This window comes from Artibeus jamaicensis, unplaced genomic scaffold (assembly GCF_021234435.1).
Source record: "Artibeus jamaicensis isolate MK-2021 breed Jamaican fruit bat unplaced genomic scaffold, CSHL_Jam_final contig_332, whole genome shotgun sequence".
Classification (NCBI taxonomy): Eukaryota; Metazoa; Chordata; class Mammalia; order Chiroptera; family Phyllostomidae; genus Artibeus; species Artibeus jamaicensis.
In genome coordinates, this window is record NW_026521788.1 from 30971942 (window position 1) to 31044030 (window position 72089).

At 42.6% G+C, this 72089-nt stretch overlaps 1 protein-coding gene and 1 pseudogene across 3 annotated transcripts; one reads left to right on the top strand and one right to left on the bottom strand.

Moving 5' to 3' along the window:
- Positions 1-12285: 12285 nt before the first annotated feature.
- On the bottom strand, positions 12286-37333 carry MAT1A (methionine adenosyltransferase 1A). 3 transcript variants are annotated; one of them, XM_037165758.2, is made up of 9 exons: positions 37012-37333; positions 33099-33176; positions 30233-30355; positions 26806-26918; positions 26229-26372; positions 16719-16937; positions 15394-15576; positions 14899-15032; positions 12286-14344 (listed from the first exon to the last, which is right to left on the bottom strand). In XM_037165758.2, the coding sequence occupies exons 1-9, from the start codon at positions 37103-37105 to the stop codon at positions 14242-14244; spliced, it is 1191 nt and encodes a 396-aa protein (XP_037021653.1). In that variant the 5' UTR covers positions 37106-37333; the 3' UTR covers positions 12286-14241. The 3 variants fall into 3 exon arrangements, with proteins under 3 accessions (XP_037021653.1, XP_053519937.1, XP_053519936.1); XM_053663962.1 differs by lacking the exon at positions 37012-37333 and adding an exon at positions 34834-34854; XM_053663961.1 differs by lacking the exon at positions 33099-33176.
- Positions 37334-71993: 34660 nt separating this feature from the next.
- The window catches only part of LOC119041359 (GRB2-associated-binding protein 3-like), an 823-nt pseudogene continuing 727 nt past the window's right edge, over positions 71994-72089 (top strand).

The window sequence follows — 72089 nt, forward strand, 5'->3', positions numbered from 1 at the left end:
AGCAGGAGACACATGAAAGGCAACCATACATTGATGTTTCTCTCCCTCTCTCCTTCCCTTCCCCTCTAAAGATAAATAAATAAAATATTTAAAAAAAATAACCATTATTTACTAAATTCTATCAGAAGTTTATTTATAGTCCTGAGAAAAGGTAAAATCTAAGAAAATCCAAGAAAAAAGTAAACAATTATATAAAAAGTTTTTACACTAAAAACAGATATAGATAATTTTAAAACACACTTGAACAAAAGTGAGAGTACACAGTGCCCCATGGTGATTTGAGACTTGGATCAGCAGGATCGTGTGCAGGCTCAGGGGAGCTGTGAGGCAACTCATTCCCATTTTCTGGATAAGGGTGTCCAGGGAAACCTCAGCCCATCAGGGACAATAAAGAGGATGATGATACCCCCCTCATGGGACACCAGTTCAGGGCTTCTACTCCCCTGGGGTAGAAGAGAAAACCCTCCTGCTGTAAGCCTTTGGGAATGAAGCAGAGGAAGGGGAGTGTGGGGCGGGGGAGTCTGGCAACCCAGAGGGGACAAGTGGAGGGGAACACATGCTTCCTGACAAACTCTTCATTTGGGTCAGACACATGAGGGAGGTTCTACATCCGGAAGCTCTGATTTACTGCATTTTTGTCTCAGGTGTGCACCTCCTATCCATCATCTGGTGATGATGTAGTTTCTTTCAGTCTCCCGAACTTTCAACCAATGATCATGAGCTTTCAGTTCAAGGGACAGAATCTGGTCCTGAGAAGAAGAAACATCTTTTCTCAGCTTTTCTGAAAAATCTTTGACTCACTTTCTGTAGTTCCAGGTCCCTTTTGGACAGGTCCAGGACATCATGCACTTCTGGGCTTTTGTCTTCCATCCCAGGAAAAAACCTGACAAAAGCTTTACATTTTTCTAGAACTGGTACAGAAATCCTACAGGCATGGTCCTTGTCTTTTGGTAGAGAATGTCTTTCTTTCACTAGTTGAATAAGTCCATGAAAAATAAGAGAATTATGGCCATGATACCCTCCACCATCTCCCACTCAAATTCAGGACAGCAAGACTTGGTCTGACATAAAAAAATTTCTTCTGTCATGACACTTCATGTCATCCTCCAGGTTCATTGTTATCACAGCCCAGGTCCCTAGGCCAGTGAAATGTCCCTGTGGCCACCATGGCCTGCTGGGCCACAATACTCAGGAGATTGAGATTGTGTCCAGAGCCAAAGCTATGCCTGGTAATCAAGGTAGACAATCATTACAGAGGGGAGGGGGCAGGTGGCAACAAAGTCACACACCCTCAACTCCACAACTCCTCCAGCCCCACCTCTACTGAAACCCTACCTGCTATGGTCCCAGACGACCCACCCTGTGCTGTGCCCACACTGCTCCCTGTGCCTGGAAAGCCCTCCCTTTAACTGCCCATGTCATAAGCACATATCCACCTGTGACCCCTGGGCTCCTCAGTCTGCATCCTGAGACAGGGTGCTCAGTGCTCCATGCATGTCTTGAAAGGCAAGGAAATGAAAAAGAGAGGGTGTGGGGAGGAAGGAAAAGTGCAAGGTAGGGGGAGTGAGGGAGTGGGAAGAAAGAAAGGATAAAGCCATCATTCCTTAGAATTCACACATTATTGTTCTCTCTTGTTAGTTGCTTCCTAAGGAAAGCTTAAAATTTCTATTCACAGGAATATCTGAATTATATAATTTAAAATATAAATATATACGATATAATTTTAAATATTAAACAGATTGAGGGGCTTCCAGGCAAGATGGAGGCATAGGTGAAAACACTGTACCTCCTCACATAACCAAGTTTAAAGACAAAAAAGTTTTAGTAACAAAAACGCAACCAAAACACAGAAAATTGAACTATATGGAAGTCTAAAAACAACAAACAGTTCAGCCAGACCGGTAATAGGGGCGGAGCCAGCTGCAGGGAGAGCGGGGTTGTGCAGGAAAACTTGGCCAGACCGACCCAGGCATGGGCGGTGGTTGGTGTATCCCAGGCATGGGGGTGCAACGGGCAGACCCAGTGAGGGCACAAGGTGGCACGCAGACTGTGGTCACACATTCACTCACAGACACACCAGGCAGAGAGACAGACCATGTAGGCCCCAGTGGCAGGAAGCAGCAGAGGGGACTACTATTGCCCCTCTTTGACTCCACTCCCACATACAGCGTCACAAACCAGCAACCTGGGTGGCCCCACCCTGGTGAACACCTAAGGCTCCCCGCCTCATACATAACTGGCGCGAACAGAGCAAAACATTATGGCTCAAGAAGAACTCAAAGCCCCAGAGCCAATAACTCTAAGCGATCAAGAAATAGCCCACCTATCAGATACACAGTTCAAAACACTGGTGATCAGGATGCTCACAGAACTGGTTGGTTTTAGTCACAAATTAGAGGAACAAATGAAGGCTAAACTAATTGAAATGACGGGAAATGCACAGGAAACCAATAGCGATGGAAAGGAAACTGGGACTCAAATCAAGAGAGGAAGGAAGGAAAAAGTGACCAAACAGAAAAGGATGAAGAAACAAAAATTCAAAAAAAATGAAGAGAGGCTTAGGAACCTTCAGGACATCTTTAAACATTCCAACATCCAAATTATAGGAGTACTAGAAGGGGAAGAGGAAGAGCAACAAGTGGAAAACTTATTTGAACAAATAATAAAGGAGAACTTCCTCAATATGGCAAAGGAAATAGACTTCCAGGAAGTCCAGGAAGCTCAGAGAGTCCCAAACAAGTTGGAGCAAAGAAGAAACACACTAAGGCACATCATAATTACATTAGCATCATAATTAATTAAATCATAATTACATTTCAAAGATGAAAATGAAGGAGAGAATCCTAGAAGCAGCAAGAGATAAGGGGACAGCCACCTACAAAGGAGTTCCCATCAGACTGTCAGTGGATTTCTCAAAAGAGACCTTACAGGCAAGAAGGGGCTGGAAAGAGGTATTCCAAGTCATGAAATCCAAAGACCTACATCCAAAATTACTCTATCCAGCAAAGGTATCATTTAGAATGGAAAGGCAAAAAAAAAAAAAAGAGAGAATGGAAGGGCAGATAATGTGCTTCTCAGATAAGATCAAATTCTAGGAGTTCATCATCACCAAGCCCTTATTATATGAAATGTTAAAGGGACTTATCTAAGAAAAAGAAGATAAAAAATATGAAAAGGGAAAGAACAGCAAACTCACAGTTATTAACAACCACACCTAAAACAAAAGCAAACTAAGAGGACAGCTAGATCAGGAGCAAAACCATAGAAATGGAGGTCACATGGAGGGTTAGCAACAGGGGAGTGGGAGAAGGAGAAGGGGGGAGAAGGTACAGAAAATAAGTAGCATAGATGGTAGGTAGAAAATAGATAGGGGGGAGGGCAGGAATAGTATGGGAAATATAGAATCTAAAGAACTTGAGACACGTGGTCATAAACTAAAGGGGGGAATGACGGGGGAGGGGGTGTGCAGGGTGGAGGGAAATGAAGGGGGGAAATAGAACAACCGTAATGGCCTAATCAATAAAATATATTTAAAAAAATTAACCGGATTGAAATAAATGCAAATCTATACCCGACAACATCAGGTGACCACATAACACTTACAGAGTTCACCATTTTAGTCTGCAATGAAAATCTCAATTTAACAAAGATTATTTTCTGTAATTGCCTATCAGTGACACTAGAAACACATGAGAAAATTGAAAGAAAACAATCACATGGAAATTTCAGAACTCCCTCTTGAGTGAATTTTGGATCTAAAAGCTACTGGAACTAACACGCAGCTCAGAGAGTTAGAAATGGAAAATGAAACACAAAGAAAGAGGGGAAATGAGATAGAAACAAGTGTAAACATCTTATTAGTTCAGTACATTCATTGATTATGATGCTGGCAGTGGGTTTGTCATATATGACCTTTATTGTATTTAGGTATGCTCCCTCCACTCCTACTTTGCTATGAGTTTTATAATAAATGGGTGCTGGATTTTATTAAATGCTTTTTCTGCATCTATTGATATGATCATATGGTTTTTGTCCTTCTTTTTGTTTGTATGGCGAATCACATTTATTGATTTGTGAATGTTGTACCAACCTTACATTCCTGGAATAAATCCCACTTGATCATGGTGTATGATCTTTTTTTTTTTTTTAGGGTATGTATCTTTTATTTTTATTTTTATTTAGTTACTTTTCAAGTACATTTTTTTTTTATCCATTTCTCCCATCCCACCCTCCCCCCCGCCCGGTCTCCCCCCTCCCTCCCATCCCCCCCCTCCAGTCCTCATCTCTGTGTCTTTCATACTTGTTCCTCAAAATCCCTCCCCCCTTTTTTTTCCCCTTAAGTTCCCTTCCCTCTCCCCTTGGTCGGCGCCCACTTGTTCGGTCTATTTCAGCGTCTTTATTTTTATTCTGTTTGCTTGTTTGTTTTATTCTTTAGCTTCCTGTCAAAGGTGAGATCATATGGTATTTGTCCTTCAATGCCTGGCCTATTTCACTCAGCATAATGCTTTCCAGTTCCATCCATGTTGTTGCAAAGGTAGTAGCTTCCTTCTTTCTCTCTGCTGCATAGAATTCCATGGTGTATATGTACTCACAATTTTCTCGATCCATTCATTACTGATGGGCACCTAGTTGCTTCCAACTCTTGGCTATTGTAAATTGGTGCTGCTATGAACATTGTGGTGCATAGGTTCTTTGAAATTGATGTTTTAGGATTCTTGGGATATAATCCTAGCAGTGGAATTGCTGGGTCGAAAGGGGCAGGTCAATTTTTATTTTTCTGAGAAAATTCCATACTGTTTTCCATAATGGTTGTACCAGTCTGCAATCCCACCAACAGTGAACTAAGGTCCCCTTTTCCCCACACCCTCTCCAACATTTGTTGTTTGTTGCTTTGTCTATTATAGCCATCCTGACTGGTGTAAAGTGGTATCTCATTGTGGTTTTAATTTGCATCTCTCTGATAGCTAACGATATTGAGCTTCTCTTCATGTGTCTCTGGGTATTCTGTATGTCTTCTTTAGAGAAGTGTCTGTTCAAGTCCTTTTCCCATTTTTTAATTGGGTTCGATGTCTTCCTAGAGTGGAGTCGTGTAAGTTCTTTGTATATTTTGGAGATTAAACCTTTGTCTGAGGTATCATTGGCAAATATGTTTTCCCATACAGTTGGTTGTCTTTTTAATTTAATACTGTTTTCTTTAGCCATGCAGAAGCTTTTTATTTTGATCTTTTTGATGCACTGCTGTATTTGGTTTGCAATATTTTGTCACAGATGGAGCAGGATGACAGATAGTTTGGGGGGAAGTTAGGGTGTGGAGGGATTGAGCCAAAAGGAAGAAGGACTTAGGGACACGAACAACAGTGTAGTGACTGCTTGGGTTGGGGGGAGGGAGGTATAAGGGGACTAAGAGGTAATGTAAAAATATATAATAAAAAAATAAAATTAAGTAAAACTAAAGTATCTTAGAACTCAGAAACTCCAAATGTTTTGATGCCAAAATCTAAGCTGTCATTATAGGATGATTTTTTTAAAAACAGTGTTCAGAGCAACCTTTCAGAGGTCTGCACACAGAGGTGGAGGGAACAGCAGCACCTCCTGGGAGAGGCCAAGTCACTGTGGACAAGAGGTGTGTGTGTTGGCGGTGGGGGGGGTGTCAGCCTGGCCAGATCCAGACCCTGAGGCTGTCTTAAGAGATCTCTCAGCCCAAGAAGGATAACAGAACAGCCTACTTGGCCTTAGGTCACTTAAAAATATCAAGATCCCGCCTCCTCCTGTTAAGAGGATTGTGGACAGGACCCCTGGATGGGAGGTGTGGGAAGAAAACTCAAGGAGAATCTGGGGCCTCCTAACTTTCCCAGAGGGGTTTCCAGGGAGCCTGGGCAGAGTGGGGGCTTGGGCTGGTCCTCCTGGAGAACAGGGACAACTTGGACTGAAGGAGAGGCTGGCCCCCAGGATCCTCATATCCCTAGGAATGGTTCCTCCAGAGAAGGAGGATGAGGCCCAGGGCAGGGTGGAGGTATGATTGACCCGCTCACCACAGTGAAGTGGAGGGGAATGGTGCCAGTCACACCTGTGGTTCCCATCCTGCCCTGGGACATGGTCTGCCTTCTACTGCATGGGGGTCTTCAGAAGAAACCTCACCTGCATGAGCCTCAGTTTCCTCCCCTGTAACTTGGGGGTCTGAATAGTCCTCTTAGGCTGTCATGATTGACTCAGCAGTTGCAGCCATGACTTGTGAAGGAAGAACTCCTCGCAACACCTGTGTCCCAGGGCCATCCTGTGGGGGCTCCTGAACAAGCCCCAGAGGTAACCCCCTCAACCTTGGTGATAGAAGGGGAGCCCTGCTCTTCAATGGCCAAGGACAGATGTAGGCTTTCCCAAGAGTCACCCCACCCCACCTTGATCCATTTGGCAGACACCTACCTTGCCCTCCTGCTCTCTCAGGCCTGGGGATAGCCACCTGACCCACAAGTCTGGGAGCAAAACATCCTCACTCTGTCTTTGGGGAACCAGGCAAAAATGATGTTTAGTTTTCAAGAGCAATGACCCAAAGTTTTCTCCAGAAAGTTCATCCCAAGTCACACTAGCTGTATTTGGGAATGCCTATTCCTTACATCTTTGCCTGCCTAGGATTTTAGAGGATGAACCTCTTTTATTTGTTTCAGCCATCTGTTTGTCAAGGTACAATATTGCATTTGTTTAAAGTTTTTATTTCTTGAAATGTGCAAGCTTTCATTTGTCTTTATTTCTTCCCCATCTCTTACATTACAGTGTTTATTTCTCTACTTATACTTCACCCATTTACAACTGGGTTTTTTTGTTGCTTTCTACTGGATCATAGTTCATTCAATTGGACATTGCAAATATTTTCTTTTTCTCACTTATCTTTTACCTTTATGTTTTTTCCCTAATGCTCAAAAACTTCATTTTTATGAAATTCAATTTGGTGAGTTCTTTCTTTTACAACTTCTGAATTTCACACTGTCCTATGACAGTCTTATCAAACAGGTCTGACAAAACCTCCTATATTGTAGGACATCCAGCTTCACCTTAGATGCAGATTTCTGGGTCTGTAAACTTCTCTGTTCCCTCTGCTTCCTTTCTCCTTTCCACCGAATTATTTACCTAGCCACGTTTCTCCTCATCGAGAGCTGACATGGACCAAACTCAGAACATAGATCCTCTTCCTTATTTCTCAAAAATCTCTTTCATGAAGATGTCATGGTGCCCTGGCTGGTGTAGCTCAGTGGATTGAGCACGGGCCTGCGAACCAGACAATCGCGGTTCGATTCCCAGTTAGGGCACATGCCTGGGTTGCAGACCAGTTCCCTGCAGGCCAGTTCCCAGCAGGGGACGCATGAAAGGCAACCATACATTGATGTTTCTCTCCCTCTCTCCTTTCAAAGATAAATAAATAAAATATAAAAAAAAAAGATGTCATGGTAAGAAGGAAATAGACTTCACAGCCCAAGGACTGGGTGTCTATCACACCATTTTTTCCCCAGCTTTATTGAGATATAATTGACATATTATGTGGATATTTAAGGTGTACAATGTGCTGATTTGATACAATTATAAACTGCAAAATTATTACCACCATAACATTAACTAACACCTCCATCATGTCATATAATTACCATTTCTTTTTCATGGTGAGAGAATTTGAGATTGATTTTGTTAACAACTTTCAAGAATATACTACGGTATTAATATCTATAATTACTATGCTGTACAGTGGATCCCCAAAACCTCTTCATCATTTAAATGGAAGTTTGTACCCTTTAACTAACCATGGGGCAAATGGTTTCTGGTACTTGATGGGACAGACACCATCTTAAGAAGCAAGTTGCTTTCAGTGGCCATCAGCTCATCTGGGGAAAGGTGGGCCAATATCACCTGAAAGGGATGTTCTTACATAGGTGAGTGGGCACCTTAAGTTGGTTACTGTTTTGGAATATACATCTCTTAACAAGCACATGCCACTTGGCTACAAGCCACCTGGGCTCCTGGAGCCTCCGTCTCAAGTCCATTTTTTTTTCAGATGTGGAGATCTCCCATCTTGCTACTGTCTAAGACCCTGATTATGTCCATAAGTTCCCTTAATATGTTAACCTCTGTTTAATTCTGAAGTTGCCAGCCTCTTTCTTTGGACTCTTAGCCCTGACCTTTGGAGGTCAGTCTGAGTACAACTTGGAAAATTTTCCCAACACCAACATCCCATTTCCCCCAACCCGAGCCCTTGGAAACCACCATTCAACTGTCTCTATGAGTTCAGCTTTTGTAGAGTTAACATAAAAGTGGAGTCCCAGTTATTTGTCTTTCTCTGTCAGACTTATTTCACTTATATAATGCCCTTAAGCATCATTCAAGTTGTTACTAATGCAGGATTTCCTTCTTTCTCACAGCTGAATAATATTCCAGTTCCACATCTGCTTTATCCATTCAGCCATTGATGGACACAGGTTGTCTTCATACTTTGGCTATTGTGTCATGCTGCTTCCTACACTGTGCCTGAGTCACAGCTACTCCATAGAATTTGTCACAGGTGAAAATTTCTTGAAAACTTCCCATTCCAAGCATTTCAACCCAACCACTACTGAGGCTCTAATTCTTTCTCCCAGAGTCTCCACTCATTCCCATACTCCTCCATCCACTACCAACTCTAAAATACATTTCAGATCAAGCTCCAGCCTCCCCACCCCTGGTACATGCCTCTTGAGCTCCTCCCCATGTGATATCACCTTCCTCCGGCACCTCTATGGGAAATGGATGTGTCATCTCATTTCCAACCCACGTTCATTTGTCATGTTGAAACATTAAAATGTATAAATCCTTGATAGTCACAGTGCTACAAGTCTTAACAGGTGCTTAAAAAATCCTCTGTCGAATGATCTCTGGGCACCTGAGCCTGGCACAAAATGTCTCAGAGGACAAATAGGACACTCATCTCTTGCAGAACTTCTTTGCAAAGTAAGCACAGGGAGCAGGAGAGACAGACACACCTAGAAATCATTCTCAGATGTTGTCAGTGCTGTGTTGAGTACCCATTCTGTGCCAGGACAGGTATGAAATGGCAAATAAAGCAGACAAGGCCAGACCTCATGAATTTCTAGTCCTGTGGTCAAAAGGCATAAACAAGCAAGCACTGGCATCCCTCAAGAAGTACTGCCTTTGATGTGATAAATGACATATTTTATTCATTTCTAGCTGTTTACTACAGATATATAAACATACAATTGACTTTCCATATTTACCTTACATTCCAGAGGCTTGCAAAAGTTATTTATTAATTATGATGAGGTAAGTGGATTCTTCTGGCTTTTTTTAATATCTATTCATGTCATCTTTAAATGTTTTTTGTTTTTTTCTATTCAACTTGTGTATACTTGTAGCAGATTGCTCTGCCTAGTTTTAGGCATTGTATCTCTATCCTTTGTAGCTAAGGGTGAGGGGACGACCTTTGGAATGCCAGCCACAGGAGACAAGGCTTGTCTCTGGTAGCAAACGCTTCCTCAGTTCCTCTACCTGCCCCCAAAGCTTGGTGGGAAGTCAATGATGGGTAAGACCCCTCACAGTGGGGGGCAACCTAAGCCAGACTCGATCACTTGGGAGGCCTTCATGGAAGAACTCGGGGGGCAGGGCTGCAACAAAGAGCAATGGACTCTCGCCCCCCCGCCCCCCACCCCCCAGCTTTGACAAAGCCCAAGTCCCCATGTCCTCTGGGAGAAGTGCTTCCTGGCTCTAATCCCCTTAAGCCTGAATACCTGTTGGGGAGAGGTGCGGCTCCTCGCCTGGCCAGAGGGTGCCCTGGGGAAAAATCTGGCACCACAAAGACTTGCTGATAAACCTGTGAAATCTGCTCTGCTAAGAGTGCTTTCATTCACATGATAAGGGTCCGAGAGGAAATGAGTATGTCTCCCAAAGTTTCTGCAACTCTCTTCCTGACAGACACTGACTCAGACTCTGAAGCCCTCAGACCTCTTTGAAGTGTTATCTAGTGTTTGATCCTTGCCCCCCTGTATTCCTGTGTATTACAACTCAATAAAAGGCTATGGAAGAGGGCGCTTGAGGCCTTTTTCTCCTCAGAGAAACTGGGCGCTGCTGGCCTTTGTCTCCCCTGAGAAATTGGCCACGGCCCACTTCTCCTCCCCTAAACAGATCTCATCTTATCTCAGCCATATTTATTCATTCATGTGTGTCTGTGGCACCAGGGGGACTCGCGGAGAAGTCACCCCCACATATATTTTTTTCCTGAATTTTTGCACTGGATGGCATTTCCAGTATAGTCAAAGAGATGTAGCAATACGGGGGATTTTTATATTACTTCTGATCTCCAAGGGAGAGCTTCTAACCATGAAATTTAGATTAAAAAATAAATTATGGCCTTCAATAGCCCAGTACCAGATAAAGATGGTGTTGGGCATAATTTATGGAGGATGTTTGAGAGTGCCTTTCTGTAGAATGACTTGCAAGCTGAGACAAAAAGGATTCAGAGGAATACCCTGTGAAGAGGAGGGAAGGTGGGGGGTGGGTGTAGAAGAAGTCATCAGAGGGATGGACCCCAAAAAGGTTAAAAAAGGAAACACATATTTAAACACTTTGTTAAACACTGAACAAGAAACTAAAAATGGAACAGAATAGAAAAGGGAGGTTATCAATGAAGGAGTTTTTCAGAAATGTAGAATTATTTCTGAAGTCTACAGGATGAGCTGGAGCACCCATTCAAAGAGAGAAGAGCATCACAGAGTGAATGGCATATGCAAAGGTCCTAAGCTGGAATAGCTGGGCCTGTTTGGGAAAGCCAAAGAAGACAGCGAGTCTGGAATGGGGGTGGAGAATGAAGCCCAGAACGAGGGTAAACTGATGGTCAGTGGACAAGAACACGGGGTTGTCACAGCTTAGTCACGTCTCTTGACCTTTACTCAGAATGAATGTATCAGAGACACTAAAGGATTCCAAATGGGGTGGGTAATATGACCATACTTACATTTTCTTAACCAGGTTGCCCTTTCCTAGGTCACCAATGACCTCCACAAGGTTAAAGTCAGTGCACATTCTGAGGCCTTACACATCTAACTCATCAGTACCATTTTATACTAGTGACCCCTCCCTTATCCTAGAAATGGTATCTTCACCTGAGGACACCCCCAGTCTCCTGGCTTTCCTCCCACTCCTCTGGATGCTCCCTCTTCATCTTAACACTTGGGGCTTCATGGCTCAAAACTTGCTCTCATTAATTATTTGGCCTTTATGCCCACGGAGACCATTTTTTACCATGTTCCCCCACAGGCAAGCATTCCAATGTGATTAATATAGGTTTTTTGTTTGTATGGGTGTTTGAAAAATATGTATTATTTCCTAGGAAAAGGATTTCACTGCACAACCCATGTAGTGGCTTCTCAAGGCACAGAATCTGTCTCAAACAAGACTGAGGAGCCCTCCTGCCTTTGGCTTTCTCCTCCTCTCTGCCACACTTGGGGTCTTCTCTTCACATCCACCCTTTCTGGCACCGTACGTTAGCCTCTCTCACATCAGGATCTCCTCCCCAGGCCTTGCCCTCAGCTGGACTGTGGTGATTCTCCAGAGGTGACTCTTCCTCACCGTGTGCTTGTAAGAAACAGTGCAGGTCCCACCTCCCCACCTGTTCTGTCCAGGCCCTCAGGACCACATCTCCGGAAGCTACTGCAGTGACAATTTCTAACAAAAATAACCATCTGTCAATTGTCTCACAGAATGTGTGAAAAAAAAACAAACACCCATTTACAGGCTTGGCTCATCTCTCTGCAGACCAAACCCCTCATCCACTCCACTTATTCAACAAATATTGCCTGTATTTGTTGCCAGCTCTTGCCAGCCTTACTGTGCATAACATTCAGGAAGGGGCAGGAGAATCAACCATAAACAAGCACTAAGGGCAGCAACATATGGTGATCAGAGACTGCACTCTGAAGACTGAGGGGCCACCTGGCAGCCAGATGTCCTTGGTCATATTCCAAACCCTCTTTGGACCTCAGGTTCTCCACACGTTACTGGGTTTCCTAGGACTATCTTGGTGGCATGTGGTACAGTATAACTATGGTTATGACAGCATAGTAGCTGGTGCACAAGAAAACTCAACCCATGCTGGGTGTGCTGGGTGACCCCCATGTGGCCAGGAACCAAAAGCCCCTGTTTGGGGCACTGCCAAGGGGAGGACACCCATTTTGCTGAGGAATGGGAGACCAGGTAATGCCACTTGAAGGGGAGGTTTCAGAGGGTTTGTAGACAAAATCAATTAGGCTCAGAGAGTTGCTCTGTGGGTCTTTATTCACAGTCCTAGCAAGAACCAATAAAGGCTCTATATAAACAATGTTGACAGAAAAAAAGATCTTATTTCTTTAGGGGAATGGGGATTTTCACTTTGAATATAACCTGAGTTAGAGGAGCTCAGCCACCTTCAAAGTTGTGCCTCTCTCTCCTGAAAAGAACTAGAGACTTTCTGGGTAACTGGAAAGACTAGAGCTTCCTGTGTCATATACAAGCTCTAGCATTTTATGGTAATCTGGGCTTTTTCTTCTCTGGAGCTACTGATGGAAAGAGATGGCCAAGGGTCTCTGTGTTTCAGGCCTAGAGCCCAGAAACATGTGGTCTGCTTCCAGGTGAGGCATCTAGGGCTGCCTGTCACAGCCAGAATCAGCACCATGTGCCCTGGAAAGAAGTCCAGTCCCTGGGGCTCTCCTGGGGCTCATGGGGGCCCCTACCTGAGCCTGTGGTCTTGGGGGCTGGGAAGAAAGTAGAGATGCTTCCCAGGCTGAGGACAGGGAGAGTATGTGGCCATGGATGGAAAGGCAGGCGAACATACAGCTTCCAAGACCCAATTGCACTGAGGACACTTCAAGTCCCTCAGAAGTAGACCCAGAAGCCACCTGGAAAAGGCAGAATCTCCCATGACATCTCAGTCAACTTGTCCATCACTAGGATTCAAGCCCTGCCCCCTAGGTCACCACTGAACATTAGATATCTTGGTCTTGGGACTGGCTTCTCTGGCAGGATGATCTGAGGAGCTCACCCACTTACTCTAACAGCACTGAGATTGCAGGGCTATGAAAGGGCCAGAGAGAGAGAAAGATTTGAAGGACTCGAAGTTCGAGCCTAGTTTCAGAGGCTGGCCACCTATGCTAGAACGAGCTGCTTCTCCTACTCCAGGAGGCCCAGATGGAACTGGACCAGACTTGAATCACAGACCCCAGCCCTCACATGAGGTTCTGCCCTTCATGTGCCTAAGTGGTTAGTGGCTGGGATTATGTGGTTGCTTCTTAATTCCAAGCTCCAGCCCAGCCAGCTCGCCCTGAACTGTCTTCTGATATAAATGAGGCAAATAAACAGTCCTTTGTTCTGTCCTAAATTTTCAGATCATTGCTCAGGGCTCACCAAGAGCCAGTGAGTCAATCCCCTAATTCTCAGCAACTTCAGGTCTTTAGGACAGAGGCCACAGCCTCGTTTCAATCTGATTTGTCATTGCTCAGTCCTGTTTCTAGAACAAGACTGGGCAGTCGAGAGGGGTCCAGACTCCTGGGACAAAGCTCCTGGATTCATGTCTAGGCCCTGACACATGTGGCTGTGGGGCCTTGTGAAAGTTACCTACACAGTCTGTGCTTCATTTCCCCATTTATAAACAGGGATAACCAAGGCAACACCTTATGTTGCAGTGAAGAAGAAATGGCATCAGTGGTTAGCTCAGACCTTTGCTCGTTGTGGGTGCTTGGGCCATGGCAGCCCCTGTTCTTATGCTGACCAGAAGCCTGGCCTGGGAGGCTCTTTGTGAAGGCCCTGACTCAAGGGTCTGGCTGGAGATCTGTGAGATGCACTGACCTCAGCACATGCCAGGGGGTGGGGGATATGGTCTGGGTCCAGGCTGTGGGGGAGTAGAGGGAATTTATTCCTGGTAGGTTTTCTATTAAATTAACGTCATCTTGTCTTAGGGAGAGGTACGGGAACATCGTGACTATCCTCACGAAGAGATCAGACCTTCAGCACCAGGAAGCTGCCTGCTTCCTGCCATTCATGATGATGGCAGGGTAGGGCTAAATCAGAGGGTCTAGGCCTTGCCCAGGAGGGAGCAGTGGGGTGGGGGTGGTGGGGCGGGCACTCTCTTGACCACAGTCAGCAGCCTTTGGTCTGGAAGAGCTGAGTGATGGGATCCTGGAGCAGAGGACTATGGCTGCCCAGATGCCCCCGGGGCAAGGCTAGGTTCAGCTTCTCACTCTAAAACACAAGCTTTTTGGGAACCTCCCATGGGAACTCGCTTCTTCCAAAATGGCCGTAGCATGCAGTCTTCTGGTAGATGGGCTTCTTCAAATCCAAATCCCTGCATGTTCAGTAGAAGAAAGGGTCATTTTCAATGGAAAAGAAGCAGAGTTTCCTTCTCTGAATTTCAGGCACAGGAGTAACAGCCTATCATACTCACAGTGCAATTTCCCATCTACACTATGCCATGTCTTGTGGGGTGACTGTCATTGGCCTTTGAAAAGCAGGCTCAGAGGGTCAGGGACAGCCCGATCAGGAATGAGAATTGCTCTCTAGACTTGCAGTTTCTTTTTCCTCTGCATCCCAACAACCTGACCCAGACCAACATCAAGTCAGCAAGCTCCAGAAAACAGGGATGGTGTTAGAGATGACAACAGATGGGACTAGACTTGTCAACTGAATTCTTAGCCATTTGGCCTTATAATTATTTTCCTAAGACCTCCACCTGGAGTCAGCATCTGCCAGGCCTGCAGGGATCTTACACAGCCCCCTCAACTTGAACACTACACTTGGGCTGTGCATTGCGCTGGGCCAAGAACTCAAACACTTTTCTGCTCGTTTCCCTTTCAGCTGAGCTGAGTGTGTCCCGCTACGAGTGTGAGGTGACATATTTACCTGACAATGACCCCAGGCCGAAGGTCAAAGTTCTTGTTAACCACATCTAGCAGCTCTCTCTCTGTCTTCTGAGAGCTTCCGTAGGTGAAGATGGAAATGGACAGTGGCGCGGCCACCCCGATGGCATAAGACACCTTCCAGAAGAGACCAGGGTCAGGGACCAGAGCCTCTGAGCAGGGGTCTGTCCTTCACAGAAACTTTTCTGTCCTCAGGAAGGGCAACTGGAACCACTTCATGGTGGTTCAAAAGGGCCACACTAGGCACCTCTTGCCCAACATGTTCCCCCCCACCCCGCCTGCCTAGAAATCCCTGCCATCTTCATTGTGAACAGTTTCTGTGCACAGCCCTCTCCCTGAAGATTTTTATTCTCTGTCCCACCTTTTCAGGGTATTGGCCATAGTGCCTAATGTGACACACAGAGTCATATCCTTCGGCAAAGTATGTGGCCTTCCCGCCAGAGCTGGTGCAGTCAAAGTGGCATAGGGTCTTACCCACCTGCACAAGGACTCTCCGGCAGAGCCCTGCTTTCACCAGGGACTTGGCCACCCAGCGGGCAGCGTAAGCCGCAGAGCGGTCCACCTTGGTATAGTCCTTCCCGGAGAAGGCCCCACCACCATGTGCCCCCCAGCCGCCATAGGTGTCCACGATAATCTTACGGCCAGTGACGCCTGCATCCCCCTGCAGAAGGAAAGGAAGAAATGGCGGGGGGATGAGAACCAGAGCCCCTACATGGCTGGATGGGGAGGAGAGATGCTGGAGCACTGTGAAGGCCACTGGACTGCAACTTGGAACGTACCCTGCAGCTGCCTGGGGGCATGTTTCCAAGATTCTTTGTCTAGGACTCAGCCAGAAACCCTGACTCTAATTCCAGATCAGTCACTGACGGGCTGCAGAAGCCAGGTAGGCTGTCAGAACCTCATCAGAAAGTACAAACAATGAGCCAGCTGGGTTCACAGCCCATTCCCAATACCTTTGTTTTTATGAGTCAATCATAGTGGAGAAATCCAACTGCAGGAGGAAGCTGTGCTATAATCAACACACCCTCAGCTGTGGCCCTCACTGGTACCACCCAGTAAAGGGCATGTGGCTTGTTCCCTCACGTGTCTGCTCTGTGCAACACCAGTCAGTAAAGATGTTTTAAAAGGTGGCAGGGGCTCTGTGTTAAATGATTTGAAAAAAGTGCATACTATTCATCCCTGCTTAGAGATCCATCATTCACTCATATTTTTAGCCTTCGAGAGTCCTGCAGAAAATATAATGAACTTGACCTTTCTTTCAACATGTATGTCTGCACAACATTTGGTCATAGGACTTGTTACGGGTGTTCTTCTCTTTGTCAACGCATTCACCACTGAGGTCCCTGGCAGAGGTCAGCAGCCTCAGAGAAGTGCTGTGCTAATCTCTACTTCCTCACTCCTGTGGGACAGGAGGAAGGGGGCAGCAGATGTCCACACATAATAAATTTTCCTATCTTGCTGCCCATAGGAGTTGAAGGGAACCCGTGGCAAAAACCTGGTGAGCGCCACCTGGCAAAAGTCAGTCATTTGCAATGGTAAGTTAGCACATTAACAGATAAGGCAGCAGCTGCTTGGGCAAGTATGACATCAACTGTGGGATGTCTGGAGTAGGGAGGACAGCACTAGTGGAAGAATTCTAAGGACATGTCCCTAATACAGAGCAAGCTGTTCACAGAGAGTGAGCTGACTTCGCATTTTGTCCAAGGCCAGACCAGGCTGAGTAACACAAAGCCCCCTCCTACAGTCTCTGGGCTTGGGGAGGTAACAGACAAATCAGGGCCTCATTCAGAGACCAGGGCGCACCTGGGGACCTCCAATGACAAACCGCCCGCTGGGCTGCAGGTGGTAAATGGTGTCTTCATCCAGGTACTTGGCCGGCACCACAGCCCTGATCACTTGCTCCTTCAGGGCCTTGCGCATGTCCTCCAGCGTTATGTCCTCGTTGTGCTGGACGGAGATGACAATGGTGTGGATGCGCACGGGGATGACTCCGCCATTCTTCTGCATGTACTGAACTGTCACCTGTTCGTCAGTAGGGCAAGAGGAGACATCATGAGGCCATGTCCTGAGTTGAGGATATATCAGTGCTAGGCACAGAAGCAGCAAGGGCTCCCAGGAACCAACGAGCCCTCTTGTCTTCAAAGGGTCTTCAAGAATGTTAATCTGGCACATGCTGCTGTTTGAATAGTTGCCCAGGGCTCTGGGATGACTGGGCATGAGGCGTAAGCTAGTACCACCTGTAACCACAATTATTGCCACTTGGAGACTTCGGCATTTATAGTTTCCTCTCTATGACCCATAGGCCTCCTCTACTGCTTTTTCAAAGGGTTCTGGGTACCAACAAATGTCCCCTGGCAAAGCCTTCTCCTGACCCTCTATGGCCCAGGGTTAAGCTATCCTGGCTTCTTCCAAGGACACAGGAGTCTATGGGCCACATGCCTGCTGTCCCAGCCTCTCAGTGGAGGAGCTCTGGAAGTATATAGAGCCAGCAGACTTCCTGGATATGGGGACAAAGTGAGGGAGACTCAGTTCGGGGGGCTGAGACAGAGGAAGTTGCCAGTTGTGACTGCCAGCTCTGAGTGTTTTGGTAAATGAAAGAGAAGCAGAGAGCATCTTGAGGGATGGAACCTGCCCACAGGACCCTTGCAGATCAGGCCACAGGCTCAGATCTAATATAACTTCTACCAGCATGGGCCAGTTCATGCTTATTCTGTGCATTATCAACTAATATTTAAGCCATTCTGGCAAGACAGGCATTATCAGTTATCTCCACTTTGCAAATGAGAAAAACAAGCCTATGTGAAGTGAAACAACTTGTCTAAGTCACATGCCAGTCTGTGAAAAGCCCAAGAGCCAAACCCTGCACTGCCTGATCCAAAAGCTTGTGTCATTCCCACAGCAGCACAGAAAAAATGCTTCTCCCCAGTGCCCCTCCCCCACCCTTCACTGACACCTCAGTGAGCATAAGAACCTGGTATCACAGCCTGGTCTGATTGTAGTCACAAAGGAGAGCAGCCTAAGCGCTCTGGGCTTGCAGAGTGAGAGGGAAGAAAATGGCAGATGAGGCTGGGAAAAGAAACTAGCATTGACTGAGTGTGCACTGTATGCTAGAAACCATGCCGAAAGCTATGAGAAGCTGTTACTAGTCCCATTTTAAAGACAAGAAAGCTGAGGTTTCACAACATAAATGCCTTGGTCGAAGTCACACAGCCAGCAAAGCAGGCTCTGACCTGAAGTTGTGTGGCTTGGTAGCTGGGGCTCTGAGAAGCTGGAGGCTGTCACTCAAGACCCTCTTGATTTATGCTGGAACCACAGGCCCCACTGCTACCCAATCAGTATTAACCCACAAGAGCAGCACCTAGAGGGACTATGGAGTTTATGGGGCCTGGAGGAGTGCAACTGTGCCAGGTAGCCCTGGGAGAGACACTGGCTGGTAGTCACAGCACTTCTTCCCACCCAAGGGCCTTGACAGGGCCACGGGACCACAAGCAGTGCCTTCCTTCCTGGGCCCATGCCTGCAGTAAGGTCTCTGCAAACCCAAGGCACTCAGATATCTGTTGAACACTGGACTTATGTCAGACTCTTGCTCTCTGTCTATCTGGCCCATAAAGCAACAGGATGGGGTCCAGAAAAAAGAAGAGAAAGAATCTTCCCACATGAAGCCTGACCCTTGTGAGATGGGCACATGCACGCAAACATCTGTGGACTTGGAGCAAACCTTAACTGCTTAGCTGTGCACACTCAGGGCCCTATGAGAGGGGACAAGAGCTGGGGGGCTCCCAGAAGGGGAGAGCCTGTGGCTGGCTCTAGGACTAGATATGCCCCCTTGGGTGGCCTCAGGAAAAGGCTCACGTCCTAAGGAGCTGCTGCTTCCCGATCTCCCATTTTGCTGCAAGTCCTAAGCAGCATCTTTGAAGAACCACAGAACTGTGGCAAGGCAAAGGGCTGGAGGATGGCTCTTATCTCCTCGTGTCAGGGGAAAAACACACCACGGAAATCACAACTCAGAATGGCGCAAAAATAGCTCTCATGTTGCCACCCAATTCTCCATATTAGCAGGAGGAATTTGTTCAGGTGGAAAGGTTTGTCCTGTTCACAGCCAACACTGGGTAGATGATGAAAATCCTTCACTGATATGGTAGAGAGAAGACAGCCTAGCAGTGGGCACTGGCACAGTGTCCACCACAGGGCAGCCACCTGTGGGTCCAGGAGCTGTCAGCAGAACCACACTGGCCCTCTAACTGCCAGCTGGCTTGGGACCACCTAGGGCAGGGGAGCCAGGCCCACTCTTGTAGCCAAAGTAGCATTTTTAAGAGAATTCAATGTGTCCTTGCTGGAAGGGAAACCTTACTTCAGGGAAACCCTGAATGAGCCCACCCCCACCCTGGTCTTCCCTGGCTGCCTCTGCAGCTAGGAAACCTATTAATCAGCAAAAAGAAAGCCTTTATACTTCAGCTGGGGCTACATGTGAAGCTCCAGCCCTCATCTCACAGAGGGAAAAGGAAAGCTCAGTTGCTCCTCCACTTCCTCCTGTCCCTGTTCTGGGACTGCCTTTTCTGTCAACACAGCCCGACAACAGCCCAAGTACAGGACGAGCAGGGCATGGTGACATCTATGTACCCCTTCCTTCTGGCATCATCATGATCTCGCATTTGAGCTCTTCTGCCCCATGACCTCAAACAAAAGCTGAGGAATGCTGCTGATTCCACCCCACCTACTGCTGGGGCATGGAAATCACATTACAAATCCCAAGGTTGGGTTTCCTCTAGGCCACAAATGCGCTCTCTTGCCCCAGGTACAGCTAACCTACCTCTTCCACCCTTTGTGGTCTTACATGCAGGGTGACGAGGACCCTAGTCTTTGCAGCTGGAGCAATGGATGGGTCACATGCACCATGCTGAACTGTAAAGTCACATGAGCTAAATTCCAAGTGCAGGGGCAAGAGAAGGCCCATCTGGTGGTGCCCAGGGCAACCATGAGAAGGTGGGGACTTGGCTGACAACTGACAAGACAGGTGGAAACCAGAGAACAAGCCCAAGTAATAGTCAAGGTGAAAGCACAGGGGCAAAGCACTGAGAAACAAGGGGGGAATGAGTAAAGTAATATAGATTAAGCAAAGATTGAAGGAGGGGAGGCAGAGGAAGGCAATGCTGAAAGACTATAAAAGGCTCTGAATGTCAGAATAACAAGTGGGGTTTCTCTCTCCCCTGTAGAAAGCAGAAAGTTGTAGAAGAATCTGAGCAGATATCAGGAAATTCTAAGCAAAGCCCAAAGGAAATTAACTGGAGTTTCCTGGCAGGAAAAACCCTTGGGAGGGCTGGGCTGGGCAGGCCAGGCACTGCTCCTGGCCCTGGCCCTGGCCATGGGCTGGAGCAGAGGGGTGCTGTGTGGGGAACAGGGGAGGGGAGACAGGGTGCCTAGCAGCCCTGGGGGAGAGGTGGCCTTCCACGGAACTCCCCTCAGCTGAGGCGACAGTGCAGCAGCACACAGTGGGCTCTTGGGCACATTTGTTTGCAGAGTGAATGAAAAATGCAGCTGGTGATTCAGAGAGAACTGCAGCTGGAAGATTTGGGTGTTGAGTGAGCTGAGGTAAAAATTGGGTCCACTAGCACAGATAGAAGGGGAAAGAGTGTGGAAGAAGTGCCAAGAAGCTGTGGAAGAGGAACCCCAAGGAAAAGGGCCACCCAGGACATCAGGGTTAAACAGGGAAGGCTGTGGACAGGGAAGGTGGAAAGGTGGTATCCAGGTGTTCTAACACTTGCATGGGCCTTCAAATACAGACTTCAGTGGGGATTTCAACACTGTAGGGAGCAAGGTGGTAAAGAGCCGAAGGGGCCAGAGTCAGAAAAAGCAAAGATAAAGTGTTTTTTGTGAGGAACCAAGAAAAAGAGCTCCAGATAGAGGCAAAAAATCTTTGTTCAGGTGACGTTCGGGGCTTGTTTAGGATGTGGAGGCCTGTTTTTGTGTCAAGGCAGGGACCCAAAGTTTGAAACCAGTTGAGAAGTGTGGTAGGAACTGGAGAATCATAAAACCAGAGTCAACACAGGCTAAGAAGGCAAAAAAATCTTTAAAAAATTCTATTCATTTTTTTGTTCTTTTGAAAATTTTTATACTAAGATTGTTAGAGGAAATTGGCAATTATTTTAAAACACTGCACAGCACCCAGGGAATGACTTGTTTATGGCTTATTTTTTCCTTTGTTTCTTGCTTGTCCCTGTGTGACAGAGATAATGATTGCCCCTGTGCTAGAGATAACATTTTGTTTCTGTAAGCTGCTTCTTGCTTTCATACCAGAAGTAGTGGTCTAAGTGACAGACTGCCCCTCACCCTATATAAGCAATTGTTCCCCGCTGATCAGGGCCCAGAATTTGGAGACTGCCTCCTCTGGGTCCACATGTGTAATAAAGGTTCCACTTCTCTTCCTCCAGTGTTCAGTATGAGTCTTTCCCGTAACATTTTGGTTCCCTGACCGGGAAACAACTCACACAAGCAGGTGTTTGCCTCTGGTGAGGTGGCCTTGGGAGCTTTGTGGAGCCCTGTGAGGGAGGAGAAGCATGCGCCCCAGCTGTTTCAGGTCCTTACCCATCCAGGACTCTGTGGTTAGCTGCCAGTGAGACTCACTCTCTACCCGGCTGGAGAGGGAGAGAACTGGTCCAGCTTGGGGAGCTGCACAGCCTTTGGATTGGTAAATGCCCCAGGAACTAGGACCCAAGACTACACCCACCCCTTGTGGTATAAGGAGAGACGGATCACCTCTCAGGCAGGCAATTAGCCTAAGTCCTTTAAAGGCCAATTGGCCACTTGTAGGGGAAACGTATCCCCACTTGGTTAGGGCAGTCCTGCTCAGGTGGGACTGTATTAAATTCACAGATGTTTGTTTGTGTGTTTGTGCGAGTGACTTGAGTTTGTGGCTCCGCGGGTGAAAAACCTATGGAGTCTGAGTGGGCCCCACCCTGTGGTTCCTCGGTCTGTCATATGGCATAACGGCTGGGAGTTTAACCAGGATTCTACACAGGCAGCCTTAGCTAAGACAGACCCAAATCCCTGGAGAGAGGAGAGGCCAGGTGGGTGAAACTGAAAACCCCATCCCTTTGTTTGTCTGCACCACTGTGGGAGGGACATCATGGGCACAGGCCCCTCAACAGTACTAAACTGCATGTTGCAGAACTTTGATCTGTTTCGGGGCCAGGACCCAAACATGACTTGAGACCAATTAGAAACTTTCTGTACATCAGAGTAGCCAACATTTGGGGTAGGGACCAACATTAGGGGTGAGGGAACCCTGAACTTAGAGATAATTTGGGCAGTGCACTTAAAAGTCACAGGCAAGCCAGGACACTCAGATCAGTACATTTACAAACACGCGCAGTACCGCGTTTTAATCACCCGGTCAAGAGAAACGGTGCTGCTGCCCCCATTTTCAAAGAAGAGCCAAAGGAAGAGCCACCTATCGGTCTGCCTCCCCCATATGCTCCAGAAACTCTCGGCCAGACCCGGGGAAGCAAAGACCCGCATCTGCGACCTAGACCCCGGCTCCTGCGGGTCTCTGGCGGTGGAGTAGAGACCCTGTTCAGAGGAGTCAGCCCCTCCAAATATGCCCCAGAATGACGGAGCAGCCACCCAGCGAGGCTGTAGACAGTGACCCCCCCCTCCAGAGGGATGGAGGCTGCCGATGCCCGCATGGCGCCCCCCTGCACCTTGCCCTGCTAAATGGCATCGCAAAGGAGATGAGCCCCCCCGCCCCCCCGCCCCCCCCCGCCCCCGTGATCGAGCTAGGAGCGTGGGGTGGCTCAGGTGGCCCCTCGGGTAGGGGTGGTGCCGTGGGAGACTTAAAGGGCAGAGTCACTTCCACCATCACGCGCCGACCATCAAGCTGTGCAGACCTCCTGGGCCTTCCCCGGCACCAGCGGAGCTGACCCCTGACGGCCAGATAGTGCAGTTGAGCCTGCCCGCGCTGACAGCCCGGCAGTGGGTTCTTTGGGGAACCAGATGCCTTCTCTATCTTTGCCACCAATAACCTAGTGAAGAGGAAACCCTCCCCTATGAGACAGAGATTACTAATGGTCCCCATACCAAAGTCATAAGGCACATCTTCACCAACAGCCGGGCACGGTGGGGCGCCTGTAGTCCCAGCTACTCGGGAGGCTGAGCCAGGAGGATTGCTTGAGCCCAGGAGTTCTGGGCTATAGTGCGCTATGCCAGTCGGGTGTCCGCACTAAGTTCGGCGTCCATATAGTGACCTCCTGGGAGCGGGGAGCCACCAGATTGCCTAAGAAGGGGGGAAACAGCCCTCTGAGAGAGGAAATAGACTGGCACACCTGAGCGTAGACCCAGAGCAGTGTGCCTACTGCAGAGAGATGGGGTACTAGAAAAGAGAGTGCCCCAAAAAGAAAGCCCACTGGCAGGCGACAGAGACCAGGGTCACAGGCCCCTACAATCCTCAGCCTAGCTGGCTTAGACCCAGACCAGGCTGCTACAAGGCTTCAAAAACTCTCCCACTCTCTTCAGAGAGGCCCTGGCCAGAGACCTAAAGCCACTCACAGAGAGGGAGCTGACCTAGTGTTACTACAGTTAATATAGATGACCTTCTTTCAGCCACATTGACCCGAGACTGGTGCTGGGAGGGCACTTGTCGGATGCTCGAACTGTTAACCAGGACAGAGTACCAGGTGTCATAAAAAAAAAAAAAAAGCACAAATATGCCAGACTCAAGTGAAATATCTGGGGTTTATCATCTCTCAAGGAAAGCGAGTTCTAAGCTTACTTATCCAAACAACTGGACAATGTAGCAGCAGGCTGGCCACCTTGCCTCAGAGCCGTAGCAGCTACAGTCACCCTCCTGTAAGAGGCTGATAAGCTCACGACAAGGACCACTGATAACAGAAATAGCCAGGGGAAACCAGAGAGCTGACCGGGCAGCAAAAGCAGCAGCCACAGGCCCAGAGGTGGCAACTATGCTGATGGCTCTGAAGGAGACCTCTGACACCCCCGAGGAGCAGAAGTGGGCAGTGCAAGAGGGCTGCCTACCAACAGCCTCTGGGACATAGAAGCTGCCAGATGGCCAGCTCTACATCCCACAGAGCCAAGCCAGCAACCTGGTAAGGCAATACCATGCCCTCACTGACCTGAAAAAAATGTCCCTAGAGACTTAAGAGATACTGTTACTTCCCCAACATGTCTACGCTATGTGCTACAGCCTCAACACAGTGCTTGACCTGTGCCTGGAACAATGCAGCAAGTCACCCAAAGACCCCAATGGGAGTTCAATACAAAGGATTACAGCCTTTTGAGGATTTACAAATAGACTACGGAGGTAAAACCTAGCAAAGGATACAAAAACCTCCTCATGATGGTCTGCACATTCTCTGGGTGGGTAGAGGCATTCCCCACTCACACAGAGAAAAGCAGGGAAATAGTAAAGGCCTTGCTTAGAGAAACAATTCCAAGGTTTGGACTGCCCACCAGCATAGGGGGTGACAATGGACCCGCTTTTGTAGCCTAGGTGATCCAAGATCTTGCAACTTAGCTAGGGATTAATTGGAAGTTGCACACTGCCTACCACCCTCAGAGTCCAGGAAAAGTAGAACGTATGAATTGGACTCCGGAAGAGACACTGGCCAAATTTCATCAAGAGACTAACCTACCCTGGCCTGACCTGCTGCCATTAGCACTGTTCAGAATTCAAATGCCCCAAACCCCACTGGGGGTACATACCATTCGAGCTAGTCTGCAGCAAGCTACCAGCTATTCTGACCCTGCCCAGGGGAGAGCTTAAAGTTCTTGGGGAAGCAGGACAGACTAGGTATCTCCAGAAGCTAGGGGAAACACTTAGCCAGATACACCAGGACAGATTAGGCCAAGAACCCTGTCTATGAGGGGGACCAGCCCACTCACATAAGCCTGGAAACTATATGTAGGTAAAAGATTAGAAAAAGGAGCCCCTCCAACCCACATGGACAGGGCCTCATTTAGTCATATTAACTACACCAGCCACCCTTAAAGTTGCAGGAATCACACTTTGGATCTATTACAGCCAAACCAAGGCAGCAGCACACCCCAAGAACCAGAGGGCTGACAAGGATCCAGAACCACCATCGCCAAAGCTGCCCACCCTGAGGTTAAGAAGAAAACCAGCCACCGACGAGGACCCCAAGGACCCCAAGGAATAGACCGTTGTCCTGGAGGATACCTGACCATCGCTGGCAGCCTTGCGGTGATCCTAGGAATTGGACTAGTAGCTGTAACTCTCCCAGAATGGGATCCCAAGGAGTGGGTTGTGCTGGGGGAAATATACCTCGTCTCATCTGGATCTCTATATATTTGCTCTATTTCACTTAGCTTGCTCAGCCCCTGTCATAGCCTCAGTATACAAATACAACACATCAGGAAAAAGAATAAGGATAGGAGGCAACATAGTAAGCTAGTATATAGAGCCAAGAGATTTCATGTCAAGCACCTCTACACCCCCAGACTGTGTAGGGGCAGGGGGGACTTGCACCTGGGAAGGAAGGCTATATCACACAGGCTTTATGGTCGGAAGTTTAGGGTATCAGAGCCAGAAGTGTCAGCCTCATGGGCCGCTGGGTAGACAGGTCTGCTGGAACTACAATCCAACAACAGATTAACTCCCTGGCAGAAGTCACCCTCCAGAACCAGTGGGCCCTAGACCTTCTCACTGCAGAAAAAGGGGGGACGTGTATGTTTCTAGGAGAGGAATGTTGCTACTATGTAAATCAGTCAGGGATTGTAGCAAAGAAAGTTAAGGAAATCAGGGAGAACATAAACCACTGTGCCAAAGAAATAGAAAGTTGGATTAGAGAAATTGGGGAATAAATCCTCAAGCCTGGCTCCAGTGGCTGCTTCCCTTTCTAGGACCCTTAATTATTATCTTCCTAGGAATAAGCTTTGGGCCCTGCATATTGCAGACCATAATCCAGACTCTAGAGGCCACCGTGACTAGATGGGCCACAGCAAAAATCCTCGCCCTCCAATAATACCAATATAGGTACCAAAACTTACTGAAGTCTAGAAGTCTAAATAACAACCAGCTATAAGTGATGCTAAAGTAGCCAGCATCAAAGGAGGGGAATGTTAGAGGAAATTGGTGTTCGGTCTGAGTCTTTCCCATAATAAGATGAGGAGAGAAAACATCTAGAGCTAAAGATTTTTCAAATAAACAGTTATTTTCAAAATCAATAATTCTTTGAGTATCCAGATTGACTATTTTGATCTTAATAGGAACAAGAATCAGGAGGATTTGGGGGTGCCTCAAGTGTACTTCTGGAGTTCCCAAGGAGGCAAGAGAAGACTCACCTGAGTCTTTGAGTCGGGCCTCAGCCAGGGCAGCACCCCAGAGCGTCGCAGGTCTGCCATCCGGGAGTTGAGTTTGTGAGCAAGGATGATGGTGAGGGGCATGCACTCTTCTGTCTCATCGGTGGCATAGCCGAACATCAAACCCTTTGGCAAGGGAGAGAGCCAACTGAGCAACACCCACTTTAGACACAGGACAACTTCCTTCAAATCCAAAGCTTTGCTGCACTCTGACCTATATTGGGCACCTCGTACAGGCACATTTGCACCAGGAACTTGTGGAGGGGAAGGCGTGGGCCTGATGCCCAAAACCCTCTACAAGGGGGAGACTAGCTCAGATCCACACCGGCAACCACAGTCTTTCACAGCCAGTTGGGTCCTCACGTCACTGCCCTGATGTAGGGGAGTGCAGCTCACTCCAGGCATGTACCTCCCTACAATCCTCTAGGATGAGGGGTCACCCCACAATGTGATTAACCCATTGATCAGGAACTTCCCCAGCACATGTTGAGGCCAGGGCTGAGAGAAGCTGCACTGCACGGATGTCCTGACCCAGCACCCATGCTCAGTGTTCAGTTACCTGGTCTCCAGCCCCAACGTCCTCTTCGTTTCTATCTAGATGAACACCCTGGGCAATATCTGGGGACTGCTGCTCCAAAGCCACCAGCACATTGCAGGTCTTGAAGTCAAAGCCTAGGTAGAGGAGAAAACAGGCCTGAGTGGGAGCTCGTGTCAGACACAGGGTGGCTGTGAGCCCCCTGGGGCACTGCTCTGTTCCTGACATGGCATTTAGCACTGCAGAGGTGGTCTCTAACTACCTGGGATCTGTCGGGGCCCAGGGCTGATGCCCGGAATAGGGAAGGCCATGTATGCTTACCATGAGGTAAAATTCTTTAGTTAGAGAAAATTCTGCACTGTGCATTTTACTGGATTAAATTACACCTTGATTAGAAATTATGTCCTACATAGAACTGCTATATACATATAAACTGGATAACATCTATAGCTGCTTTGGCTGATGAGAAGGTGGTGACTCATGGTCCTTCCCCCTTGGGCTCTCCCACAGGCACTTCCCAGGACCCAGATTGACAATTGCTAAACTGAGTGAAAACCCAGGGCCCTTCTAACACTGCCATTCAGAAGCCCAGATATGAACCAAATCCAAGTACAGATAGTCCCTGACTTACAATGCTTCCATTGAGGATTTTCCAACTTTACAATGTTGCCAAAGTGATACGCATTTGATAGAAACCGTACTTCAAATTTTGAATTTTGATCTTTTCCCGGGTCATCACTATTCATATGATATGCTCTCACAAAGCTGAATAGGAGCAGTGAGGCTCAGTCTGAATCAGCCACATGGTCACCAGGGTAAACAACCCACACTCTACAGTGTAGTCACTGCATTAGATGATTAGCCCAACTATAGGCTAATGTAAGTGTTCTGAGTACATATAAGGCAGGCTGGGCTAAATAAACTGTGATGTTCATAGTTTAGGTATATTAAGTACATTTTTGACATACAATATTTTCAACTTATGAAAGGTTCATCAGGATGTTACTCCATGGTAATTCAAGGAGCATGTGTATTAAACATACTGAACAAATAAAGTGTGTATGAACTACTCAGAGAGGCTCCCAGAGTCAGGGTCCTCAGATCCTGAGATTCTGAGCCAAAGGGAAGAAGCACATATCTGGAGGCTGAGGCCCTGTCGGCCCAACCCCACAGCTCAGGCACAAGGATGGAAGCTGGTCCTGCCCAGACCAGGTGCAGCAGGCTGGGGACTGGGCCAGGGAAGTCTGGGCTCACAGCAGCCTAGCCCAAGGCACCCCAGGAGGTAGTGCTGTGCAAGACTTCTTCTTGTTGGTTTTCCAACTGTGCAGGCCTCAGCTTAGGGACTGTGTGAATGAGGAGCTAAAGTGAACAGGGGCCCCACCACAGGGTCTAGTGTTAGTGACAAGCTGACTAACTGGTACCTCCTTTTCAGTCTATTCTCCTACCTATGGTGCTAGTGGGCTAACTAAAGCAAGCAAGCAAACAAACAAACCAATAAACTCAGATTCAACCTATGTGCATGCTTCAAGTGAGGACCTACTGCCCAATGAAGTAAACTTGAACTCCTGCCCCTGCGAGGGGGTTTTCACTCAGTTCTGCCCTGCCCCTGCCAGATGGACTTTGTAAGCCAACATGAACTTGGGTGTAGCTTTAAAGACAGCATACTCTTCTACCACCCCATGTCTCTCTGCCTAGAATGCTCCTCCTCCTACTCCCCATTCCTACACACCCCAATCAGATTGCTCTCAGTCAATATCTCTGGACCCTCCCACAGCTCTTCCTTGCTCACTATGCCACCAACTCCCTACTGGGCACCTTATGCTGTGCCATCGGTGCCAGGCAGTGCCTCTGCTCTGGGAATATCAGGTTACCTCTGTCTCGGGCTGCCTCCTGCTCCCAGTGAATGTTTTTGAAGGTACAAACTAATGAACAACCTTGAGAGAGCCACCAAAGACTCACAAATTTTCATGAAATATTTTGCATTTTGTCTAATCACGATATCTAAATAATGCATCTTTTTTATGCTAAAAATCAATCAAGGGCTTCAAGTGATTTGGGAAAATGTAGTTTAGGGAACTAAAAGGAGAAGCAGGGCTTGGAAAGGGCAGTGAGCCCAGGGGCTCAGCAGCAAACTATTGTGAGGAGCGGTGAGCCTGTGTCCTCACTACAGTGGCCATGGCCATGCATGGAGCTTTTTTGGTGCAGGCACATGGACCTGCTCAGCACTCAGAAATGTTAGTCAACAACAGAGCTTTGTCCTTTCTAGGCCTGGGGATATTATCTCCTGGGAAATTTGCCTGATCCCTAACAGAACAAAGTGTGCTCTTGAATAAGGTTTAAATGTATGGTAGAACAGGGTGGAGGCTCGACATGGCCACACGTCAGGAAGCTGCTGCCCTGGAACAATGTGTGGCCTATGTTAATGCCCATGTCCTCCCTAGGAGAACTGACCTGCACTCACTGGTTCTCTTCCAAGTGATTCTTGTGTAACATCCAACACTTTCACATGTTCAGGTGAGTCAGAAGGTGGCACCACCCAGCATGTGTCTGTGCCTCAAACGGTGAGCTCTCTCACTTATAAATGTGTGGCATGTCATCCTAGCCTGCCCTGATCCAAAAAGATGCCACGCATCACCCTAAATGAGAAGTAAGTGGGATGTCAGTAGGCACTGGCTCCCAGTAGCTAGCCTCATGCCTGCCCTTTGATGTCCCTCCACGTGGGGTGCTTTACTGGCCTGCCCACTCGCAGGGCCTTCCATTCCTTCCAGCACTTATCCACAGGTGACCACAGTGCTCCTCCTGCAATCCTGCCAGGGTCTGTGCCCCTCCCCTGGGTTGTAGACTCCCTCACTGCCTGCTGCCAGTGCCAATCTGGGCTAGCCTGCCTCCTTTGCTTGCTATCAGTTCCAGTTCTGAATTGTCATCTTCTTGTCTATAATGCAAAGCAGCACAGTTTAGCAGAAAAGCACAGGAATCCCAAATGGGGCAGCCATGTACTGTACTGATCAAGTCCCCTTAAGTAAGTTACTTACATCTTTAAGCCTCAATTTCCTTATCTGCATAAGAAGTACAGCAGAGTCCCTCAAACAGTTAAGTTCAATGACATGTACAAAGAGACCATCACAGTGCCCAGCAGAGGAGAGGACCCCAACAGAGGGCAGCTTCTTTTCCTCACAGCTTCTTTCTTCCCAAAGCTCCAAGGAGGCAGGACATTAAACAAGACCAGAGTTAACAATGGATGGACACAGACTCCTCAGTGGGGCACTGTCACCTGGTCTGCAGATCTGTTGTAGGAGATTTCCACTGCTGGTCCCAGATAGACAGACCTAGGAATGATTTCGCCCTGGTGATACATGCACTTTCAAAAGACTGAAAGCCTCCAGTGGACTCAGCATCAGGGGCTCTCTCAGCAGGGACCAACATGTATTCAGACTAGGGGCCCTGCCCTTACCCTTGGCAGAGTCATCATAGCCAATGCGTTTGATGGTCTCTCTCACCACTCGCTGGTAGTCCACTGTGGCCATGGAGGTGATCTCCCCGCATAGCAGCACCATGCCTGTCTTACACACTGTCTCTGGAAGAGAAGGAGGGAAGGTAGTGGCCATGTGCCAGCAGTGCTGATAAAGAGACTCATGGGGAACCTTACCGGGAATGAATTCTAGACAGAAAATAATGCTAATAAAAGAGTAAATTCCAGCACAGTTGGTGACCATCCTCAAATGCCTGGAGAAGTACATTTTGGACAGAATTGGTTACACCTGAATTTTCATACCAAGTACTTACTGCTTGTGTGATCATGAACAACTTACTTAGTTTCTCTCTATTTCCTCAACTGTTAGATGAAAATAATAATAAGACTGCAGTGTGGAGTAAAATGAGACAATGATTATATGTAGTTATCATAAAGAATGAGGTCAAGACTTCTGGCCAAGATGGAGGTGTAGGTAGACACACTGTGCCTCCTCGTGTAACCAAAAGAAGGACAACAACAATTTAAAAACAAAAAAATCAACCAGAATGGACAGAAAATCAAACTGTATGGAAGTCCAATGGCCAAGAAGTTAAAGAAGACACACTCATCCAGACCCGCAGGAGGGGCAGAGACAGGTGTGTGGAGAGGACTTGAGGCAAGGCACGGGCTGGAGGACCAGGCAGGCAAGGCAGTAGCTGGTGAAGCAGCAGTCCCACATTCATGCTCAGATAAACTGGGAGGAACAAATGGGGAGTGAGACAGACCACACAATCCAGGGTTCCGGTGCAGGGAAATAAAGCCTCAAACCACAGATTGAAAACACCTGTGGGGGTTGAGGCAGCAGTGGAAGAAACTCCCAGGCCACAGGAGAGTTTGTCGGAGAGACCCACAGAGTCCTAGAACATATACAAGTCCACTTACCCAGGAATCAGCACCAGAAGGGCACACTTAGCTTGTGGGAAGCAGGGGAAGTGACTGAAATCTGGCAAAGAGGGGAGCAAAGGCCATTGTTCCCCCTCAGACCCCTTTTTCACATTCAACTTCATGAAGCAGCAACATGGGTTGCCCTGTCCTGGTGAACACCCAAGACACCACCCATCAGTATGTAATCAAGGCTCATCAAGACAAGAAAAAAATGGGCCAAATGAAAGAACAGATGAAGGCACCAGAAAAAATACACTAAGCAACAAAGAGATAGGCAACCTACCAGATGCACAGTTCAAAACTCTGATAATCAGGATGCTCACAGACTTGGTTGAATTTGGACACAAATTAAATGAAAAAAAATGAAGGCTATGCTAAGGGAAGTAAAGGAAAATGTACAGGGAACCAATAGTGATAAGAAGGAAACTGGGATTCAAATCAATGGAGTGGACCAGAAGGAAGAAACATTCAATTAGAAAAGAATGAAGAAACAAGGATACTAAAAAATGAGGAGAAGCTCAGGAACCTCCAGGACATCTTTAAATGCTCCAACATCCAAATTATAGGGGTACCAGAAGGGGAAGAGGAAGAGCGACAAGTGGAAAACTTATTTAAACAAACAATAAAGGAGAACTTCCCCAATCTGGCAAAGGCAATAGACTTCCAGGAAGTCCAGGAAGCTCAGAGAGTCCCAAAGAATGTGGACCCAAGGAGGAACACATTAAGGCACATCATAATTACATTACTCAAGATTAAAATTAAGGAGAGAATCCTAGAAGCAACAAGAGAAAAGGAGACAGTTACCTACAAAGGAGTTCTCATGAGACTGTCAGCTGATTTCTTTGAAGAGATCTTACAGGCAAGAAGGGGCTGAAAAGAAGTACTCCAAGTCATGAAAGGCAGGTACCTATATCCAAGATTGCTCTATCCAGCAAAGCTTTCATTTAGAATGGAAGGGCAGATAAAGTGCTTCCTACATATGGTCAAATTCAAGGAGTTCATCATCACCAATCCCTTATTATATGAAATGTTAAAGAAGATGAAAAAGAAGATGAAAACTATGAATAGTAAAATGACAACAAACTCAAAACTATCAACAACTGAGCCTAAAACAAAAACAAACTAAGCAAACAACTAGAATAGGAAGTTAATTACAGAAATGTAGATTACATGGAGGGTTATCAATGGGGAGGAAGTAGGGAAAGAATGTGGAGAAAGGTACAGAGAATAAGAAGCATAATTAATAGGTACAAAATAGACAGGGGGAGGTTAAGAATAGTATGGGAAAAGGAGAAGCCGAAGAACTTATATGTGCAACCCATAGACATGAACTAAGTGGGGAGAATGCTGGAGGCAGGGGGCTACAGGACAGAGAGGGTAAAGGGGAGAAAAAAGGGAACAACTGTAATAGTATAATCAATAAAATATATTTTTAAAAAAAGAATGAGGTCAACAGGTCAGCATATGTGGAGCTCTTCCACTCCTTTACTGCTAAAACTCCACTGCATTTAGGGAGTGATATTTTGAGCAAGAAATAAAGGCAGGCCAGCCTTCTCTCCAGCTGTTTACAGAGATGCTAGGGTGAAGTCTGACCGCAGAGAGGCACAGGGCCCTAGTCCTTATACAGGGGCTAGGATGGCACTGGAGAAGGAAAGATTGCTCTGTGCAGCAGACAGCACAGGGCACCGATAGTGGAAAGAGTGAGGCTGTCTGTGGTCTCCATGGTAGGCACGACTACCTGTGAGCTTGGCCAAGACCCTGATTCAGTTATATCCACTACCCGCTTAGTAAAGTGAGAGGAGTAGACTTAATCACCCCATGGCCCTCCCAACTCCCTGCTGAGATGGGAGCTTCAACACAGGCAAAAGGTTCCCGCCCAGCAACTTATGTCTCCTGCGGGAAGGGCTCAGGCGTTTCTTACCACAGGCCACCTTGGCATTGGGGTCCTGCTTCAGGTGGGCATCTAGCACTGCATCACTGATCTGATCACAGATCTTGTCTGGAAATGAATGAACATGTTTAAGAATCGTGGAAATACTAGGTGTAACAAACTAATGTTAAAATAATCAAATATCTAGTCAGTTTATATAACAAATCTACCTAAGAGGACACTTTTTTAAATGTTAGAAATTTTTTTAAATTTAATTTATTCCTGTGTCTGCCTAGTTTTGCATGACGTATAAAATCTAGAATTCTCTAAAAAAAGAAACACACACATTCTTCAAACTGAAAAGTATCTCATTCCTTAGCACATCCCATTTAATTCTAAGATCTAGAAAAGTCCTCACTATAGAAGCTTAAGTAGCCAATAACGTCAGTGAGATTAGGTGCCAAGATGTAAAATCAGAAGAGACAACCAGATGCACTGCACTGTGGCTGTAAAACACCATGCCTAGTTCCACGACTCCATGCAGAAAAACTCTGTAAGAGAACCTCTGCACATCATTGCTGTTTTGCAGAACATCTCCACAAGCAGTTCTTGTATGTAACCACAGTCACTCAGCCTCCTAAGCCTAGATGTTCTAACAGTTGGTTTTGACCTCCTTAGTCAAGGTGGTACTGACAAGAGTTCAGCATGAGCTGGCATTTGACCTTGTTCTGTATTTGCTTTAAAAGCTCTGCATGGATGAGCATATACACCACTCAATAGCACTGTGGAAAAATCTGCTCTTGCTTTGGGTTTATGTGAACTGCCAAAATTCACAAATTCAGAAATAAAAGTGACATCTATTTATACATACTATACTCATTTAGTGTTCAAAATAACCATAGAGTCTTCTCTTAATAAATTAATAAGATTTATTCCAGAATTATTGAGATGTAATTGGTCTGAAAACTTGCATATAATTAACATACACAATGTGGTAAGTTTGGACATATGCATGCAAACTAGATCACCAGATCAAGGTAACAACCATATCTATCACCTCTGAATGTTTCCATATATTTTTCTTATTTTTTAAAAGTTTTTAAATTAAGAATTTGGATCCAGAATCAAGCAGTTCTCTCACAAGCACATATTAAGGTCTATAATTAAAAATGTTAATTTGTCATTAAAAGTGAACTCCCCAATTTTTCTTTCCAGAAAGTGCTATTAAATATATGGCTGCATCTAAAGGGTATTATGTTAAGTCAGACTGAGAAAGAGAAAAACCACGTGATTTCACTAATATCTGGAATCTAAAAACAAAATAAACAAACACTACAGAAGCAAACTCGTAGACACAGAGAACAAACTGATGGTTGCCACAAGGGAGGGGAGTTAGGGAACCGGGTAAAAAGGGAGTTGGGGTTAAGAAGTACAAATTGGTAGTAGCTTTACATGGGGATGTAAAGTACAGTATAGGGAATATAGTAATAGGGAACTATTAATATTGTAACAATTATGTATGATGTCAGATGGGTAATAGACTTATTAGGGTGATCATTTTCTAAGATATATAAATGTCTAACCGCTTGAAACTAATATAACATCGAACGTCAACTGTAATTGAAAAATTTTAAAAAGAGAAAAAAACACACACTTTTGAGTTTTTCTATCTATTCACCTGCAGTGGCAGATTTGGTTGTAAATCTAAATTTGTATGAGTCCACAGCCTCTGTGTACCCCTACCAATACAGACCTCCCACAGCTCAAATACCCACTTTAGGCTTACCCATCAGGACTCTTAGGAGCTACTCACATGCTGATCATGATGACTCTACTTGTTGAAAGGACACAGGTCACATGGCCCCAGTGCACACAGGGAAATGGGATAAGGAATATTAGGGATAAAGCTGGAGTTGAGCAAGGGTATCAAGTTAGCTTGACAGACTAAGAGAACATCTAAGGAGGCCCTTCAGAACTGTTTCTTTAGGCTTTGGAAATTTTTATCATTTTCACTTAGTAGCCTTAAGGTAGCCAATAGTTAGTTTTCTTGGAAGTTAAAAAAGCATTAACTTTATGTTTTCGGTGGAGAGGAATTTAGCCCTGGAGTAACAAGCAGAAAGCCACCAAACGTTAGTGAAAACTGACTTAGTTATGAGGACAGGTAATTTTTACTGGTGAGTGAAAGAATTAGACAAACTGAAGGTCTGCCATTCAGTAGAGAAAACAATCAATTGGCTGGAATTTTCCTTCTCTGTCCATTGAACACATTGCTGTCTGTACCATGGGAACACTGGCTACTTCAGGCCAAAACAACCCACTTCCTCTAGGCAGAGCAAATCCCAACCTATGCATGGCCTTCAAAAGCCAGGAAGCTGTACAGAATTTGACAGACATAGCAATGGATCTGAGATTTTGAGTACAGTGAACCTAGAAACTTTATAAAACTATGCATAACACAAGAGGCTATTTACATTGAATTCAGGTAGGTCACTTACAAAACCTAAGGTTTCCCAACAGTGGTACTATTGACCTTTGAGGCTGAAAAATTCTTTGTTGTAGGGGGATGGTCTTGCGCATGCAAGGTGTTTAGAAACATGTCCAGCCTCTACCCACCAAATGTCCATATATCAACCCCCTCCAACCAAAAATGTTTCTAGACATTTTGAAATACCCTTAGGTGAAAAGAGACAAAAGCGCCCCAGTTGAGAACCACTGACTAAAGCATATAGAAGGAGTAGTGTATTTTGAGATGTCTAAAGCTGAGTTACAAGGTATAGAAGTTAAATCTCTTTGAGAAGGAACAAGAATGAGGAGGATGAAGAATAAAGGTAGACTTGGTGGTAAGTTACCCAAAAGTTCAACTACTCAAATGAATTTTGAAGAAGCACTTAAATACATAAATCAGTGTGTTTAGCCCCCTGGAGTTTTCCTAGAACAATGGTCTCAAAGTGTGTTTCCCATACCAACAGCAGATTGGGAACCTATTAAAAATGCAGATTCTCAAGCCTTATCTAAGACCTACTAAATCAGAAAGTTTGGGGGTGGGGCCCAACACTCACATTTTACTCTGAAGTTTGAGAACCACTCTTCTAAAACTTGAGGCTCTGATTATGGCCTTCACTGTCACCACAGAAGCCTCTCTCATTTCCCCACATCACAGTCCCCCTACCTTCCAGGTACAAAAAAAAAAAAAAAAAAAACCCTTGAATTTCTTTCCTCTTCAAGAAGTCATCTTTACTTCTTTTAGATAACATTTCTGAGACTTCCAGAACCTAGAGATCAATCTCAGCACCTATTAGAATGCAGTACCATTCATTTCTAAACTACACATGCTTTTGGCCCTGGACAGTATGGCTCAGTTGGCTAGAGCATCATCCATGTAACCAAAAGGTTGTGGGTTTGATTCTCGGTTGGGATGTGCACAGGAAGGCAACGAATCAATGCTTCTCTCTCACATAAATGTTTCTCTTTTCCTTCTCCTCTCTTTAAAAGCAATGAAAAATGACATCAGATGAAGATAAACAAACAAACTATATGTGCTTTACATAAAAAACTTAGTGGCCCACTAAGTCACTTATTTGAGGGAATCTTCTCTGTTGACTTAAGTTGCTCATTGATAACAAATCAAAGATTTACTAAAAAAAATACATAAAATATTTGTATCTAATGACGTATTTTATGTCCATGATTATCTCTAGACAACCAGCTGCGTGTTCTTTGTCGCAGCCCCACCATGCTGAGATGTCTGGGATGATGGCAGCATGAACCCTCAGCTTCATTAACTTACAATTTATCATTTGCATATGAGTGATTGTTTTACAAAACTACAAATAGAGTAAGAACACTTCATATTGTTCCTCCAGAGATCCCTTATAGTAACTAACACAAACTGTTTTAAGACTTCTACTAAAAGCAACTCACTCAGCACAGGTCAGCTTCGGTCCTGGTCAACCAACCTACTTACCTGGGTGTCCCTCTCCCACAGATTCTGATGTGAACATGAAGTCTCCTTCTTCACTTAGAGAATTGTCACACAAGCCATCCACTGGCCCATTCATCTTTTCACAGTTCTCCACCCAGCTTCTTCAAGGCAACAATTTTAAGGCCGTTACTTTGCCTCGTTTTTTTTTTCTTAAACCCAACAGACTTATCTCTGGCAGGACCACAGGGAGCACTTCTGCCTAACTGCCTGTGAGCATTCGAGAGTAAGGTGAGGATGGGTGAGAAGGGAGGAGCTGAACGTGGATGTGTGGCTTCCTCCGCTCCCTCCGACTGGTCAGAGCTTGCTCCCGAGTGACTCCTATATATGGAAAAGTGAAAGTGCCTGCATAATCATGTGAGAAAATTGGAGGAGTCCATTTCCTGGAGGGGTCTTTTTTAACCTTGAGGAATTTTGGTCTTTAGCTCTAATTTTCCCAGCCTTAACATCTGGTCAATGTATAAAGAAGAAGGTTGTATAGATTCAGCAGAACTGAAGCTCTTTCAGGCCTCTGTTTCATCTCTGCAGCTAATCTCCCTATCGTTCTAAGGTTAACATCCCATGTTGGAGGGTGGGGGCCTGTGTTTACTCAGGGATACAAACAGGCAGCAAGAAACTATTTTTCCGGAAATATGGTTAGGTAAAACAGGGTGCCTCTGCAGTTGGGTGCTCCCCCTGCTCCCCAACACTTTGTCTGGATTGGGCTCTTCCCCTTCTTCCACCTTCTCAGAGCAAAAGCATGCACCTGTACTCTGAGTCTGCTTAGATGTTACATAACAGGTTCATTTTCAAGGAAAAGCTTTTCAGTCCACATTTTTCTGCTAATAGAAATCACCTAAGCTGTCAACTTCTCTACAATGCTGTCAATCACAATAAGAAGGAAGATGTTTAAAAAGCATCTGAGCTTTTTAAAATAAAACAATGTGTTTTTTTGGAAAGAACTCTTGAGGGGAAATGCCAGTTAGTTCCCCAAAGTATCCAGATGATAAATTAAAGATCTACATATTCAGCTCTATATACTTGATAAACATCCTGCTCACATAACTCTTGCATTATTTTTGCTTTGACCAAAAAACCACAATAAACAGGATTATATCTTTAACCAGTTTGTGCACTAAATGACAGCATTTCTCCACTCTCTCCCACTCTCAGATCTATCTGCATCCTCAGGCCCAAGGACAATAGGGAATTGAGATCACAGAAAATGATAATGGGTGGAGGAATCACTAGAAAGCAATGAAAAGTAATCACCCAAAACTTGATGCATCAAAGGGTGGACTGTGGGAAGCAAAAACTATAGGATGTAATAATCCCAACTAACAATGCTGGTGACCAAATCCTCTCTGTACTTCTAATATGAACATTACATTTTTTTTCTGGGGCTCTAGTTCTTGAGTTTTGTCAACTGATCAGCAGCAGCAGCAATGAAAGCCACATTGAAGCGACCTCTTCAGAGATAAAGTAAGACACTTTACATATATGTACTTAATCTGAAGCATTTAACAATGAATGAGCTGGAATGCTCAGGCACAGACTGCTGAAAGTTCAGAGAGGAAAAGGCGCCAAGATGAAATGGAAAAATGAGGAATCGAACAGGGACTTTAGACAATATAGCTTGGTCCTGGGTCGGCACACAGAAATTCCCCTGTTTGCACTAAACTATTTCAACATTGCTGTCCCTTTGTAAATTTCTTCTGGGTACATTGGTTCCAAACCTGGAGGCAATATGAGCTAATGTTTAATGTGAACTACAGACTGAGGTAATCCTAGCAGTTAAGACTGTAGCCATTATGTTATAGGTATGTTTTAAGAGCAAGATGAAGTTTAAGTATCCAGTACTCATCAAGGTAGCAAGAAGTCTGAAAATAAAGCAGCCTAACTGCCCTCTGAATTCCGAAATGAATAATAGCATCATGGGGTGGGGAGGCACTCGGCGGGGGCATGTTCTGTACAGAAAAGTGACACTTTCAAAAGGCTTCTGCAGCCAGACACCAATTCAGAGTGAGGGAAGGATCTGGAAGACACCTGGTTCAGTACCAATCTCATGTACAAGTCTTACATGACGCCTCTACTACATAAATGTTAGACCACCTTATAAATCCTTCAGCAGACAAATGTTAACAAGAAGCACATCAAGTATGGTGCTGGGAGTGCAGGCTTCAGGCTGGATCCCAGTTTTGCTTCTAACCTACTATGTACCCTGGGCAGGCTTCATAACTTTTCCAGGCTGCTGTTTCATCATCTATAAAACAATTAAACAATTACCTAACTCATAAGTGTTGTGAGAACTAAATTACATCATTTGGGTGGGTAATGAGCATAGTGCTATACACAGTAAGAGTCTGATAAATATTACCTAATATTATTACTAAGTATCTTCTGTATACTAGTACATAGTATTTTTTTTCTGAGCAAAAATAGGACATCGTATATAGGCAAACCTCGGAGATACTATAGGTTCAGTTCCAGATCACCCAGTACTGCCACAATAAAGTGAGTATTGCAATAAAGTGTATCATAATCTTTTTGCTGGTAGAGGGTCTTGCCTTCAATTTGTAAAACATACAACATACTATGAAGCACAATAAATCAAAGCACAATATGTTGTTTTGTATCTTGCCCCCCTCAAATACTGTGATCCTCTTCACCTTTCTATACATAGAGAGACTTCATGTCTTAGCATTTGAACAATATCCTACAATAGGATGTACTGGGTTGGCCAAAAAGTCAATTTAGTTTTTTCTGTAAAATAAAAGATACATTTTAAATGTTCATCAATAACTTTATTAATTTGGATGTTTTGAGTATGTTGGCTATCTCCACTATTGGCGTTTAGTGGGCAGAGGCCAGGGGTGCTACTAAATATCTTCCAATGCATAAGACAGTCTCACAGCAAAGAATTATTTGGTCAAAATAGCAATAATACCAAGAAACTCCACAAACCACTTTTGACACATTCGATCAGTTATAGCACCTTCTTCATACACTGCACAGATCATTTTTTGCATTTCAGTCATGTTATTACCTTTCTTGAAATAATAAGGCATAATACACCAAAAACATTGTGTATTTTCTTCCATCTTCAATATTAAAATGGCTGTACAAAAATTCACCAATTTTAATAAGTTTTTTTAATGCACTCTGATGTGACAGCTCTCACAATACAATCTAACAAAATTGTTTTGGATGAAGTTAAAGACAACTAAGCACCACTATAGTCATCTCACCTTAAAAAGTAAACAAACTTTTTGGCCATTCCTATATTAACCAATTCATCCTCTGATGGCTATTTTCAACTCCTCTGTTTAATATTACCATACTGCTGCAGTGAAGATATTTAGTCATTGGCACACTGTTGCAAAAGATAAAATGCAAGGCCCTGGAAACACTGAATTAGCACAAATATTTCCATTTTGTGATAAAGTTTTACCAGTTACATAAAAGAAATAGGAGAAAAGGAAGAAATACTTCAACCAAGAGTTAAAATCGCAGCTTCAATTTGCTCCTTTCAAAAAGAATTGCCAGATCTTGGCAAAGATGTACTTATTTAGAGTTGAACTCACAAGGACTTAGTAGCCCTATTTGGTTATCATAAACTTAAATTAAAGTTTTCCTTATGCACAGGCTGACTTGTTCTCCCTTATGCATGAATTGTCCTACTGCACCCCCGCCCACCCCACCAGCCCCACTAATGACCAAAATCCAATTCAATGTGTCAAAGGCCTGCAGTTGATTTCACTTTCCCAACAACCTTCAACTCTGAATCTTTGCTAAGTAGCTTCTGAGGAACCTTGGCTTTGACAACAAATCTGATTTCTAGCCAGATTTATACTGATGAATCTCTGAATGTAAAATACCAGAGGGAAGACCACGTTGCCAATAAGCAGTGTATGTAAGCCACACCGAGTGGTTTCATGAAGAAAATCTGAGGACACCTGATCTCAGGTAATACCATGAGGTAGCAGAAATAGTGGAAAACACCTAGCCATGTAATGTCCTTCTCTGGCCCCTGCACTGCCATGCCTGATAGCTGTGCCACAGGCAGAAAAAAGGGTAGTTTTGATTACCTAAAACTTGGGCAGAAGTGGAGTGTGCATCCAATTCAAATACTGTTTAAATGCAAACATTTCTAAACTTCGGCAAGAAGCTCCCCTAACCTAAATGGCATTATAACCACATGGAACATTATCAAGATGATTTATTTCTTTGCCCTCATTAATTTAAGCACAAACCTTTCCCCCATAGGTTATCTTGGAACATGAATTACTTATTTATGAAAGGAATCTAAAATTGATTCAGACGTATATTTTTAAAATTTTAGGTAATTTCAGAAATATGTCATCTTCATTCAGTAAAAAGTCCAAATAAGTACCTTGTATGCAATAGCTACTCTGAAAAAGAATAAAGAAATGTGGAAAGGCTTCATGGAAAAAGCAGAACCTGAGCTGCACCAAAAGGAATTACAGGATCTTTTTTTTTTAATCGTTGCAGGGGACAGAGGTGGAGATAGCAGGACTTATAGGATCTTAAAAGGCAGCAGGGAGACAGGAAGGCTCAGAGACCAGGCTGGAGGAGGGCTGGAAAGCCAAACAAGCCAGGAGCTGGGACATAGTGGTAAGTAACTCTTCAGAGGCAATAAAATGGGAGTTTCTGCCTGACAGAAAAATCCAAACTGGATTAATGAAAGAAGGTTCCAAAATTAGAGACAAGAGTTAAAACTCCTGCCTTGATCCCAAAGTAAACTGAAGAGGAACAGGCTCTGAGATGTTCATATAATAAAATACAAATCCAAGATGGCGGAGGAGTAAGTGGAAGCTACACTAACCTCCTCCCTGAACCAATCTGGAATTACAACTAAATTTGAAGAGAGATCATCCAGAATAACCATCTGACCACTAATTGGAGAGAAGCCTTATAACCACAGACAGACAAAAGAGAACACTTCATCACAATGGGACTGGTAGGGAGTGCAGAGGAAATGGGAGGGGCTCCCATGGGCGGCACCTGAAGTTACAGAAGGATATTTCAGCTGCCAGGGGTTCCCCCTGAGACATGTGGTGTCTAAATTCCAAGCTGGGATCCCTAGCATCAGAGCTAAAAAGGAACTCAGGTAATATCCAGCTGTGAAAAGCATCAAGGTTTCTGTCTACCAGGGAGAGACGGCTGGAGATGCAGAGCCTCTTAAAGGGCCAATGCACAAAATTTCATTTGCAACCATTTATCCTGGGCTCCAGCAAAGGGAGGGCAGAGTGGACTACAGACACTTGAGGAGAGCCTGGGGTGAGTGGCTCTGGGGAGAGAACTGAAGGAACAGCCACCAGGATCCCTGTGCTGTGTCATTCCCCATACAAGAGGAGTCATCCCCCATACAACAGGAGTCATCTCTCTCAAGCACAGCACCCCTCTCTGAATTGCATCAGCCTCAGAGGAAGCTATACCTCCACCCACAGAAATTACTCTGCTCCACCCTGTGGTGCTTAAACCTAGTTGCTGATTACAGCTTAAAAAAAATCCATACACACCTGGCTGGTATAGCTCAGTGGATTGAGCACGGGCCTGTGAAGCAAAGGATTGCGGTTCGATTCCCAGTCAGGGCACATGCCTGGGTTGCAGGCCAGTTCCCAGTGGAGGGACACATAAAAGGCAACCACACATTAATGTTTCTCTCCTTGTCTTTCTCCTTCCCTTTCCCTCTCTCTGGAAATAAATAAATAAAATAATTTTTAAAAATCCATACACACATTGTCATTTTTCAAAACTTTTCTTATTGAAATCATCCCTTCTGCCCTGATGGCTGTGGTTCAGTTGATTGGGCATTGGTCTACAAAGCAAAGGGTTGTTGATTCGATTCCAGTTCAGAACACATGTCTAGGTTGTGGGTTTGGTGCCCCAGTCAGGGAATGTACAATAGACAACCAATTGATGTTTCTCTCCCACATCAATGTTTCTCTCCCTCTCCTTCTCTCTCCCTTCTCCTCTTTCTAAAAATAAATAAACAAAAATTTTTAAAATTAAATAAAATAAAATCATCCCTTCCCCCAAACACATATACTCCTAACTTCTAAGGCTTGAAAACCTGGAGGTTATTTCAATTCCTAGTCCTGTATTATCAATATAAAATTTCCCACAATAGTGCCTTGGAATTCTCCCCCTTCATTTCCATGTCCACAGCTAGTCACCTTTGCACCCATCCTTGTCATCTCACATTTGATTTAGGCACCCACTGGGGCCTTCTCTCCCACCCCAACATACCCAGAAGACAATGGAATAGCATATTTAAAGTGTTGGAGGAAAAAATAAACTGTTGATAAAAAATTCTAACCAAAGTAGCAGTATTTAAGAGATCAATATCTCATATTCAATAATGTATAAGTAAATTGTACAGAAAACCAATAAAGAAATAGAGGACCTGAGCAACATTATAGATGAGCACTAACTGATGAAAACTCCACCCAACAACAAAATATATACTCTTCTCATAAGCACATGGAAGACTTTTTATGATAGACTATATATTATGTGACAAAACAACTCTTAGTAAGTTTGAAAAGATTAAAATTATACAAAGCATCTTTTTTGCAATGAAACAAAGTTAGAAATCAGTAACAAAAGAAAAACTGCATAATTTACAAATAGGGGGAAATTACCTACATAATCTTGGACAAAAGTGGACTGAAAAGAAATTACAAGGGAAATTAGAAAATACTCTGAGATGAAGGAAACTTAAAACAAATCATACCAAAACTTATGGCATGCAGCAAAAGCAGTGCAAAAAGGGAAAATTATAGCTATAAATGCTTATATTAAAAAATTCCAAGTCATTAACTTAATTTTATGCCTTAATAACCAAGAAAAGGAAAAGCACGTTAAACCCAAAGTTAGCAGAAGAAAACAATAAAAATTAGGGCAGAGATAAGTGAAATACAGATGAGAAAAACAAAATAATCAACAAAATAAAAAGTTGGTTCTTCAAAAAACTCAATGAAACTGATAAATGTTTGGCTCAATGAAAAAAAGATACCAAAGAGAGAAGACAAATTATTAAAACCAGAAATAAAAGTAGTGACATTACTACAGAACTTACAGAAATAAAAATGATTAGAAGAGAATGTTATAGATAATTGTATGCCACTTAGATAACCTGGATGAAATCAACAAAATTCTAAAAACATACAAACTATAAACATTGAATCAAGAAGAAACAGAAATATGAAAGACCTATAGCAATCAAGAGAATGAATCAGCCATCAAAAACCTTACAATGAAGAAAAACCTAGGAACAGATAGCTTCACTGATAAAATTTTTCCCAATTATTAAAGAAGAATAAACACCAATCTTTCTCAAACTTTTCCAAAAGATGAAAGAGGAGGCAACACTTACTAACTTATTCTATTTCTCCAACATTACACTAAAACCAAAGCCAAATACATAAGAATAAAAGAAAATTATAGCCCAATATTCCCTATGACTCTACAAGAAAAAGCCTGCAACAAAATATGAGCAAAAAATATTCTAGCAAAATTTTTATACACCATGACAAAAGAAGATTTATCTGAGGAATGCAAGGGTGTTAAAAATATGAAAATCAAACACTTCTTCAGGGAGGAAATACAGAGGACCCAGAGACACATGAAAAGATGCTCAGTATTGCTAGGTATCAGAGAGATGCAAATTAAAACCACAATGAGATACCACTTTACACCAGTCAAAATGGCCATTATAAACAAAGCAACAAACCACAAGTGTTGGAGAGGTTGTGGAGAAAAGGGAACCCTAGTGCACCACTGGTGGGATTGCAGACTGGTACAAACACTATGGAAAACCGTATGGAATTTTCTAAGAAATGTAAAAATGGATCTGCCTTTTGACCCAGCAATTCCACAGCTAGGATTATATCTTAAGAACCCTGAAACACCAGTCCAAAAGAATATATGCACCACAATGTTCATAGTAGCACAATTTACAACGGCCAAGTGTTGGAAGCAATCTAGGTGCCCATCAGTAAATGAATGGATCGAAAAATTGTGGTACATTTACACAATGGAATTCTATGCAGCACAAAGAAAGAAGGAGCTGCTACCCTTTGTGACAGCATGGATGGAACTGGAAAGCATTATGCTAAGCAAAAGAAGCCAGGCAGTGAAAGACAAATACCATATGATCACACCTTTAACAGGAACCTAAACAACAAAATAATCAAACTAGCAAGATATAACCAAAGACACTGAAATAAAGAACAGGCTGACCAGAGGGGAGAGGGGAGGGAATTTCAGGGGGAAAAGGGAAGGGTTTACAGGAAAAGGTATAAAAGACACATGAACAAAAACTAGGAGGGGATGGAAATGGGAGGGAAGTGGGGAGGGCTGGGGGGGTTGGCTGGGATGGGAGTAAAAGTCAGAAAACTGTACTTGAACAATTAAATAAAAATATATTAAAAATATGAAAATCAATATAGCATATTGGTGCAACAAAGGGGAAAATTGCACAATCACATCACATTTGATGTAGAAAAAGCATTTGAAAAATCTAACTCTTTCATGATATAAACACTAAACAAACTAAAAGGAAAAAACAACTTCCCCAACATGATTAAAGGCACTTATGAAAAACCTATAGCTAACATTACACTCAATGGTGAGTAACTAAAAGCTCTCTCCCCAAGATCAGAAACAAGACAAGGATGCCCACTTTTACCATGTCTGTTCAACATTGTACTAGAAGTTCCAGTCAGAGCCCATGAGCAAAAAAAAAAAAAGGAAATAAAAGGCTCTGAAATTAGAAAAAAAAAGTAAAACCACCTTTATTTGCAGATAACATAATCTTGTAGATATAAATTTCTAAGGAATCCACATACAAAACAGAAATCCAACAATAAGAACTTATAAACTAATTCAACAAAATTTCACGATACATAACCAACACACAAAATAAGTTGTATTCCATACACTAGCAATGAACAATGTGAAAACAAAAAAATTACATTTTTATTCATAATAGAATAAAAAAATAAAATAGGCTGAAGACTTGTACAATGACAACTATAAAAAATGCTAAGAGAAATTAAAGAAAATGTAAGTAAATGGAAAGATATCCCATATTCATGAACTGGAAGATGACACTGTAAGATGGCAATCCTACCAAAAGTAATCTACAGATTCAATGCAATCTCTAAAAATCTCAGTGGCCCCTTTTGCAGAAATGTAAAAAACATATTTTAAAATTAACATGGAGTTGCAAGGGACCTCAAATAGCCAAAACAATCTTGAAAAAGCAAAAGTTGAAGGACTCACTCTTTCCAATTTCAAAACTTACTACAATGCTACAGCAATCAAAATATTACATGGTATTGGCATATAGGTAGATATATAGACTACTAGGATTGAATTGAGAGTCCAGAAATAAATTCACAGGTCTATGCTCAATTGATTTTTGACAGGGTGCCGAAACCATTAAATGATGAAAGAACACTTCAACAAATGGTGCTGAGACAACTGAATATCCAGTTGCAAAAGAATGAAGTTAAATTCCACCTCACACCATATACAAAAATTAATTCAAAATAGATGAAAGATCTAAATTAAAGAGCTAAAATCTTAGACTAAAACATGAATAAATCTTCATGACCTTGGACATGTCAATCAGGTGTAGGTATGATACCCAAAGCCCAAGCAACCAAAGAAAAAATAATTAATTATACCTTATCAAAATTAAATACTTTGTGCACTATAGGACACTATAAAAAATAAAGGTGACCTAGAGAATGAGAAAATACTTGAAAATTATATATCAGAGAAGGATTCAGAATCAAGAATATATAAAGGACTCTTACACTTCAACAAAAAGAACAACAGAAGAGTAAGAAAGAAAAGAGAGAGAGAGAGAGAGAGAGAGGAAAGAAGGCAGGAAGGGAGGAAGGTAAAATGGGAGGAAGAAAGAAGAAAAGCAAGTAAAAGAAAGGAAGAAAAATTGGCAAAGAACTTGAACAGATACTTCTCCAAGAAGGTATACAAGTACATAAAAAGATGATCAACATCATTAGTCATTAGGAAAATGCAGATCAAAACCGCATACACTTCACAATGATGATGACAGCTATAATAAAAGGAAAATAACAAGTGGTCATGAGGATGTAGAAAATATTGGAACCCTCATATATTACTACAGGGAATATTAAATGTTGCAGTCATTATAGAAAACAGCCCAGCAGTCCTTCAATAAGTTAAATATAGAATTTATGACCTATTTATAACTCCTAGTTATACATCCAAGAGAAAATAAAAAGTGTTCAAACAAAATTTTTACATAAATGTTTATAGCAGTACTGTTCACAATAACCAAAGTGGTAGGCTAAATAAGTATGAACAGACAACTGGGTAAGCAAAATATTCATACAATGGAATATTATTCAGCCATAAAAGGAATGACATACTGACACATGATGAACTTCAAAACAATGTGTTAAGTGAAATAAACCAGATATAAAAGGCCACATACTATATGTTTTCATTTATATAGAATGCTCACTGAAGGCAAATCCGTAGAGACAGAAAAGGTAAGTGTTTCTGAGGCAAAGGAGAAATGGAGAATGACTGATGAGAGGAGTGATGAAAATGTTTGAAGTGATAGTTGTACAGCATTGCCTATGTACTAAAATGTCACTGGAATGTATACTTTAAATGGTTAGTTTTATGTTATTTAAAATTTTCCCTGAGAAAAAAAAGCAAAATAAGAGATTAATGAACTCAGGATTATGATTAGTCTGGGTGGAGGCATGATGATGAGTGAAATAGGAAGGAAAGTGGCCTATTATTAGGTTATTGTCAAGAATCAACTTACATTCCTACAACTAACAGCTTACTCAAAGGGAAAAAGCTAAAAGCTTTTCCTTTAAGATCAGAAACAACACAAGAATGCCCACTTTCATTCAACACAGTATTATAACTCCTGGTCATAGAAATCACACAAAGGAAGAAATAAAAGATATCCAAATTGAAAGAAGTAAAACTGTCATTATTTGCAGATGACACGATACAATATATAGAGATTTTGAAAGATTCCGCCAATAAACTACTAGAACTGATAAATAAATTTTGTAAAGTAGCATGATACAAAATCAACATTTAGAAATCAATTGCATTTTTATATACCAATAAAAAACTTTAAGAGATTTTTTAAAAATTGCATTTACAATTGTGTTAAAAAGAGTAAGGACATCTTTAAACACTCCAACATCCGAATTATAGGGGTACCAGAAGGGGGAAAGGAACAGCCACCAGTGGAAAACTTATTTGAACAAATAATAAAGGAGAATTTCCACAATCTGGCAAAGGCAATAGACTTCCAGGAAATCCAGGAAGCTCAGAGAGTTCCAAAGAAGTTGGACTCAAGAAGAAACACACCAAGGCACATCATAATTACATTAGCCAAGATTAAAATGAAGGAGAGAATCCTAGAAGCAGCAAGAGCTAAGGGGACAGTCACCTACAAAGGAGTCCCCATCAGACTGTCAGCGGATTTCTCCAAAGAGACCTTACAGGCAAGAAGGGGCTGGAAAGAGGTATTCCAAGTCATGAAATCCAAAGATCTACAACCAAGATTGCTCTATCCAGCAAAACTTTCATTTAGAATGGAAGTGCAGATAAAGTGCTTCTCAGACAAGATCAAGTTAAAGGAGTTCATCATCACCAAGCCCTTATTACATTAAATGTTAAAGGGACTTATCTAAGAAAAAGAAGTTAAAAAACATGAACAGTGAAAGGACAGAAAACTCACAGTTATTAAGAACCACACCTAAAACAAAAGCAAACTAAAAGGACAGCTAGATCAGGAGTGGAAACATAGAAAGGAAGATCCCAAGGAGGGTTAGCAACAGGGTAGTGGGAGGAGGAGAAGGGGGGAGAAGGTACAGAAAATAAGTAGCATAGACAGTAGATAGAAAATAGATGGGGGGCAAGAATAGTATGGGAAATATAGAATCTAAAGAACTTGAGACACATGGTCATAAACTAAAGGGGGGGTAATGGTGGGGATGGGGGGTAGGGTGGAGGGGAAAGAAGGGGGGGAATAGAACAACTGTAATGACACAATCAATAAAATATAAAAAATAAAATAAAATAAAGAAATTAAAAAAAGAGTAAAGTACCTAGGAATAAATTTAACTGAGGAGATAAAAAAAAGAAACCTGTATTTAGAAAACTAAAAGGCATTGAAAAAGAAGTCAGAGAAGATCAGAATAAATGGAAAGGTATACTGTGTTCATGGATAGTAAGAATTAATATCCTTAAAAGGTTCTTACTACTCAAAGCAGTTTACAGATTCAATGCAGTCCCTATCAAAATACCAACAGTGCTTTTCACATAACAAAAACGGTCCTAAAATTTACATGGAGCCACAAAACCCTGAATAGCTGAAGCAATCTTCACAAAAAATAATAAAGTTGGAGGTATTATGGTATCATGATATCATATCAAACTATACTGCACGGCTACAGTAATCAAAACAGCATAGTACTTGCAACAAAATAAACAAACAAACAAACAAACAAAAAACCTGACACATAGATCAATGGAACAGAATACAGAGACCAGAAATAAATGCATGCCTACACAGTCCACTGATATATGACAAAGGAGGCAAGAATATACAATGAGGGCATTAACAGTCTCTTTAGTAGAGGGTGGTGGAAAAACTGAACAGATAGATGCAAAAGAATAAACTCAAAATGAATTAAAGACAAATATAGAACCTGAAGCCATTAAATTCCTAGAAGAAAATATACGCAGTAAACTCTTTGACATCATTTTAGCAATATTTTTTGGATATGTCTCCTTGAGGAAGGGAAACAAAAGAAACAAACAAGTGGGACTCCAACATACTAAAGAGTTGTTGCACAGAGAAGAAAACCATCAACAAAATGAAAAGACAACCTACCAAATGGAACAAGATACTTGATTATAATACATCCACTAAAGGGTTAATATGCAAAATTTATAAGGAACTCATACAACTTAACACCAAAAAACTTCAAACAATCCAATTTTTTAAGAAAAGAACAGAGGACCTTTACAGACATTTCCCCAAAGAGAGCATACAGATAGCCAATAGACATATGAAAAGATGCTCAACCTCACATCAGGGAAATGCAAATTAAAATGATGATGAGATATCACCTCACACCTGTCAGAATGGCTATTATCAATAAATCATGACTCTGGCCAAGATGGAGGTATAGGTAGATACACTTTTTCTCCTCATACAACCAAAAAGAAGGACAACAACAAATTAAAAAATGAAAAACCACCAGAACTGACAGAAAATTGAACTGTACGGAAGTCTAACAACCAAGGAGTTAAAGAAGAAGCATCCATCCAGACTGGTAGGAGGGGCAGAGTCAGGCAGCTGGGGTGGAGAGGATAGGTGCCAAGGTGGTGGCTGGAGGACCTTGGCAGGCGAGGTAGCAGCTGGCAGACCAGGCAAGGCAGCGGCTGGCAGAGCAGACAGTCCCACAATTGTATGCAGATAAACTGGGAGGAACAACGGGGGAGTGAGTCCATGCAACCCAGGGTTTCACTGAAGGGAAATAAAGCGTTAAAACCTCTGACTGAAAAACTGTGGGGGTTGAGGCAGCAGGAGAAACTCCCACCCTCATAGGAGAGTTCATTGGAGAGACGAACAGGGTCCTAGAACATACACAAAACCTCCCACCTGGGAATCTGCACCAGCAGGGCCCAATTTGCTTGTGGGTAGAGAAAGTGACTGAAAGTCAGGAGAGAGCTGAGAAGGCAGCATTGTTCCCTTTCAGACCCCTACACCACGTACAGTGCCACAACATAGCAAAGTGGGTTGCCTCCTCGTGGCAAATACCTGAGGCTCTGCCCCTTACTATGTAACAGAAGCGCCAAGACAAAAAAATATGGCCCAAATGAAAGAACAGATCAAAGCACCAGAAAAAGTACAACTAAGCAATGAAGAGATAGCCAACCCTTCAGAAGCAGGGTTCAAAACACTGGTAATCAGGTTGCTCAAGAAATGGTTGAGTACGGTCACAAAATAGAGGAAAAAGTGAAGGCTATGCAAAGTGAAAATTTAAAAAATGTACAGGAAACCAACAATGGAGGGAAGGAAACCAGGACTCAAATCCACAATTTGGACCAGAATGAAGAAATAAACATTAAATCAGAACACAATGAAGAAACAAGAATTCAAAAAAAAAAAAAAAAAAAGAGGCTTAGGAACCTCTGGGACATCTTTAAACATTCCAATATCTGAATCACAGGGGTACCAGAAGGAGAAGAGTAACAGCAAGAAATTGAAAACTTATTTGGGACTTAGCTAAGAAATAGAAGAAGATAAAAATATGGACAGTAAAATGACAAACACAACTATCAACAACTGAACCTAAAAGAACAAAAACAACAATGAATTAAGCAAACAATTAGAAGGGGAACAGATTCACAGAAGTAGAGATTACACAGAGGGTTATCAGCAGGGAGTAGCAGAGGAGAGAATGGAGGAAAAGGTACAGGTAATAAGCAGGTATAAACAGTAGGTACAAAACAGACAGGGGAAGGTTAAGAATAGTACAGGAGATGGAGAAGCCAAAGAACTTATATGTACAATCATGGAAATAAACTAAAGTGGGGGAATGCTGATGGGAGGAGAGGTAGAGGATGGAGGGGAATAAAGAGGGAAAAATGGGACAACTGTAATAGCATAATCAATAAAATACATTTAAAAACATAAAATAGAATACTCCCCACCCCGCCAAAAAAGCAAAAAAAAATCACCAGACAACAAGTGTTGGTGAGAATATGGAGAAAAGAGAACCCTCATAAACTGTTGATAAGATCGCAAATTGGTGCAGCCACTACAGAAAACAGTATAAAAATTCCTCAAAAAAAGAAAAGTGGAACTATCTTATGACCCAAAAATTCCACTTCTAGGTATGTATCTGAAGAAATCCAAAACACTAATACAAAAAGATATAAGCACCCATATGTTTATTGCAGCATTATTTACATAGCCAAGATATAAAAGTAACCTAAATGTCCACTGATAGATGAATGGAGAAATAGTACACATGTACAATGAAATATTACTCAGCCATAAAAAAGAATGAAATCTTGCCATTTGCAACAGCACAGATGGACCTAAAGGGTATTATGCTAGGTTAAATATGTCAGAGAAAAACAAATGCCATATGGTTTCACTTATATGTGGAATGTAGAAAACAAAATAAACAAACAGAAACAAACTTGGATACAAAGAACAAATTGATAGTCGCTGGTTGGGAGGTAGGTGAGGGTTGTACAACATGAATAACTATGTTGTACACCTCCAGAATCTAATATATTGTATGTTGAGTGTAATTGAAAAAGGAAAATTTAATTAAATAATAAATAAACAATAAAAATAAATAAACACCACTACCCACCCACCCAAAAGAGTCAACTTTTGCTCTTGGTGATAGATTTTACATTATGCCATAATTATTTCATGATGAGTGCTTATTAATTGCATTATTATTATAGATTAGATAGACTAACAAATTGAGTCATACAAGGACCAATAAGCAGTGTATATAATGAAACATGATTATGATTAAACAATTGCTATGTAGTTGAAGTCCAAATCAAAGAGATTTAAAAAAATCATCTGCCTCCATAATGGTCAAAGTGACTCAGGGGGCTGTGAACCACATGATGAATGGTGCTGTGCTTCATTTGATGTGGTAGCCACAGCACCAGCCGAAGGCTTGACCTGCTGTAGGTGAGGAGGAAAGGAGAGAGTGATGGTGGGCACAGGTGAGGATTCATATTTCTGGATAATATTCCAGTCCAGGTGAATTGGTTGCCAGAGTCAAAGTTAACTTTCCAAAACTGGAAAGCAGCACAACATCCCCCAGACCTCTGGTCTTTCTTAGGTTGGTTTCTCACATAGAAATAAAAGCAAAATATTTCACATTAAATGGTTCTGTGAACTTCTAATCACCATAGCCAATTGTATTAGAATTCTTTTTAAAAATAACATTTATTGGTTTTTATTCTGGTATAATTTATAGCGACTGTGGAAAAAAATTCAGAGAAAGGGAAGAGATCCCATAATGTTGTGCCATAGTAATGTCAGGTATTAATAAGAAGAAAAACTGGGTTAGGGATATACAAAAACTGTACCATCTTTGTAACTGGTAAATCTACAGCTATTCTAAAATTTAAAAAATATTTTTAACTAAATAGTTACCCTGGCTCAATCATTCCTATATTCATTCACTTCACTCACAGTATTATTTATTGGGCACCTACTATGTCCCAGATACTGCTTCTAAAGATACAAAGATAAAAAAAAAAACCCAACATGATTCCTGCCATCAAAGAGATTACAGTGGAAAAATGAAACAAACAACACTAAGGGGTTGTTAAATCATAGAAGGAAGATGTCACTCACCTCATTCGAAATTAAAAATTTCAAATCATGGGCATGTCTGTGTTTGTCATTACTATGGAGGGCCAACCCTATTTCTGACATATAGTGAGTGTGTAATTCAAGTTCAGAGAGTGAATGAGTAGAAATATGAGAATGAGAGGATGAATGGATGGGTGAATGCATGAATCCCTGTACAGATAGGGTTGACTTGTGCAGGGAAGTTGCTACTCTCAAAATTAAACATGATCTCCTTGAGTCTTCATTATGAAAGGAAAATTTTGCCCTGGCTGATGTGGCTCAGTGGATTGAGTGTCAGCCTGTGAACCAAAGGGTTCCTGGTTTAATTCCCAGTCAGGGCACACGCCTGGGTTGTGGGCCAGGTCCTCTGTAGGGGGCACACGAGAAGCCACCCCACATAGATGTTTCTCTCTCTCTCTCCCTCCCTTCCCTCTCTCTAAAAATAAATAAATAAATAATTTTTGGAAAAATAAAATGAAAGGAAAATCTTTAAGGAGTTAAAGGCTTAGGCTGAAGACAATACAGTCTGGTAATTTGACACCAAGGAACAGGATTTCCAAAGAGGAGCAAAAAGCAGCTCTGGAGCCAGATAAGGCAAATCCATAACAGGAGGCTCAGCCTCCCAGTCCCAGCAGGAGCAATGGTCTGAGTCTAGTCTTACAGCAGAAGGCCAGGTTAGCTGTTGGTATCTCTGCAAGCCAGACCTGTGCTGGAGGACAAGACATGGATAGGAAGCGAGATGCCCTATTGGGGTGCTGTCTAAGCATTGATTGTTCAGGCAGGAAGGGTAGATGGGCAACATGACCAGAACAGGCTGCACTCCAGCTGCACAGAGATGCACCCATCACGTATCCTCCTTTTATTCACTTGTTCACTCTCTGAACATGAATTAAACACCTGCTCTATGCCTGGAATAGGTCTTCCACAATAAGAACAAACACAGGTATACTAGGTGACACAGGGAAAAAATGTTCCAGGCAACAAGAAGATTTACTGAGGCTTACAAGCTAGAGAGAGCATGAAACCTTCATGACATTTCAAGCACTTCAGTGAAGCTGGGGTATAAAGTATGGGCTGGGGATGGCAAGAGAGAAGACTGGAGGTGGTGACAGAGGCCAGATCATGTAGGGTCCTGTGGGTCCTATAAGGAATTTAGACTTTTTCCTGATGGCAAGAGAGGCCAGGAAGGGTTTCAAGCACAAGAACCCATGTGCACGCATGGGGCATATGATCAGATGTAGACATTTACAGAAGACATTTGGGTAGCTGCTGCTACTGTTGTGGGGACACTGACCTAGGATAGCTAACCTGGAGGCAGGGAGATCACACTGTGTAGTCAAAAAATAGAAGTGGGATTGGATACATCACTGGGTGAAGGAAATAAAGAAGTAGGAGGATTTGGGCATAATTTCCAAGTTTCTGGCCTGGTGAATACACAGAGTTCCAGAGTAGACTAATAATGACAATAAACACAAACACTGTGTTCCCAGGATGTGTTAGACACTGCTAAGTGGTGAGAGTGAGTGCTGGCAAACTAGGGAGAAGTGGGTTCTCAGTGACCTAGTCCAGTTTCTCACCCTGCAAATACTAGCACTGCCTTTTATGTGCAAACTCCAGGCTTTCTTCCAAGTAAATATCTTGCTCAACAGGTCAGGATATATTTAATACGCACCCAAAAAGTTTAAAGTAAACATTTTTAGATAAAATGTTAAAATATAAAAACAATCCCATACCCTTATAAATAAAGCAATTTCTACAAGAATTTTTAAATAAATATGTGATTTTATATTAAATAAGCAATATTTTGAAGGTTGTAATGATCACTAAATAAACAGTATTCATTTTACGTAAGCAAGCACACTTACCAAGGTAAAATATCCAACTGAAGTAAAAATGTGGCCAACATGGGTGTGTTTAAAATTAGCCAGTAATTTCAGAAGAAAAATCAGGAAGTTGGGTGGGATAGAAAAGCAGCATATGATTGGCTAGTTGATTTCCCAACATAGGGTAACCTTGGTGAAGGAAAGAAAGGATTACGTAAGTCCAACTGTTTTTCAGACAGGGAATCACAAATTGTGAGTGCTACTATGAAATTTTCGACTCAGCTAATGATCACTACTGTAGAATGACTTTTAATATTTTTTAAATTAAAAATTTTGATTATAGCAAAAAGCAACAGCATCTAATTTTCCATGCTAATAACTGAAGCTGCACATATTTAAAAAATGCAGTCACCTATTTTCTATTTTTTCAAGCATACATTCTTCTCTATTCTTTTGTCAAATACAAACCATCACCTCTCCTACAACAATATAATGTTGGTACCTGATTCCATATGCCTATGCCTCCTTTAGTTTGTATCAATGCAAACTTGAAATACTTTAATATGATATATTAAATTATAACTAGGATAACTGAAATATAAAATATCTTTGATCTGTTTATTCAATATAATCACTGCCATAGGAACAAAGAAAAACAAGTTAATAAGTGCACGTATTTTTGTGTGAATTAATAATATGTAGACATTCATTTTAATATTTTATTAACATCAGAAAAATCAATAAAAAACTAAGAATAAGGAAAAATAAAAATAAAAATTCAATTACAGTTGACATTCAGTATTGTGTTAGTTTCAGGTGTACAGCATAGAAGTTAGACATTTATATAACTTACAAAGTAATACCCCAATAAGTCTTGTCCCCACCTATAATTATTACAATATTATTGACTATATTCCCTGAGCTGTACTTTAAATCCCCATAAGTATTTTGTAACTGTCATTTGTACTTCTTAATCTCTTCCTCCTTTCTATTCAGCCCCCACACCCTGCTTCCCTCTGGCAACCATCAGCTTATTCTCTGTATCTATGAGTTTGCTTCTGTCTCTCTTGTTCATTTATTATGTTTTAAAAAAACAATTCTCTATATAAGTGAAATCATATGGTATTTTTCTTTCTCTGTCCAAACTATTTCACCTAACACAATATCCTCTAGGTCCATCCATGTTGGCATAAATAGTAAGACTTCATTCTTTTTTATGACTGAGTAGTATTCCATTGGTATATATGCCCTTTCTCTTTATTTCTTATATATTTCTTTTGTATTTTTAGTTTGTGGTTACCATGTGCTTCATATGTACCAAGCTATGTTTATAGCAAGATATTTTAAGCTGATGGTTTCTTAAGTTTGAACACATTCTACTATCACTGCCATTTTACTCCCTATACATGTATGTTTATGTCATTACTTGTGTGTTTGTGTGTGCCTGTTAATTTACCTTTGTAATTATTCATGATTATTCTACTTATGCCTTTTAACCCTTGTACTAGCTTCATCTAATCTACTGTTGATCCCCTCTAATGTATTCTTCATTTCACTTACTGCGTTATTCATTTCTGACTGTTTTTTTTTACGTTTTCTACCTTCATTTTTATCTTTCCTATCTCTTAATTAAAGTTCTCACTGAGATAATGTGTTATTCCCCTATGCTCATTGAGCATCCTTATAGCAAGTGTCACAGACTCAGCATCTGGTAGATGGCTTGTCTCCATTTTAGTTATTTTTTCTGGAGCTTTGTCCTATTCTTTCATTGGGAATATATTTCTTTATTTCCTCATTTTTACTTCCCCTTTGTGTTTGTGTCTATGTATTAAGTAGATCTGCTATATTTCCCAGTCTTGGCAGAGTGGCCTTATGTAGCAGATGTCCTATGAGGCCTAGTGATGCAATCTTCCTGATTACCTGAGCCAGGTGCTCCAGGGGTATCCCTTGTGTTGGTTGTGAGGACTCTCCTGTTGTAGGTGAGCCTTGATTTCTATTGGAACATCAGTGGGTGAGACTGACCTGCAGGCTGATTGGCAGGGAGAATTGGCCATGGCTTCAGCAAACAAGCTGTTGTGTGGGGGCTGAGCCCATGGAGCAGGATTTGCTTTAGCAAGGCTCAAGAGCTTGCTGAGTCCACTCTTTGGATGTGTCACTTGTGGGAATAATTGGCCAGGCATCTGGTGTGGTGTGAAGCTGGCCACTAGGTATATTTTTTCTGGAGCCTTTTGGAGGTGCTTCCAGTGCAAGCCGAGGTCAGCCACTGCCTATGTCCAGCCTGTGGCTGCCTGGTAGGAGCTACAAAGTGATCTTCAGTTGGTTGCCGATGGTACTGGGCTTTTAAGCACCTGGGAGTGTTATGCTGTGAACTAAAGCCAGCTGCTTCTAGTGCTGGGCTAGGGGCTGCTTAGCAGGAGGCACAGGGCATGCCAAGGCCAGCTAACACTTTTGGGGATTTATGGACCTTTGAGAGATTTTAAGAAAGTCTGTAGTGTAGAACCAAGCTGGTCTCTTGTGTGGGTTAGCTTTTGAAAGAGGTTCTAGCCAGGCACATAATTTGGGTGGAGTGGGATCTCAGAGTATAACCAGGGTAGCCAGATTAATAGAGCTTCAAACTTGGTGCCCACCTGTACCAACAGGTGGAGTGTGTGGAGAGCTCAACAAAAGAACAATGGCATCTACATGCACTTCCCCTCCAGCCCTTGCCCTGAAGCCAGACAATTCAGTTCCTCCCCATATATTCCTGGTACCCCTCTAGCAGCTCTCCCTTCTCTGGTACTTGTGTTTGTGACTGAGGGCAAGTCTTTGTGACTCAGTGACTCTGTGTATGGGCCCCTTAAGAGGACTCCTGGGATTCCAGAAGCACTCCATCTCATGCAGACTGAGTCCCCATGAATCTTCACAGCCAGCTATCGTGGGGACCCCTCTTCTCAGCACTGATGCTCCAGGTTAAGGAGCCCCGTGTGGCACTGGGACCCCTTACTCCTCAGTGAAGACCTCTGCAGCTGTTTTGCATTTCTGTTGCTCCTACCAGTCTTGATTGGTTCTTTATGTCCTTCGTTATGAGAGTTCTATTCAGCTAGCCTTCCAGTGGATTTCCCATAATTTAGTTGCAAATCTGATATAGCTATGAGAGGAGGTGAGCACAGCATTAACCTTCTCTGCCATCATGACTGGGCATTCTTGACTCCTAATAATTTGAAAGTACAAAAAGTACTGAGTCAAACCTATGAATCAATTCATAGCTATCAATGTGAATGTTAAGTATACTACACATGATCTCAGGGAATTAGCCATCACCTCCAATCTCAAAACTTCATCACTTATAACACAGCTGGGATGCAGACATCTCTCAGCATCTCTAAAGACCACATGTATGGATGTAACTTCTATTTTAAAATAAAAACATAATGGCCATGACCACTCAGTATCAATCAATTTTACTTTAAAAACTGAAGATTATCTCAACTGCCCTAATTAAATATATAACAATTTAAAATATCATCTCCTTCCTTCTAAATCAACTCATCACAAACTTGACAACATAGGTGGGAAATCTGGGAAGTGTATGGATTGACAGAGAACCATATGAATTCAGTCCACATTTTACATAATGGGGCTGAATTGTTCACCTAAGTTTTCACAAAAAGTTTCTCAAAACCTATGACAGTGACGGAAGTCAAATCACCTTTTTCCAAGAATGGAATTTCTTCACTAAACAAATCCCAATCCCAAACAACTAAACAAGAACTTAAAACATTTTAGAAGCAACAAGTGTAGAGAAAGACAATTACAGTCGTGAAGTAATCTGGCTTTAGTTTTCTCTTGATAGTTTGTCTTTCTCTTATTCACCTAGAAAATATTTTTATAATAACAAATAGTGTTTGGGGTCTAAATATTTTATTATTTTTAAATATATTTTATTGATTATGCTATTCAGTTGTCCCATCCCCCTTTTATTTCCCTCTGCCCTGCACACCCCTCCTGCCCATATTCCCCCATTTTAGTTCATGCCCATGAGTCATACATATAAGTTCTTTGGCTTCTATATTTCCTATACTGTTTTTAACATCCTCCTGTCTATCTTCTACCTACCATTTATGCTACTTATTCTCTGTACCTTTTTCCTCTCTCCCCCTCCTGCTCCCCTGCTGATAATCCTCCATGTGATCTTCATTTCTGTGGTTCTGTTCCTGTTCTAGTTGTTTGCTTAGTTGGTTTTTCTTTTTGTTTTAGATGTGGTTGTTAATCATTGTGAGTTTGCTGTCATTTTACTGTTCATATTTTTATCTTCTTTTTCTTAGATAAATCCCTTTAACATTTCATATAATAAGGGCTTGGTGATGATGAACTCCTTTAACTTGACCTTATGTGAGAAGCACTTTATCTGCCCTTCCACTCTAAACAAAAGCTTTCCTGAACAGAGCAATCTTGAATGTAGGTCCTTGCCTTTCATGACTTAGAATACTTCTTTTCCAGCTCCTTCTTGCCTGCAAGGTCTCTTTTGAAAAATCAGCTGACAGTCTGATGGGAACTCCTTTGTAGGTAACTATCTCTTTTTCTCTTGCTGCTTCTAGAATTCTCTCCTTATCTTTAATCTTGGGTAACTTAATGATGATGTGCCTTGGTGTGTTACTCCTTGGGTCCACCTTCTTTGGGAGTGTCTGAGCTTCCTGGACTTCCTGGAAGTCTATTGCCTTTGCCAGATTGGGGAAATTCTCCTTCATTATGTTTTCAAATAAGTTTTCAATTTCTTGATTTTCTTCTTCCACTTCTGGTATCCCTATCATTCAGATGTTGGAACATTTAAAGATGTCCTGGAGTTTCCTAAGCCTCTCTTCATTGTTTTGAATTCTTGTTTCTTCATTCTTCTCTGATTGAACGTTTCTTTCTTTCTTCTGGTCCACTCCATTGATTTGAGTCCTGGTTTCCTTCCCATCACTATTGGTTCCCTGTACATTTTCCTTTATTTCACTTAGCATTATCTTCGATTTTTCATCTAATTTGTGATCAAATTCAACCAATCCTGTGAGCATCCTGATTACCAGTGTTTTGAACTGTGCATCTGATAGGTTGCCTATCTCTTTGTTGCTTAGTGTATTTTTTCTAGTGCTATGATCTGTTCTTTCATCTGGGCCATTTTTTTCCTTTTTTTTTTTTTGTCTCTGTGTGCTTGCTACGTATAAGGGCAGAGCTTTAGGTGTCCACCAGGATGGGGCAACCCATGTTCTTGCTTTGTGACGCTGTATGTGGGGAAGGGGTTGAGAGGGAACAATGGTGCTTGCTCCTCTCTCTGCCAAGAAGTTAAGTCACATCCCCTGCCTTCCACAAGCAAAGTGGGCCTTTCTGGTGCTGATTCCTGGGTGGGTTGGTTTGTGTGTGTTCTAGGACGCTGTGGGTCTCTCCAACGAACTCTCCTGTGGGGCTGGAAGTTTCTCCTGCTGCCGCCTCAACCCCCACAGGTATTTTCAATCAGTGGTTTGAGGCTTCATTTCCCTGCGTTGAGACCCCAGGTTTCATGGTCTGTCTCATTCCACAGGTGTTCCTCACGGTTTATCTGCACATGAATGTAGGACAACCCCCTCCTGCTAGTCCACCAGCTGCAGCCTTGCCTGCAGCACTCCATAATCCACTGCTTCACTGGGTCCGCCAGCTGCCACCTTGCCAACCCTGGTCCTCTACCCCTGCTTTTCTGCAAGTCCTCTCCACCCTGGCTGCCCATCTCTGTCCCTCCTACCAGTCTGAATGCATGTTTCTTCTTTAACTCCTTGATTGTCAGATTTCAATACAGTTCAATTTTCTGTCAGTCCTTTTTTTTTTAATTGTTGTCCTTCTTTTGGTTGTGTGAGGAGGCACAGTGTGTCTACCTACACCTCCATCTTGGCCAGAAGTCTTGGGGGTCTAAATATTTTAAATGAAATGTGAGAGTGAGAGAAGCAAGCACACATTATTTCTCTCCTTCTCATTCTCTTTTATTTCCTCTCTGTCTAAAAACAAAAAAATAAAATCTTTTTAAAAAGAGCAGAGCAGAAGCAATTGAAATAGAGTCTAAAAAACCAATACAAAAGATCAAAGAAACCAAGAGCTGGGTCTTGAAAAAGATAAATAATATTGATAAATCTTTAAGCAGACTCATGAAGAAAAAAAGAGAGAGACTAGCTGGCCAAGATGGAGGCATAGGTAGACACACTGTGCCTCCTCACACAACCAAAATAAGGAAAACAAAAATTGAGAAACAAAATAGCAACCAGAATTGATATAAAATTGAACTGTATGGAAGTTGAGCAGCCAAGGAGCTGAAATAGACACATTCATCCAGACCAGTAGGCGGGGCGGAGTCAGGTGGCCAAGAGGAGAGGGGTCACAGCACAAGAAGCAGTGACACCGGACACAGAAGGCACCCTGGCATGCAAGACAGCAGAGGGCAGATCCTGGGCACACAGGCAGCAACTAGCAGACCCAAGGTGCGGGGTGGCAATGGGCAAACCCAGTGAGGGGGCAAGTGTGTAGCAAGGCACTGTATGCAAGGTGGCCCGGTGACAGTCCCACATTCGTGAACAGATAACTGGGGAGCAAGATAGACCTTGCAACCCAGGGTCCCAGCACTTTAAAATAAAGCCTCAAAGTACCAATTCAAAACATGTGAGGGGGTTGAGTCACAGAGAGAGACTCCCAGCCTCACAGGAGAGCTCATTGGAGAAACCCACAGGATCCTAGAGCGCACACAAGCCCACCCACCAGGGAAACCAGCACCAGAAAGGCCCAGTTATCTTGGGGGAAGTGGCAAAAGGGACTGAAGTCAGAGAGAGAGCAGAGCAAGTGCCATTGTTCCCTCTCTGACCCCACCGCCACATACAGCATCACAACCCAGCAACTGGGTTGCCCTGCCCTGGTGAACACCTAAGGCTCTGCCCCTTACTACATAACAGGCAAGACAAGACAAAAAATATGGCCAAAATAGAACAGATCAAAGCTCCAGAAATAATACAACTAAGTGGACAAGAAATAGCCAACCTATTATATGCATAGTTCAAATCACTGGTGATCAGGATGCTCACAGAATTGGTTAAATTTGTTCACAAATTAGATAAAAAAATAAAGGCTACACTAAGTAAAATGAAAGAAAATGCACACAGAACCAATAGGGATGGAAAGAAAACTGGGACTCAAATCAAGGGAGTGGACCAGAAGGAATAAAGAAACAACCAAACAGAAAAGAATGAAGAAAGAAGAATTCAAAACAATGAAGAGAGGCTTAGGAACCTCCAGGACATCTTTAAATATTTCAACATCTGAATTATAGGGGTACCAGAAGGGGAAGAGGAAGAGCAACAAGTGGAAAACTTATTTGAACAAATAATAAAGAAAAACTTCCCCAATCTGGCAAAGGAAATAGACTTCCAGGAAGTCCAGGAAGCTCAGAGAGTCCCAAAGAAGTTGGACCCAAGGAGGAACACACCAAGGCACATCATAATTATATTAGCCAAGATTAAAATGAAGGAGAGAATCCTAGAAGCAGCAAGAGATAAGGGGACTGTCACCTACAAAGGAGTTCCCATCAAACTGTCAGCTGATTTCTCAAAAGAGATCTTACAGGCAAGAAGGGGCTGTAAAGAAGTACTCTGAGTCATTAAAGGCAAGGACCTACACCCAAGATTGCTCTATCCAGCAAAGCTTTCATTTAGAATGGAAGTGCAGATAAAGTGCTTCTCAGACAAGATCAAGTTAAAGGAGTTCATCATCACCAAGCCCTTATTATATGAAATGTTAATGGGACTTATCTAAGAAAAAGATAAAAAACAGGGACAGTAAAATGACAGCAAACTCACAATGATTAACAACCACACCTAAAACAAAAACCAACTAAGCAAACAACTAGAACAGGAACAGAACCACAGAAATAGAGATCACATGGAGGGATAGCTGCACTCACACTCCCCTGTTGCTACAGGGGAATGGGAGGAGGAGAGGGGGGAAAAGTACATGGAATAAGTAGCATAGACAGTAGGTAGAAAATAGACAGAGGGAGAGCAAGAATAGTACGGTAAATGTAAAAGCTAAAGAACTTATGATACATGGACATGAACTAAAGGGGGGGAATATGGGTGGGAGAGGTTGTGCAGGGTGGAAAGGAATAAAAGTCAGGAAATGGGACAACTGTAATAGCATAATCAATAAAATACATTTTAAACACTTTTTAAAAAGAGAAAAAAAAGAGAGCCAAATAAATAAAATTAGAAATGAAAAAGAGAAGTAAAAACTGACATCACAGAAATACAAAAAATTATAAGAAAATATTATGAGCAACTACATGCCAACAAATTGGATAATATATTAGAAATGTGTAAATTCCTCGACATGTACAATCTTCTTACACTTAATAAAGAAGGAACAGCAAATCTGAACAGACTGATTACAACCAATGAAATCAAAGCAGTAATCAAATAACTCTCAACAAAGAAAAGCCCTAGATCAGGTTGCTTCACAGGTGAATTTTGCCAAACATTCAAAGAAAAACTAATATCTAGCTTCAAACTATTTCAAAAATTCAAGAGGAGGGAAGGCTGCCAAGCTCATTTAATGAAGCCAGTATTATACTAATTTCAAAACCCAATAAAAATACTAGGAAGAAACAGGCCAAGACTCCTGATGCAAAACATAGATGCAAAATCCTCAAGAAAATATTTACAAAACAAATGCAGCAACACATTTAAACAAAAATGCAGCACAATCAAGTGGGATCTACTACTGGGATGCAAGGTTGGTACAATATTTGCAAATAAATTAACATGATACACCACATAAACAAAATACGAAAAATATATGATCATATCAATAGATACAGGAAAAGCATTTGACAAAATCCAGCACCCATTTCTGATAAAAACTCTCACCAATGTGTGAACAGAGGGGCTATACCTCAACACAATAAAGGCTATATATGACAAACTACAGCCAACATCATACTCAATAGGGAAAAACTACAAGCATTTTCCTTAAGATTAGGAATAAGACAGGGATGTCTACTTTCACCACTCTTATTCCATTTAGTACTGGAAGTCCAAGCCACAGCAATCAGACGAGAAGAGATAAAAGGCATCCAAACTGGAAAGGAGGAAGCAAAACTGTTGTTGTTTGCTGATGACATGATAGTGTATATAGAAAACCCTAATAGAGGAGGAAGCTGAACACCAAAGAGAACTAGTCATTTATTTTGGATCACCCAGACCCAAAAAGGGGTTACTTACGTACACACCAGTAAGTAACTTGTGTTACTTACTAGCAAGTAACACCAGACTCCAAATCATCACTTCCAACTCCAAGTACTGGCTCCTTTTCCTACACTGTGCTTCTTAGTAAAACTACTTCAATTTTATTTCCTATCATAAATAGCAATGACCTTTAAACTCTTTTTACTTATCTGCTACCAGTTACTCTAATGCTTTCTGCTACCGGAACTTAGAAAAAAGACTTTCAGTGCCTCATTTAGAGAAAGCTTGCTGTTGAATGCTCCAGAACCACACCCAAAGAATTTTTGGACAATGAGACAAAGCCATCTCTAACTCCACTGCTAACTGTGATCTGCATCCATTGTCTTTTGAGCCACAAGGATCACTTGTACCACAGTACTGTGTCTAATGCATCATCAGACACCATAAAGGAGAAAGAGACACTGCTCAGCCTGGGCTCAGAACCTATAGCATGAGCCAAAGGCACTGCCAGCATTATGCCCACCCTGCCCCCCCAGCCAGCACCACCCAGGCAGCCCTCCATCACCTTCCTTAGAACCGCAGCATTAACTCAAGTGGCAACAAACACATTTTTCCCTCCCCAATTCATTCTCCACCACATGCACTTTCTGTGTATACTTGGGGCCCTTGTTATTCAGTGTGATCTCCTAATTAGCAGCCTGAGCATCACCTACCCACTTGCTAGAGATGCAGTATCTGGGGCTCCACCTTAGACTCTGAAATTAGGACCTACACTTAAACAAAATTGTAGTAATTTATAAGAAATTAAAATTTGAGAAGCACTACTCTAGGAAAGAGCAAAGCAAGTGAACTTACTCCTGTCTGGTTGCCACCCCAAGCTGTTCTTGGGTACCAGTTATTCAGGCAAAGTTTTAACCATCCAGTACCAGCCCACCTGCTCACTTATTCCCCTAGCATATCCAAAAGCTAGCATAAGTTTTGTTTAGCAAAATAGCTTGGGTTACTTTACCTTAGAGTATAAGTAGAGTATAAATACCTGCAAAGAGTAGGCTCTGATGGATTGTTATTGAGAGAACACAGTCGTACCAAGAAAGTTTTAAATTCAGAAAAATCTGGGTTTGCATCTTGGCTCTCTCAATACTCAGCTGTGAGAATCTCAGAACTTTAAGTTCTCTCTGAACTTCCATTTCTGCTCTATAAAATAGGGATAGTGTCTGCCTTACATAGGGAGTAGACATGCAAAGTAGACTGCAAAGTATCTTGCATACCATGTCTGGCATATAGTAAGTATTCTCTTTTCCTTTTGAGTAATAAACTATAATGTCAGAAATAACTGAACTTCAAAATAGTGTTGATGCAAATGAATATCCAGTCAGTATCCTTCCTGCTGGTATGGCCACATGGGAGATGTTTTGGCATAGGTAAGCATTTCTCATGACATAAAGTTGCATCTACCAACCACCATCAGCTTAGTTTCACTGCACACCTTCCACCTGATAACTTCTCTTGCACTAACCTATACTTCAGAGTCCTCTGACTCAAATGCCCTTTTCCTTCCTCCTTGAAGAAAGTGTTTAATTTTCAAATTAAAAAACCAAAAACAGGACTTCCACCAAGATGGAGGCGTAGGTAGAAACACCTTGCATCTGCGCACAACCAAATCTAAAAACAACAAAGTTTTAGCAATAATAAACACAACCAAACCACATAGAAAATTGACAATACGGAGTCCAAAAACAACAAAATGCTGACCTAAACCAGTAAGAGGGGTGAAGCCAGCAGCGGAGCAGGTTGGCCAAAAAGATCCCCGACCGGGGTGGTGCACAGGCAGCCGAAGGCGCAGATCCCAGGTGTGGGCTAGCTATGTGTGGACACAGGGGTGGACACAGGGAAGAGGCGTGGCTGGCTGTCTGCTGTCGGTTGAGTATTTGCATGCAGATAAACCAGTGAAGAGGTGAGCATTGAGACCGCACAACGCAGGGCTGCAGGCTCACACATTTCCACTCAGATAAACAGGCAGGGGCGAGTGGTGGGACAGACTGGGCAAGCTGAGAGGACTGAATTGCTCCCTCTCTGACCCCACCCCCACATACAGCATCACAAACCAGAGACCTGGGTGGCCCCACCCTGGTAAAAAACTAAGGTTCTGCTCCTGATACATAACAGGCACAAACAGATCAAAACATGGCTCAAGAACAACTCAGAGCCCCAGAGCCGATAAATCTAAGTGATGAAGAAATAGCTAAACTTTCAGATACACAGTTTAAAACACTGGTGATCAGGATCCTCACAGAACTGGTTGATTTTAGTCACAAATTAGAGGAACATATGAAGGCTAAACTAATTGAAATGAATGGTAATGCACAGGAAACCAATAGTAATGGAAAGGAAACTGGGACTCAAATCAAGGGAGTAGACCAGAAGGAAGGAAAAAATGACCAAACAGAAAATACTGAAAAAACAAGAATTCAAAAAAATGAGGAGAGGCTTAGGAACCTTCAGGACATCTTTAAACGTTCCATCACCCAAATTATAGGAGTATCAGAAAGGGAGGAGGAACAGCCACGAGTGAAAAACAAATAATAAAGGAGAATTTCCCCAATCTGGCAAAGGAAATAGACTTCCAGGAAATCCAGGAAGCTCAGAGTCCCAAAGAAGTTGGACCCAAGAAGGAACACACTAAGGCACATCATAATTATATTAGCCAAGATTAAAATAAAGGAGAGAATCCTAGAAGCAGCAAGAGATAAAGGGACTGTCACCTACAAAGGAGTTCCCATCAAACTGTCAGCTGATTTCTCCAAAGAGACCTTACAGGCAAGAAGGGGCTGGAAAGAGGTATTCCAAGTCATGAAAACCAAAGACCTACAACCAAGATTGCTCTATCCAGCAAAGTTTTCATTTAGAATGGAAGGACAGGTAAAGTGCTTCTCAGATAAGACCAAATTTTAGGAGTTCATCATCACCAAGCCCTTATTATATGAAATGTTAAAGGAACTTACCTAAGAAAAAGAAGATAAAAGAGATGAACAGTGAAAGGACATCAAACTCACAGTTATTAACAACCACACCTAAAACAAAAGCAAATTAAGAGGACAGCTAGATCAGGAATGAACCATAGAAATGAAGATCACGTGGAGGATTAGCAACAGGGGAGTGGGAGAAGGAGAAGGGGGGAGAAGGTACAGAAAATAAGTAGCATGGACAGTAGATAGAAAATAGATAGGGGGAGGATAAGAATAGTAGGGGAAATACAGAATCTAAAGAATTTGAGACACGTGTTCATGAACTAAATGGGGGGAATGGTGGGGGAGGGGTGTGCAGGGTGGAGGGGAACGGAGAGGGGGAAATAGAACAAATGTAATGGCATAATCAATAAAAATAAATAAAATAAATAAATAAAATAGCTCCCCGCAAAAAAGACCAAAAACAGTCCTGGCTGGCTTGGCTGAGTGGATTGAGCATGGGCCTGTGAGGCAAAGTGTCACTGGTTTGATTCTCAGTCGGAGTGCATTACCTGGGTTCCAGGCCAGGTCCCCAGTAGGGAACACATGAGAGGCAGCCACATATCGATGTTTCTCTCCCGCTCTTTCTCATTCCCTTCCCCTCTCTCTAAAAATATTTTTTAAAAAAGACCAAAAATATTAGCAGTGGTGGAAGTAGGTTGAGCTATTTATACTGCAATAGCTCATGTTTAGCACTTAAAGTATCATTTCAGCAATGTGGTCAACGTACAAATTATTAACTAGAATTGTTTTTATTATTCAATGTAACTGGTAAAAATTACACTTTACCTGATTTTTTAGTTTTTAGTCTGATTATTGACTTTACTTAAAAGAAATTAATTTGAAAAATCTAAATAAAAATAATTTTCTAAAATTACAACTGAATATGTTGTAAGAATTAATAATGTTTCATTAATTTATTAAAAGACAGAAAAAAGCACAAAACATGAATGAAAAAAGTACATTTAACTAAAGTAAAAGTTAACATATTTGCCAAACAAGAAATAGTATAAGCCAAGCTAAAAGTCAACCTACCGCCTGAGACATTTCCCAACACATGTAGCCAACAAAGTCGATAAGAAGACAAACAAATCAATAGTGAATATAAACAAATGATATGAACATGCAATTCCCAGAATAGCAAACCCAGAATAGCAAACTGTCCAATAAACATGAAAAGATTTGTAACCTCTGTAATAATCAGAGAAAATGCAAATTAAACAACAAAAAAGCTACTACATTATACTCCTGTAATGGGCAAAAATATTGAAGTGTGACATCACCAAGTATCAGAAAGGAAACAAGACAAAAAAACTGTACTTGAAAAATAACTAAATAAAATTAATTAAAAAAAAAAAAGAAAGGAAACAGCACAGCAGGAACCCCATACCCTGCTGGTAGAATTGTCTAGTAAATTCACATACCCACTTTGGAAAGCACTTGAGCACTGTCTAGTAGCTTGGCAAGGCGGGGAACCAGGAACTGCACAGGTGGGCTTTATCTACCCTACAGCAGTGTTTTCCAGAGTGGCTACTGAGTAACAACAGGGGCCCCAGGAGCTTATTAGGAATGCAAATTAACCACCAGCCCAGATTTCCTGCATAATTGGGATGCATTTTTTAAAAGATTTTATTTTTTGAGAGAGAGAGGAAGGTAGGGAGAAAGAGAGGGAGAGAAACATCAATGTGTGCTTGCATTTCATAGGCCCCTTACTAGGCACATGGCCCACAACCTAGGCATGTACTCTGACTGGGAATTGAACCAGTGACCCTTTGGTTTGCAGGCCAGCACTCAATCCACTGAGCCACACCAGCCAGGGTGCTGGGGTGCATTTTAAGAAATACTCCAGGAGATTCTGATGCATGCTCAAGTTTCAGAACCACTGCCCCAGAGAAACTCTCACACTTGAGTCTCGCCTGCTTCAACAGAATACTGTATCAGGATATTAGGGACATGTTTTTTTGACACATTTTCTAGGAAGACTGTCTGACAAACTGGTTCACTAAGACAGAGTGTCACTGCAAGTCAAGGGACAGTTTTCTCAAGTACACATTTACACAGAGAGGTACATACAAGGATGTAGGTATAAAAAGAAAACATTTAGCTCTGGCTAAGTTGCTCAGTTGGTTGGAGCATCATCCTGTATACCAAAAGATTGCAGGTCCTATGCCCAGTCAGGGCACATGCCTCAGTTGCAGGTTCAGTCCCTGGTTGAGGTGCACACAGGAGGCAGTTGATCACTGTTCCTCTCTCACATGGATCTCTCTCTCTCTCCCTTCCTCTCCCTTCCCCTCTCTCTAAAACCAATAAACATTTCTTCAGGTGAGGATTAAAAACATTAAAAAATCTAGAAACAGCTGCCAACAGAAGAATGGGTATAATGGTACATTACACGGCAGTTAAACTAAAGTAGATATACGTGAATCAGCAGGGATAAATCTTAAGATACAATGCTGAATGAACGCAAGTTGCACAATTACAGCTATAGTGTGATACTATTTAACATTAAGTTCTAATGTCACCAAAAATGACGTAATTTTGCATAAACATTTGTATGAAGCATCAGGAATATATGTATCTGGAAAGTCCATCTGCTCATCTCTAGATAATGCCTACCTGTGGGCAAGAAATGAAAGAATGGGATGGAGGAGCACAAAGAGAATATTAACTGTAAGACTGCAGGTTTTAAAAAACTATCACACATATGTTAAAAGGTTAATATTTGTTAAATCTGGGTTGAGGTAAAATATATCACTTACAATATTGTTGTATATTCTTGTGCATATTTGGAGAATTTAATAATTTTAAAATTTAAAAGTAGTATTTTATTATATTTCTGAATACTGTACAAAAAGAAAATTTTCAAAGTCACAGCCTCAAGAGTTTGTGCTACCCCCAGCCCCAGCTTCACTGGGGTATAACTGACAAATAAAATGTATATATATTTAAGAGTAGCACTTGAAGTTTGATATACATATACATTGTGAAATATCACCACAATCAAGCTAATTAATGCATCCATCAGCTCACATACTTACCATTTACTTATTTACTTGTGTGTGTGTGTGTGTGGTGAGAACATAACCTAAAAGAGGTAGGGCTTTTAAAAACTGAATCTTTGTGACATCTAGTGGTAGCAGGAACAGTTACAATTTAGTTATAACTAGAATCAACCTTGATTCAATGTATTATTTATATCTAAATCTAGGTTTAATTAAATTGTCACAAAATTTAAAAGCTTGTGCTTTTATTTTTATTTGTATTTTAGTAGTCTATACTTGAAAAATTTTTATGAGGGTGACACTTTGGAATAGGTTATCTTGCATATATTACGTGGTTCAACCACCGGTCTGAACATGTATTATTTCATTTGTAGAGTTCCCCTGACAATGTCCTCCTGTCCCCCTGCCACCCTACTCTCTGGATCACTGAGATCAGCAGGAACAAGCTCCCCGAGTTTCTCCCTTACAACCTGCTGCACACCCAGCTGGCTAGGTGTCCCTCCCTGCCCCAAACCTGCACCTCTGCAGCCATCTTTCTAAGCGATATAAGGTCCCACAAATTTTCCAGGTTCCCAGATCTTCCTATTTCCTTTACATCCACACAATCAGCTTCCAAGTCAGCCTATAGAAGGCATCACGCCCACACTAGTGTTTTCTTTTTTCTTCTTTTTTGTTGTTGACACTATCACAAATGTCCTTGTTTTCCCACCATTGTTTTCTTTATATTTCTTACTAGACTGTGAATGACTTGAGAGTAGGAACCATGCCTTGCATATAAGTTCACCTGAGAACCTAGGACCATTCTTGGCATGTACTAGATACACATTAAATGTTCATTAAGTGAATTTCCACTACTACAACCCAGGTTCAGACTTTCATTACCTGAAGCCTAAACAATTGCAAACAGCATCCTAAACCGAAACCACCCTTAATGCCACCATTTAAGGATCTTAAAATATCTCTTTACAAAATAGCAACACTTTCTCATCTTTCATTCCCAATAAATTTGTTCAATGTACATTCCTCATTTCTATTCTTATTGTCACCAGATACTGGTTAAACTTCTTAGCTTAGAATTTAATGTGCTTCACAATTGGATCCAGATCAACTTTCTTCAACTTCCTCTCTCACTACATCCCTGCAGGGACCTGCTACTCTTCAAGCATTGAATAGGCGTTCTGGCTTTGTTTCTCTGCTCACCCTGTCCTGCCCACCCACAATCAATTCTGTACCTTTGTTCTTTGGTTTTTTGATGCGTTTTGGTCCCGCGCTTCAGTGAAACTCTGAGTTCTCTCCTTGTAGAAAGTTAAGTATTAACTGCCAAACTGGTCATTGGGAGCCTGCGTCATTATTTACCATCTTTCCCGTGCTGTGCTCCACACCTGGAAGAGGGCTTCTCAAAGGAACTGACTACCTGTCACACCAGTGTGTGCACTAAAAATCTAGCTAAGTCCTCAGAGGGGAGCCAAATAAGAGATGTCGAAATGATAAAAACTAGGTAAATGATAAAAGACCACTGAGGAGTCAGCCCTGTTGGCGTCCCTGGCCCTACTTCCGGAGGGAGGATCTGGGGCTGGCTC

Bases quoted from the DNA above. Each gene is read 5' to 3' on its own strand.
- MAT1A (XM_037165758.2), bottom strand. From the start codon at position 37,105: ATGAATGGGCCAGTGGATGGCTTGTGTGACAATTCTCTAAGTGAAGAA. The intron at 33,177-37,011 runs GTAAGTAGGTTG...ATTCATTTCCAG, and splicing joins TGTGGGAGAGGGACACCCAG to ACAAGATCTGTGATCAGATC. The intron at 26,373-26,805 runs GTAACTGAACAC...CCCTTGCCAAAG, and splicing joins ACGTTGGGGCTGGAGACCAG to GGTTTGATGTTCGGCTATGC.